The sequence below is a fragment of the Mytilus californianus genome, unplaced genomic scaffold (assembly GCF_021869535.1).
Source record: "Mytilus californianus isolate M0D057914Y unplaced genomic scaffold, xbMytCali1.0.p SCAF_8, whole genome shotgun sequence".
Lineage (NCBI taxonomy): Eukaryota > Metazoa > Mollusca > Bivalvia > Mytilida > Mytilidae > Mytilus > Mytilus californianus.
In genome coordinates, this window is record NW_026262734.1 from 82,813,189 (window position 1) to 82,885,277 (window position 72,089).

At 32.5% G+C, this 72,089-nt stretch overlaps 1 protein-coding gene and 1 long non-coding RNA gene across 2 annotated transcripts; both read left to right on the forward strand.

The window, feature by feature from the left end:
* Positions 1-17,391: 17,391 nt before the first annotated feature.
* Positions 17,392-39,845, forward strand: LOC127710920 (uncharacterized). The gene is made up of 8 exons (XM_052216883.1): positions 17,392-17,463; positions 25,793-25,873; positions 28,805-28,953; positions 29,852-30,021; positions 31,827-31,993; positions 32,533-32,580; positions 36,612-36,791; positions 38,083-39,845. The coding sequence occupies exons 1-8, from the start codon at positions 17,451-17,453 to the stop codon at positions 38,301-38,303; spliced, it is 1,029 nt and encodes a 342-aa protein (XP_052072843.1). The 5' UTR covers positions 17,392-17,450; the 3' UTR covers positions 38,304-39,845.
* Positions 39,846-54,188: 14,343 nt separating this feature from the next.
* On the forward strand, positions 54,189-56,052 carry LOC127710722 (uncharacterized). Its single transcript, XR_007986296.1, has 2 exons — positions 54,189-54,957; positions 55,942-56,052. It is a non-coding gene; the product is annotated as an uncharacterized LOC127710722 (long non-coding RNA).
* Positions 56,053-72,089: the final 16,037 nt, after the last annotated feature.

The window sequence follows — 72,089 nt, forward strand, 5'->3', positions numbered from 1 at the left end:
AAAAACCCTGAATCCGCCCGTATATATTGTCAATAATGAATTGACCAACGTCAATGTACGATAATCATAACATATACTTAGTATGAAAGTTACAAGTAGGAATAAAAAGATTTTTGACGCTTGATAAATGTAATCCTTTGCTCCACAAGAACATGAAGAACATTCATTTTCTATGGATGTTCTTCATGCATATGCATTTATCTTATTATCATGCCTTATAATGAATACTTAGTCTTAAGATGATTTACTTTAAACGATCATAGGAAAGATTACACCCTCTAGATAGAGTGGAGTACTTATTAAAATAACCATCCGGTTGTGCAAGAAAAGCACAAATAAAATTTGCGTGCTTCAATTTTAAACGGTAAACACCAAGTTTGAACACTTAAATTTACAAAATTCATATAAAAACGTATAAAGAGCTTAAACCTCAAATTGCGTTATAACCTGATTCTTTGTATTTCGCAGTTGAAGTATTTTTTTAAAGACAAAGCAAAATTAAAATTATTTTTATTCCAATAAAGTAGGATTTCAAGTGTTTGCAGATTCAAATAAATAATAAGTGGTCCTTTGAAAGAAATCGTTTTCTAACGAGCCACCAAACTCCTTTTAAACGCTGAAGTTTAATTATACATGTTATATTATGCGGCCTATGCATTGTTTAATATAACAAAACCGGGTTCTGCTTTGTGAAATCTAGGACGAAACCGGGTCGTACATATTGACAAAACCAGGTCCTTTCATTTTGACATAACCCATTTCATTCGGTCCATGCATTTTTGTATATAACAAAACCGGGTTCTGCTTTGTGAAATCAAGGACGAAACCGGGTCGTTCACATTGACAAAACCAGGTCCTTTTATTTTGACATGACCCATTTCATTCGTTCCATGCACAGAAATACAAGTAGTGAGGGGCTCAAAGTGTCTATTCTTGCAATCTCTATGTCAATATCTTTCTTTCCGTACCTTTCTTTTCGTACAATGTGCACAGTTTAACGAAAAATAAAAAAACTTCGAGGCAAGATTCACTCAATTCACCATCTTCACGTGCATTTTTTCTTATTTCTTCCTTAATCAAGAACGGTTGTAGAAAATATTCAATTTTACAATCGAAAATAGTTATGTTTGTATTTGTATTCTTCGATATCATAAAAATAACTAACAAATAACCAGACACCTTCCTTTTCTCGATCTGTTGATGGTCCGTCACCGTATCGGATATTAGATACCATTGAGTCCAAACATTTTTTGCCGGGGTAGTTTAGACAGATTGTGGATATAAGGATGAAAATGAAAAAAAAATGTGTTTCACGTGATCAATACTTGGGTCTACTCGAATATCACATTACTGTAATGAACATGAATTAAACAAACAAAAAACGAAACAAATGATTTCCAAAATAAGTGGTTAAAAACACTATTTTTCATTGAATCTTGTTCCTCAGTAAACAGAAACAGCTTTTTTATATTTATATTTTGTTCTTTATTTTATTGCTTTGGACAATAATATACATGTTGTATTTACGTTTGTCTGATAACTCTTTCTTTTTTTCATTTTTTTGGTTGGTTTTGTTTGTTTGTACGTACAACAAATGTATGTATGCTATTTTTCTTGCGTGTGGAGAGGTATATATAAATGCAGGGGTGTAGGAGCCGGGAAAAGGGACCATTACCGAATTACACACATACAAAGGTGAGGGCAGAACTATAAGATCATCCCCCCCCTCTCCTTATTTTTTTATTAAAATATAAAGTAGCTACGAAAGAGGCCATTCACTTATTTCTAGACTATTAGACTATTATGATAGAACATATAGATTAAAGGTTTTTTTTTTGCTTGCCACTTTAAGAAGTCCCTCCTTCTCCAATTTTCAATCTACTCCTTCTTTAATGATATGTATCAAAGGAATAAGCAATAATTTTACTCACACACAGCTGATAGAATTGAGAAGCGCTAGTGTTAACGCAAAATCCCTAATTTATTAAAGACTAAATATCTCCAAACATCGTGGTACATAAACCGGTATGCATTTTTTTTGTGTGTTAAATCTATCGCCTCGGACTTGACCTGACTAGTCGTGCAGAAAAACTATACGGCAACGGTTGTTACCAGCCGGTGTTTTTGTTACCTTTGTTCTGTATCTAATACAAGTTACTAAATGAATGTTTATAACATTCACTTAAGTCAAAGGTAACTTCAAACCCCCCAAATATTTACTGCAATTTATATCATATATGTATTTTGCAACAGCTATTGACAAAGGTCAGTACGTTCTCTCTAAGTAATACAGAAGGCTTATTTATCTTAGATATATACTTTACAACACAAATAACGCACCACATCTTTCTATATTTACATGTAATAGTTTCACAATTTCTTGTTTTTGCTATAAATTAGAAATATATTAATATGTTATAGCATAACATTGAAATCAATGCATAGTTTACAGAGAAACTGTCATTTTCGTTGTTTTGAGGTGAAAAAAATCCTCATGAATTTAATTTTTACAAACTTGGTAAAATTTTTGTTTTTTTTGTTTTTGGAAAAAATGTGTTTTTAGAGAGGCATTGGTTTAAAATTAAGAAAATTCTCTGTTTCACAGAATGCTTATGACTTCAAAAACATTGTGTCAAAATGTTGCGTCAATTCAATATATTTTTAAAGTTATATGCAATAGATATTTCAACTGCAGAGAAATTAATGGAGGTGGAAAAAATAGAAATGTATTTTTTTAGATTCATGATGGATTCCAGTTCATATTGCGATCCTTGTACAGGAGAAGGAAAATCATAAGCGACAATAAGGTTTTGTTCAGACTGCGATGAGCGTCTTTGTAAAGATAGTGTAGAATACCATAACAAATTCAAAGTGACCAACCTGTACCATTTGATGGACTTTACGTCAATTTTGCAATCTAAAATACGGATTGCAAAGAAATTTTGCGAGGTTCATCAAGATATGCCACTAGATTTTTACCGCACTCAACACGATACAGGATGTTTTAGAGCATGCATACCCCCGTTTCATCAGTCCTGCAAAGAGGTCCTTCTGCTAGAGGTTGCTTCCAAACACATAAAAAGTCTCCGTTTTTTGCAGATACATTAAATGAATGGTAAAATATTGGTAAAACTTTAGATCAATTTAGACAGAATCAAAATGATAATGTAGTTGAATTGGAAAAGGTAGAATCATCCATATTAGTAGATATCAACAAATGGAAAAACGATTTAATTAAACAGATTAACACGTTAGACGAAAAACTACAGACAGAACTCTCAAATGCCAAGAAGAAAACTCTAGATCAATTAAGAAAAGAAAATTCTGAAATATCAAAACTACATGATAATTCGGAGGAGAGAAAGCATGAATTAAAATTTCTCAAGGAACATGGATCGAATAATCAGTTGTACCTTACGCTACGAGAACAAGGAAAAGGAATTAAAAATGTTGTTAACCGGATGAGAGAATTGACATTATCATACAAGAAGATAGTGTTGAAATTTGTAAAGGCCGGTGACATTGACATTAAATCTATTGGATCAATATTAGACACAAAGGAAGCGATTGACGTTCAGCATAGTCTAGTTAAACTTCAGCAAACCAATGTTCAGCCAGGAGGTCTAAGAGCTACCGTACCAACCTTCAAAAAATAAATACAGAACAGTTGAATGTTCGCAATATTCTAAATATAACAGATATAGCTGTTTCTACTGACAATAAATTTTCTCCTGTAACTCTATGAATAACCCTGCAATATATGTCTACAACATTAATGAAGGCAACTTAGCATTTATCACTACATTAAGTCTCCGATGTGAACCATATGGCATTTCTATACTTACGGGAACAGACAAAGCAGTTGTTACAATGCCATACGCGTCTGTATACGCACAATGTATTAATACAGAAACATTGACACTTGATAACACAATTGATGTAGGTTTTTATTGCTATGGTATCAACACCAGTGGAGATTATATTGCGGTCGGTAAAAAAGAAGAAATCAGAATATTAAAACAAAACGGAGAAATTATAAAGACCATTGTGTTAAGCGGTAAATCAATTGGTATTGTTTATTCCTTACTATACAATCATCATGATGGCTGACTAATTTATCGAAACAATTGACATGTCCATCATATTCAGTTAGATGGGACCGTTGTATATCAGTATGAAGTGTTAGGACAAGCAGGCCTAGCAGTTGATGCACAAGGTAATGTTTTCGTGAGTCAACATTATACAAATAAGATACATCGTTTTTTACCAGATGGACGATTCTGTGATGTTGTTTTGAGGGTAATAGACGGTATTACAAATCCATACGCTATAACGTTTAATAATAGTTTTACCAATTCTTTTTGTAACAAATCAAAGTGGCTTGGTGCAGAGATACAATTGCAAATACATTATATTATGGATACTATGGATATATCATACTTATGACAGTTCAATATAATGTACAAGAATTCAGTTTATCATAAAATTGAGAACGGAAATAGGGAATGTGTCAAAGAGACAACAACTCGACCAACGAGCAGAAAAAAGCCGAAGGCCACCAATAGCTTCAATACAGCGAGAAAAAACCGCACTCGAAGGCGTGCTTCAGCATCCTTGAAAACTTAAGTAATTAAACGCTGATTTCGTTGTATACATACACACAAACTTGGACGTTTCTATTCTAATGGAAATGTATTTTACTCATATCGGTAGAGGAAAATTTCAATCGGCAGAGATCGTTTATTAATCCGAAGTCGTTAATTTGTAGAAATCAATTTTCAAATAAATTAAATAAATACTATTGGACCGAAAATGAAAATGAGAGCAATCATGATAAAATATTACCATTCACATGTTCACTTTAGAAATGCGGTTGGTTATATTTAAAGTAACCTAAAATTAGAAGAAAAAAAAAAGAAAAACGAGCTGTCTAAAAAAACCGTGTAAAGCATCATTGATATTGCGTCTTATTCAAATAGATCAAATTGACTGTGTAAAGAAAAAATAATAGTGTCAGGTTAAAAATATTTCATGCATATTCAAGACAAAACAGGTTAAAAAATCCTAAATCTGTAGTTAGTGGGAAAAGTTAAAAAATTTACCCTTCCGGACCTGACAAATTGAAAGCTAGGTTTTGCTTGGCACATTTTTTCATTTTTTCTGTATAATGTTTTTGGACTGTTGTTTAGCCATGGTACGTCCGTCATTCTTTTATTTTGTTTTGTTATTCACTCGTAGAATCTGTTTCCCTTTTTTATAAAGAACTAAAACATTGGTCATGTTGGGAACTTAATGTGATTTCCACGAAAAAGTGTACCGGTGTTATACATATCCAGTAAAAGAGAAGTTTTTTTAATTGCAATATGGATTCTTAACGTCCAGCCAAAAATATTGCATATAATATTTGGAAAGAGGAAACCAAATTTAACATTAGAATAATATAAAGAAATGATTTACAAAATTATTACGACCAGTTTAAAAGAAAGAATGTAGGGATAAGACAGAACCTTTTACTTGCAAATGGTTACCTGTCGACCTTTCAACGAGTCGAATCAATGTTAATTTGGAGACCCAAAACGTTGGCACTGTCCTTATAAGAATCTTATAATTTAATACTTAAGTTCATATCGAAAATGATGTGTATGTACACACTTTTCATTAATTGCTCCTCGGGATTCGGATCTCTCTTGCGGTTTCGAATCGAGATACCGGACTGAATATGTCAAATAAACTTCGGTGCAACAAAAAAAAAAACCCAACAAAAACAAAAACCAACAAAGTTTTACCGCAGTATTGATTATTTTTTATATTTAAAATTGAGAATGGAAATGAGGAATGTGTCAAAGAGACAACAACCCAACCAAAGAGCAGAAAACAGCCGAAGGCCACCAATGGGTCTTCAATACAGCGAGAAAACATATTTATAAATTAAATTTCAATATAAACTACAAAATTAATATAAGAATGCCATTTCGTTTAATTCTGAAAATCACAGAAAAGTGGAAAGACCTAAAAAAATAATAATCAGAACAAATACAATAGGTCTTTCCACAGAAAAGTGAAAAAACCTAATAATCGATCTTTCTGAGAAAACAATTAGAAATGACTAATAATGAACTAAATAAATGAACCAAATAAACGTTACAGTATACAGCTATACTGTTGTGCTACGTTTAGCATGTTAAGTGTATTGAAGAAAATGTTTATTTCGACAATTGTTTTTGATTTATATATTGGATGACTAAAATTTGCTAGTTTTGGTAGTTTTCGCATTGAATTTTAATCGAAAACAATGAATATTTATATATTGAGACGTAGTTTATTCAAACAGCGGTTCGCAGGCTATAAACTGAGTTTTGAAGAGTTCTTCGAACTGAATAAAAGTTGTTAGTTTGCGTAAATCAAGATTTGTTTAACTGTTCAGCTTATCGGTTGTTTGGTGTAAAGTTATTTATAGATTGCTCAAAATTGATTAAAGTTCGGGGTCATTATTTGTTGACATTTTCGTATGTGTCTCAAATCTATGACTTGGACTAAAAGGCAGACAATTAAATTATTAGAACGTAGAGCGAGTTTTAAATGCAAACCCTAAGCAGAATGGAGATTGAGTCTTTATAGAAAATTATATGCGATAAATATTGAATCTTGTGGTCGTAGAAATATTGCGACTTTGGTGAATTAAAGACAGTTGATGGATTTCAAATTCATACATGTACTAGAGACGATGCAGCTTAATGATATTGTCTTTTATCAATAATTTGTTGGTTAATAACAGTTGTACTTTCCTGAGGAATATAATTACAGATAAAAGGCTTGTCTCTGGCCCGAGTTAATTTTTGGGATCTAAATTACACCTTGTTACTCCCCTTTTGTACAGAACATTACAAAATGACTGTCATACAAGTGAAAGGTTTAGCTAGCTTTAAAACCAGGTTTAATCCACCAATTTCTTCAAAAGGAAATGCCTGTACCAAGTTAGGAATCTGAAAGTTGTTTTCAATTCGTTTGATGCGTTGGAGCTTTTGATTTTGCCAATTGTTAAGGGACTTTCCGTTTTGAATTTTCCTTGGAGTTCAGTATTTTTGTTGTTTTACTTTTAACCTAGATTTAACACGTTACACGAGATAATTTTCTCTCAAGGTGTGATATTTTGTACCTGTCTATTCTGAAATTTTGATATGCAAGTTTTTTCCGGTGTACATACCGTTTGCGTGTAAGAGATTTCAGGACAGAATGAAACTACTTTGGTTAACCATGTTAACCTTTCAGTGATTAACACCTTTGTTCTTATTATTTCAATATTTGGTCTCCTTGTTAATTTACTGGTCTTGAAACTGAAAACTAGTTTAGGAAAGGTCTGTCCATACTTTTATTGTCTCGTGCTTGAGACGACCAATATCATCAGGTTGGGCTAGTTACATTTTGTCCGTCTGACTGTAACACCTTTATTCATTGTTCAACACAAGACTAGCTCACATAGAGTAGCCTTTACTCTAAAACAAAACATAAAGTCAAATTGACATTGTTCTTCATATTTAACAAAATGTTTGAGGTAGAATTAAATATACTGAGAAATATTACATCCGAGATGCAGCTTGTTTATTGTGATATGGAACTTATGAGATAATTAATTAACTCAACTTCTACCAGAAAACTTGAATTTGTGACTTCACCGGTAAATTCTTTGAATACAATCGATAATTTTTTATTTGTACAACTCCAGGTCTTGTCTTGTCTCGGGATGGAAGCGAACCAGACTTTCCCCCCATATTGTTGTAGATAGAAGGGTACTTTGAATGAGGGATTTCAGTGCAGGTCAAAGGTTAGCACCAAGTTAGCCGTAAAAGCAGGCTAGTCACTCTGTATCAACGGTTTGAATAAGGTCATAGAAAAGATAATCTAGAGACGGGCTTAATCATATTCGTGTAGTCCTAAAGCAAAAACAACGACCGGACCCTACCATAGATTTAGACTATACAAATATTGTTTGCATGCTGTCTAATAGATACAAAATCTTGTTAAAGGTTCATAGACAGTACCCAAGCTTTGTTTCACAGGCGTCTAATATTTTTATTTATTGTCTTTATATTTTTTACTTGGTAATTTTGTTTCACTAGCTCCAAATAAGGTATATTAAAACACTTTAAAATTAAGTTAAAGATTGTTTTAGGGATACACATTGAAATTGAAAACTTGAAGAAGGAGTTGCTTGAAATGAAACAGAAGATTCAACATAAGGAGTTGTTTCTTTCATACATTTTGGGCCTAGAATCAAATCGCCTAACTTGCATTTACACGTAAAGCTAGTTAGAATATGCAGGTGCTATACCCAGGAGGAAGCATGTTCATTCTTATGCTTCTGATTTGGATGAGTATAGAAGAGTTACTCTCTTACCTAAGCTTAATCGAACAGAGAGATATAATTCTACTCCCTTAGGGCTTCAGTCGTTACATAGTCCAATTAAAAAGGTACAAAATCCTAGCAGAATCCTGCCATTTTTAATAGAGGGGTTCCAAAATATTGCCTACATTTTGAGAGAGCAAGCATTACAGTAGTATAATAATATGATTATTACTGAAAAGGGAGATTATGATTCTCTAATTAAAACTCTTATACAAAAATTTAATCCTATCCAGGATCCAGGCGTATATTTAAGTCAACTTCCTAGTATGACTCACAGTACATATCAAAGTCTATTTTCACAATAGTTATTGAAAACAATTATCGTGATATATTGACTACCTACAGGACAGTGGTATTGACTAAGACCGCGATAATGGTCGAGGCGTAGGCGAGGTCATTATCACTGTCGCAGTCAATACCACTGTCATACAGGCAGTCCATGTATCACGATAATGACCAGTTAATCAATAACTATCATGGTCACTTCATTGAGGAACCGTTTTTTTTAATTCTAAAAATTCAAATTGTTCAGAGCAAACTCGAGTTATTGTACGATTTCTATAGGAAAGTGTGAAGACCAGTCATAGTGATAACTATAAGTCACTGCCATTCATTTAAGTGCAACATTTCAATATATAAATACAAAATGAAGTTTTCTATTGTTTCATAATTAACGCAATCACTCTAAACAGGGAAACCACGCCCAACTGGTCATTAACATGTAAAAATCCGTTAACGACCGGTTTTCTGGTCCGTTTTTTATTGTTAAAGACAGATGGAATTTTGTACTGAAGAAGAAAGAATGTCATGTGGTCTCTCTTGTTATCCAATAAGAAAAGCTAATATCTTAACCGATATGAAATAATACAGCTTTCATCTGCTATATTTAGATTAGTATGTAAAGCATATCTTAGTATAGACTCGGACCCTTAACAAAAGATGTCTATTCAGTATTTTATTGACGCTTTATGACGCAGTGAAGTTCAGAAACAGGTACGTTGTCTACATCTAAAGACATTAGCAGAAGCTGTCGACATAGCTTTACGTGAAGAGTATTATCTAACGTTGTAAAATGTCCAAAGTCATCAAGTGTGATTGATCTCTCGGACCAATTCTCGATTTGTTAATAAACATTTGGAAGAGTTGTGCAAGTGTGTTGCCACCTGGAGTAGGCCGTCGCGCCTAATCAGAAGAAGCTTATCTGCTATTGATTCCCCATAAATTGGAAATAAAGTTGGGATTGATAACAGGTATAGAGGGACAGGGAGAGGAAATTATGGTAGCGGTACCAAGAGGAGGATATAATTTTCCAGGTCAATTCAAAGTTACAAGTCAGTCCCGGGGGAATGTATCAACCTCTTATATATATATATAGAAGTAGACATTTTTTTCTCATGATAGGTTTTGGAATTGTGGGGACAGGAACCATTTTAAGAAGAATTGCCCATAAAGTCCTTAAACGGATGGGGTAGATGGTGAGGCAATCCGTCTGCCTGATAAACTCACCCTGGCCATTTATTATATTGCTGCTTAATATTTGAATACCATATAAGGAAAGTCAGATTTTTGATTGATGCTGGTTCTACTATATCTTTATTACATTGAACATGTATAGTAGCATTACTGAAGAAAACCCTGGTTTATGTACTTTTTCTAAAGATAAATGCAGTTCGAATATACCACCCAATTCAGAGATTATCACGACTGGTTAAATAAGGTTCAGAGGTGACTGGTTTCCCGAATGTCAGATTGAGCCACTTAGCTCTTTGGTACGACAGAATTGTTCTTTACTTATGGCTCGCACATTGGTCAACACTGTTGTAAATTGAGTTCCAACAAGAATAATTAATATTTCATGTACTGGTCCTAGTGGTATTGGAATATGACTCTTACATACAGTTAAGGTCTGTCAACAGTTGAGCAAGTCATCTGATACACCTCGTGATCCTTTGTTACACTCTTTCCTGGATGAGTCATGTGCCAATTTGGATAATGAACAAAAACAAAAGAGTTGAGAAGTTGTTGAAGTATTCGGACATTTTTCTTGATAAGGATGGCAAAAAAGGTCGCACTGATATATTACAACATGTTATAGATACTAGTATTGGTGACACTCCTCCTATTAGGTTGAATCATTAACGTCTGCCCATTCATAAAAGGGATGTAGTTGATCGACAAGTCACAGAGATGTTCAAATAAGGGGTCATTAGTTCTTCTAGGAGCCTCTAGAGCTTTCCTATGAGATTTACTTTGAAGTCAGATAATTCCTATCATTTTGTTATTGATTACCGTCATCTAATAGCTGTTACAAAAGCTCCCCGATTATTTGGATAGAAAATGGTCTAGATGCCTTGTCAGGTTCTGTTTATACAAGTACTGTTGATATGGCTAAGTGCTTACTAGCAAGCTGGGGTACATTCAGACTGTGAGGAGAAAACTGCTTTTAGATATGATAAAGGTCTGTACGAATTCAAAACTTTGCAATATGGGCTGACAAACCCTCCTAGCTTCTTTCAGCAACTTATGGAAACAATCCTAGCTGGCTTACAATGGGACATCTGCCTAATTTATCTTGATGATGTCATAAATTTAAAAAGAAATCATTTGATAAACATGTTCAGGATTTAGATATCGTTTTTGCTAAATTTCAAAAGGTTGGTTTGAAATCAATTGGAATTGGTCAAGGTTTGCATTTAATTTTTAAGCGAAAACTTTTAATATTTACGCATTGAGATGTAGAAAGCGGTTCGCGGATAGATCGAGTTAAACTATGAGCTGAGTTGCAAATAGTTATTTGAACTGAATAAAAGTTGTTAGTTTGCGAATATTGAGATTCGTTCAACTGTCCAGCTTATCAGTTGTTTAGTGTAAAGTTATTCATAAATTGCTCCAAATTTATTAAAGTTCGGGTTCATTATTTGCTGACATTTTTGTACGTATCTCAAATCCATGACTTGAAAACTAAAAAGCAGACATTGAAAGTATAAAAACGTAGAGCGAGTTTTAAATGCAAACCCTGAGCAAAATGGGGAGCGAGTCTTTAGAGAAAATGACATACGTTAAATATTGAAACTTGTGGTCTGAGAAATATTTAGACATTGCTGAATTAGAGACCGTTGGTGGATTGCAAATTAATACATGTACATGAGACGATGCAGCTGAATAATAATCAAAAATTGTCTTCAATCAATTAAGTTTTTTTTTAATAAAACATGTACTTTACTGAATTATTTTATTACAGATAAAAGACTTTTCCCTGGCCTGAGTTAATTTTTGCGATTAAAGTTACCCTTTGTTATTCCCCTTTTTACAGCAAACTACCTAGATTTTACCCCATTCGACGGGAGAAGTTTCTTTCATGGTTTGATATTTGGTACCTGTCTATTCTGAAATTTGTATATGCAAATTTGAGTTGCTTAAATGTTTTTCAGTCTTTCCTGTCTACATTTTATTTCGCTTGTAAGCAATATCAGGATAGAACGAGACTACTTCGGTTAACCTTTCAGTGGTTTACACCCTTATTGGTTCTTATGATTTGAATTATTGGTCTCCTTGTCAATTTACTGGTCTTGAAACTGAGGATTAGTTTCCGAAAAGTCTGGCTATACTTTTGTTGTCTCGTGCTTGAAGCGAACACTATCATCAGGTCGGGCTAGTTACATTTTGCCCGTATGTCTGTTACACCTTTTTCATTGTTTAATACTAGACTAGTTAGCATGTAGCAACCTTTGCTCTGAAACTTAACTTAAAGTCGGATTGAGGTTGTTCTTAATACTGGTATTTGAGTTAGAATTAGATATACTGGGAAGTATTACATCCGAGATGTAGCTTGGTGCTTGTGGTATGAAACTGATGAGATAAATAATGCACTTAACTTCTATTCGTGGAATACAGTCTTGTTCTGTCTAGTGATGGTAGCGAAACAGACTTTTTCACATATTGGCATAGATAGTCGGGTACAATGAAAGTCGGACTGCAGTCAAATCAGAGGTTAGCATCTAGTAAGTCGTATGAACAGACTAGTCTCTCTTTATCAACGGTTTGAATAAGGTTCTAGAAGCTACATATGACAGAGGATGCTTGAGTATTATATCCATCATATAGTTTATATCGTGAACACAAAGATTAAAATATGTATAAACTGGTAGCATAAACCGGTAAATAATATACATACAATAACTTTAAAATATTATAGAGACGGATATAATCATATTTGTGAAGTCATAGAGCGAAAGTATAGGTCGCCCTTACCCTAATTTAGACTTTAAGAAATGTTGGGTTGCTGTCTAATAGATACAAAATCCTTTGAAAGGTCCTCAGACAGTATCTCAGCTTCGTTTCAATACCTTTTCAAAAGAGTTAACTTGTTGAATGGGAAAGAAACAATATGGTGTATCAGCTCATAATACAAAATACAGCGCGCACTTGAAAACACCAAAAAGGAAAAAGAAAAAATGTGCATTATACTAGTAAATAAAATAAAGAGATGTGAAGTATACATTTTAATGTCATGAGACAATAACCTTTCTCGACACAATACATCAAAAGTCACTAATTTATTGTTGGGAAAAAAAAAAAAAAAAAAAAAAAGAAGTAAAATCACAAAAATACTGAACTCAGAGGAAAATTCAATCGGAAAGTCCCTAATCACATGGCAAAATCAAATGACAAAACACATCAAACGAATGGACAACAACTGTCATATTCCTGACTTGGTACAGGCATTTTCAAATGTAGAAAATGGTGGATTTTCAACAGTAGTCAATTATCGTTACCACATGTCAAGCTCTTTTCCACTCAGATTTTTATATAGTATGCATAAGTTCTTATTTGACGACGCATGCTTATTTCAATTTAGTTTTACAAAATCATTGCAAGATTTTGTATAGCTAGAACAAAGAGAAATAACTCGAAATAATCTGCGAAAATATAGTGAATAAAGCCTATATTTTTGCAGGAAAGTAAATGACGCCCCAGAAGAAAATTAACATAACATGGAACATGAAGCAAATGAAACGGAAATATATTACATATATAAAATATAGTACAAAACAGATATTTTCTAATAAAAAAAAAAACATCACTGTGATGTGAAATATTAACAATGAAATTCGAACAAACTTTGTCGCCCACTATAGAAAAAGAATGAAATAAAATATGGACAAGATAAATCGATAAATGACCAAATATGCACAGGACTTTAATGCGTTTGAATGGTAGACAAAGACAAGCTTTCTTTGACCATTTTGTCTAAACGAAATGCACCATACTAAGTATATGACAGCTGTATATACTGACCGGACCATCGAAGTCTTCCATGTTTCTAAAAGTATATTACATCAATACAATTTCGACAAACGAAACAAAAAAGGTTGATACGTGGTTCAATTTTGAGAACAATATCTTTATATACGTTCTTATGTTGCAAGCATACAATTTTTGTCACTCGACGATCCATAAAATAATCTATGCTATCTTTATACTAAATACCAAATATGAATCGAAATTGCAAAAAAAATCTTTTTTTGAACGGTAGTTTCAATGTTTCAGACACTTTGCTATTGCAATTGTTAACATTTAATTGGGGTACTGTTATGAAACGACATTTGTTACGTACATCCTAATCATTCAGACAAAATTGTCCTAAACTGCAAATTACTATTTATATTTGACGCCTTTTATTTCATTGTTTTCTTTTCATTTTTTTACTTGGCTTCCCAAAATGTTGGTTTTTTTTTTGGTTTTTTTTTAGATTTATTCAAAATCAGGTTACTGTAGTATGAATAGAGGTTTCGTGATTATTTAAAACAAAAACAAAAAAAATCATAAAGGTAACCGTAAGTGTTATTAAGTTCCCCTTCAAATAAAATGAGGTGGATCTTTATAATGATTTACGATGATTCATATCAATACAGGAACAGGTCTTTGTTATAAGAGATCAATCGGTGCTCATAGGTATACCTACAACCTGTCGATAAACTTTATGTCGAATTATACATTGGTGTTTTAAAGAAGAAAATCAACAGCTTTGATAATCTCATCTAACTTTAAGAACTAATTAATTAATTCAGAAAATTTCTGTTTGATAACATTTTGTTAGACTGTAGTTTAGAGTGTCATAAAGTTATAACTGTCAACCGAATTAGAAGAATCGTCAAAATCACGTTATTTATCTAAAGCAACCAAAAGGTTTTGTTTGTTTTAACATAATTAATTCGTTTTTTATATGCCTTGTAACAAAATAATAAGTTTTACAAAAATGACGAAATGGGACGATAAAGCTTTTTTGATGACTAACGTATATATTTTTCAAGTTTTTCGACAAAGAACGAGTTTAGTCCGGTTTTCTAAAGTGTATAACCTCTCGTTCTTTGACGATGTTTAAGTTCCCTCATGGCAGTATGGATACTACCTTAACTTCGACGTTTACGGTTCATGGTACTGGTTTTGTAACGTTCCGAACTAATAGGTGGCGCTATCAAAGTAGGGAAGTGAAGTTTTTGATCGGCAGAGGAGGTCTTACTAATTGGCGACAAGAAGAATTTTAGCAGCAAGTAGCGTCAAGAAGCGACAAGAAGAATAAAAAAAGTGTCAATAAGAAAAAAATAACCAAAAAAGTTTATATTCTGTTAATACAATATATTTATAGACAACTGTCATATTCCTGACTTGGTACAGGCATTTCCTTATGTAGAAAATGGTGGATTAAACCTGGATCTAATCCTCCAATCATCTGATTATACTAAGGTCGAATAATTATAATTAGTAATGTAAATATTTTTACATTTTTTCCTGTTTAGACAGAATAATATGTATATTAAACATATCTTTGAAAATAAAAATAACTCTTTTCTTTAACAAATGTTTATTTTCTTCTATAAGAATAAAGAAATAATGAAAATACACGTTTATTTAAAAAAAAACACATTAATATATCTTTCGACATTTATTTATTTGCAATATTTGATATATATTTTTTACGCTAAATTTATTTTCCTGTCGCTAAAATATTTTTTTTTGTCGCTTGTTGGCGCTTATTAGTAAGACCCGGCAGAGGCATTTAATATACTAGATGTTTAAACAAAATCAATACCTCAATATAAATAATCCGGTTTTATAGATGTTTGCTGGATTACCTTTCATTAAAAACACATACGATTAAAGTTTGCTAAAAGGTTTATATGAGTTTAGGCATTTAACGAACCTAAAAATACTTTTACTTCGCAACATGGTCATGTGACTGTCCTATCTCAGGCATCAACTGTTGATTAAAACATCACTCGTTACTTTTACCTAACATTGGAACTTTTAAATTTTTGCTTTTGGCTTTTCATAACTTTTTTCTCTCTCCCTTTTCCTTTTTATTACGTTACTGTAAAAAAAATCATCTCCAAGGTACAACTGTCGATATAACATGGACGAATGGCAGGATATTAAATAATTTAGCCTTTGATTCAGTAACAGTCATTGTACTTTTCTTTACGTGCTTTTACATATGTGACGTCAAAGTATTCATGAATATTCATAAGTTGGAAAATTCTTGATTAAAAATGTATTTACAATGCATTTGGAGATATTTAAAAAAAATGTTTTTGTTTAAAATAGTAGATACTAGAAGATGCCCGCGAAATCGCGGTACAATTGGGCAAAAAGGGTCCGGACGTCGGGTGCCTTAGTTAACACATAAAAATGAGGGAGGATCACTTCGACACGTTCAACGCCCATTTCATTTTTGGACGGTTCTGCACCTTAGTAAAAAGGGTGGATGTCGTTTAATTTAGCCAAATGATGCACTTACAATACAATACAGGATCCTTATAGGCCTAACTGTCCTATTTTCTATCCTTTCTTCTTACTTTCATATGGATTTCGTGGGCAGTACGTCGACTGAGCATGCGCGAAAGCGTATAAGATACGGATCGATAACGGTCTCCGAATTTGGATATTTTCTCAAAAATTGGCGTTTTCTGTGGAAAAAAAAAGATTGTTTCAAAGACAAATTTAGGAAGTACAACACACTACATTTATACGTCATATCACAAATATTTTCGACTTTGTATGGTTTCAGAGGGGTTGCGGCTCAATGAAATCGGTCTCTTCCTTTAGTAGTATAGATGCTGATGCAAGAATAACTTGTTCATTGAGAATCTAAATTATGAAAAGAATAGAATGTTGTGTCCATGAAGGCTCATTTCATTTCACCATGACAAGACAACTCAACATTTCTTTTCATATATAAAAAAAGTTTAACAAAAATACCGAACTCCAATGCAAATTCAAAAAGGGGAAGTTCATAAAAACTCTCAAAATCAAACGCTATCAATCAACGGAACAAGTGATAAACAACTGCCAATATAATTCTGACTTGAAAAACTTTTCATACATTGTGACTTGGATGGAGAGTTGTCTCATTGGCACTAATACCACTTCTTCTTATTTATATTGGTTGTGGCATTTTCCAAAGAAAATGGTGGGTTAAACCTTGTCGTATAGCTAGTTAAATCTCCCACTTGTATGACAGTTGTTTATAGTTCCGTTATATTGACTAAATTGGGTGAGCAACCCAAACAGACATACTAGGTTAATTTGACATTAATTGGGATCCACCAGCCAAAACTGTGTAAACTTACATAACAGACATAAAACTCAACAAACTAAAAAATTCAAACAAACATACACATCAATCTAACAAAGACGCCAACTGATTCAGCGTCATTTCTCGACCGAGTATTTTGTCAGAAAATACTTTTATGTTTAATCTTTTGGGATCATTCATTGCAATTAATATTATGTTAAAAATCATAAACGGAAATAAAAAAAACATTTGATATGATTGATTTTATGATATGTAATTCCTGTAAATATAGCCATGAATTAAATATGAAGCGTGAAATTAAAGATAATTATATCATGAGTTCTATTAGTTTTTACTTGTTCAATCAATAATCATTGCATACCATTTCGTCAATATATGTAACAAATGATATAATTGCATGCCCTACATTTTTCCGAGTGGTATTTCAGTAGATACAATATTCATTTTGATATGCCTCTAATAGGTAAGTTGTTTGTTTCTTTCAAAACATTTCTATTTTGATAAACGGCATTTTGTTATTGTCTTTCTTGATGCAGGGATGTATAAATACCCTGCCACGTCCAGTGTTTTTGTGAGATGTTTTTCTTTTTTGTATCGATCTGATAAGTAAAGCCCTTTTAAACTGATTTTTATAGTTTGTTCTAATGTTGTACTGTTACACCACTGTCCTATGCTAGGGGGAGGGATTTGCGCCAACAAACTAATTTAACCCCGCTACATTCTGTATGTGCTTGCCCCAAGTCAGGAGCCTGTAATGCAGTGGTTGTCGTTTGTTGCTGTATATCATATTTGTTTTTCGTTCATTGTTTTGTACATAAATCAAGCCGTTAATGTTCTCGTTTGAATTGTTTTTTTTAATTTTTCATTTTGGGGCCTTTTAAAGCTGACTATGTGGTATGGGTTTTGCTCATTGTTGTAGGCCGTACAGAGACCTAAACATTCTATAGTTATAAACTTCTATGTCATTTAGTCTCTGATGGTGAGTTATCTCATTGGCAATCACACCACATCATCTTATTTTCATAATACAAGTCATGTTTAGAAACTCAGCAATAATTATTACCTTGGATATTGTTCATTACATATACATGCCGACCATTTTGAATTACGATAACAATGATAAATATACGTTAAATATCTTATGTCACCGAGGCGATAAAAAAATTAATCAATCTTAATCTATTCCAATTATGTCTTGTACACATTTTATTCATTCCAAAACTTCTTTTTGTTTTTCATTTGGTGATATGTTGTGTTTTGTCTTTTGCTGATAGTTTTTACTTGCCACCTTGGTATCTTCTTCTTTATTTTTGTGACATCGGACTCGGACTTCTCTTAAACTGAGTTTTACTGTGCGTACTGTTGTACGTTTGTTTTTTCTACATTGGCTAGAGGTATAGGGGGAGGGTTGAGATCTCAAAAAACATGTTTAACCCCGCCGCATTTTTGCGCCTGTCCCAAGTCAGGAGTCTCTGGCCTTTGTTAGTCTTGTATCATTTTTAACTTTAGTTTCTTGTGTATAATTTGGAGTTTAGTATGACGTCCATTATCACTGAACTAGTATACATATTTGTTTAGGGGCCAGCTGAAGGACGCCTCCGGGTGCGGGAGTTTCTCGCTGCATTGAAGACCCATTGGTGGCCTTCGGCTGTTGTCTGCTCTATGGTCGGGTTGTTGTCTCTTTGACACATTCCCCATTTCCATTCTCAATTTTATGGTATACCTATATGTTTCATTCAATTACAGATATATTTTGCATTTTGTTTCGCTTTGTTTGTGTTTTAAAACGAAATGTTGACCATTCAACCGATAAAATGTTCATCATATGACGGGTGCCACTAGTAGAACTGCTTATCATTACGAAGATCATGAGTTTTCCACGTTTGGTGGAGTTTCTGTTGCGCAAAAGTTAGTTCACTGTGAAGTGAATTATGTGAGTCTTGTAAAATATTTTCTTTCGGGCATTGTGTTGCCTATCTTTTTTCGTCCAACAATCCTAATAACCAGCCTTTGTATCTCTTATTTTTACGCGAGAAACGACAGTAATATTGTTATTTGTTATAGCTAGTAATGCCTCGTTTTAAACATAGGGATGGCGGTTCTTCAAACTATCAGAATTACATTCTTCCTTTTAAATATGAGCGTTCTACGAGTGTTATTATAATGGATTATAATAAAAGGATAACAAAATAGTTCCTTTGTCAATATGAGAAAAATGTAATATGTTTCATAGTAAACAATAATGTAAATTCAGGTCCATTTGATCGTTGGGTATGCGAAAAAGCATCAGAAATTTCGATGAACTGGTTTCATATTAAAATCTTGAGATATAAGTTTTAATGTGGTACAACATATAAACATCATTTTCACACTTAGGTTAATCAGCTGAAAAAGGAATCTTACCATTTAGAAATCCTCCGACGGATTTGATCATTTGGCAATAAAATTGTGATACTACAACAAAGACAATTCAAAGCGATTGTGATATTATAATATTGATTTCAGTACATATCTACCCGTCGTGAGATACGATATCATAATGTAGATTATTAATGTAAAAAAAGGGCGTTGCCAGTAAATTCACTATTTACTACGTCAATTTTGCATAGAGAGTTGTAAACTTGAACTATAAATCATTAGTTTTTTCATGTAGTTATAAAACTTTAGCACTCTGGTGAATAGGTTGTGAAACAATCGGAGAGTGTCACTTCTCAAATATTTGCACCAACCTAGTGGTAGTGAAATAAAGATATACAAAGTCAGCAGTAAGATACAAACGAGATAATTGAATTGAAACTATATCTTTTCTACAAACGATGTTTGGTGTTTGATTTGTATAATGGTCAATATTGGTGAACATTATCATAGCTAGTGACGCCATTTTACACAGGCTGCTCATGCTGATGAAGGATATTTGTTATCCGAAATATATAATGAATTTTGTATTTTTTGTTTCATATTGTTTTATTTTTTTTTTTTTTTTTGGTTTTGCTTATGTCTCTTTTTTAGACGTATACTTTATATAAGTTTATTGTTTCCTGTTTGGTATTTAATTAATAATTAAGATCCATTTTGTTACATCTGGTGATCCGTTTTTTTGGCAATCGCCATGGCAGTCAGCAGGGTTTAAGGACATCGGTTGTTCGACCTGCTAGTCAAATGCGTTTTGTTAAAATATACTTTTTCACTTTTTTGGTCTTTTGGAAAATGTTGTTTGTGCTGTATTTAGACCCCTCTACCAAGAAATTTGTGTTGCATGCACACGTATAAAATTTGCAGTTTTTATCTAACGCAATCATAGGTTTGAATGTTGTTTTCATTTTAGACTTGTTTTTATATATATCACTGAAAAGACATTAATTGTCGAAATCCGGATATGGTGTACAATAATTTTTGCACCTTTTGTTTTCGGTATACCATCTTTTCCGCAAAGTTATTGTTTTCTGTTTAGTGTTAAAATTTATAATTAAGATCCATTTATTACATATGTGATCCGTTTATTTGGCAATCGCCAATGGCAGTCAGCAGGGTTTAAGAACATTTGTTGTTCGACCTGCTAGTCAAATGCGTTTTGTTAAAATATGCTTTTTCACTTTTTATGTCTTTTGGAAAATGTTATTTGTGCTGTATTTAGACCCCTCTAACAAGAAATTTGTTTTGCATGCACACGTATAAAAATTGCGGTTTTTATCCAACGCAATCATAGGTTTGAACGTTGTTTTCAATTTAGACTTGTTTATATTTTTTCGTTTTGGCTTGTATTATATTTGCCTTCGGGGTTATATGATCCGTTCATCCTATTTTGACTCCTCAAAATTCAAGAGTCTATCCTAAATTGAGGTAAATTGTATGGCTTTCCAAATACCGTTTCGATTCCTAACATCACTGAAGAGACATAAATTGTCGAAATCCGGATATGGTGTACGAAAACCTTTGCACCTTTTGTTTGCGGTATACCATCTTTTCCGCAAGTTTATTGTTTTCTGTTTAGTGTTAAATTTATAATTAAGATCCATGTTATTACATCGGGGATCCGTTTATTTGGCAATCGCCAATGGCAGTCAGCAGGGTTTAAGAACATTTGTTAGTCAAATGCGTTTGTTAAAATATACTTTTTCACCTTTTTGGTCTTTTGGAAAATGTTGTTTGTGCTGTATTTAGACCCCTCTAACAAGAAATTTGTTTTGCATGCACACGTATAAAAATTGCTGTTTTTATCCAACGCAATCATAGGTTTGAACGTTGTTTTCAATTTAGACTTGTATGTATATATATATATATCATAACTACTCTAAATATCAGCACAATAATGTTAAATCTGCAAATTTGCGGAACCAAATTTTTGTTCTTCCCTCGTCGGGACTTGAACTCTTGATATTGTGATATCGAGACAACACCGCCTGCACTGTGTCCATCGCACTTGATCACTCGGCCACCTAGACTGAACTAATAATTCAGCTTTCGGTGGCCTAATGTTACCTTTCCTCGTCAGTAGAATTTAGAGTTGTAATATATATATATATATATATATATATATATATATATATTCAATACTTTTTTTGAAGTATTGTATGCTATTTAAGTCATAAAGGTGTAAAATACATTAAATGGAATCTTTCTATCATGTCTATAGAGCTATTTTGCATAGATTAAACAAAACCAGTGAGCTTTACCATGCATAAAAAAAAAACAAGAAAATATATCTCCCAACATGCATTATATACAAGAAATATTTATTAATTCATTAGTGTGAAATGTTATACATTTTGTGTAAAAACATTTTTGAAGAGAAATGGTACTTGTGGTTCAAAAGAGGTTATTTTTCCTTTAACTTTTTCATCTTCATTAAGATTGCATGGAGTCAAAGGGTTAAGATACAAAGACCACACTACTAATATATTCCGAGTTATGGTCACTGAAACAATAGATGGGATTATATATGTAGTAGCTTTTTCCTTCAAAACATAATGACGGTTACATGAAAATACGGATTTTGTATTATTAAAATTTGCTGTTACAAAATTTTGGAAATGATTTAAAATTAAGGAATGTATCTCCCTCATGCAAAGCTCTGATTCCTTGCCCAGCTTTGGCTATACTTTTTGGTTCTTTTTGGTTTATAGCTCTTCATATTTTAAATAAGCTTTGGATTTTCGAATATTTTGGACTCGAGCATCACTGAAGAGACATTGATTGTCGAAATGCGCATCTGGTGCAGAAAAATAGGTACCGTTTATGTTATTATAGCGTTGGTTTAATGTCAACAAAAATTTTTCACTATTAACTTATTATTTTACTCTAACGGTTTCTGACAAACTCATAAAAATGGTCTAAACGTGGAACCTTAACTTTGACCTTATAACCTAATCAATGTCACATGTTAAGGAACTCAAAAATAAGATTTCCGGTTCCTACGACTAAGAGTTTCCGGGTATGACAACTTATCTCCCTTATGCAGTGGTCGTAGCTTTTCTTTCAATTTATAACAAACTTGATTTCCAAAAGCAATTCAACTATTTACTTTTTCTTTAACTATTACAGTTGCTTAGTTAATCTCATAACAAGTTTCTAACTTAGAAAAGTTAAAATGACCTCTATTTTTTTTTACCTTTATCATGGTCTAAACTGCAGTGATGAGAACTGATACAGTACCTATGAATTTTTGTTCTCTAGTTATGGGCACTCATACAATTTCCTGAATTTTCGAAGGGAATCATCTTCCTTATGGAAGATTTGTACATATTCCACTCAACACAACTAATTTTGGCCCTGATGTCTCAAATTTCTTCTACGAATTACTTTTTTTATTTGATTAACTACTAGTATTATAGTTTCCGAGTCAGTCCTTTCCATAACGAGGTCTAACAAGGCATTACGGTGACGAATTGTTGCTTACATACACGTCATTTGGTCTCTTCCTATCTCCACATCTCCTGTGTTAAGGAGGAAAAACAGTTTGACCCGATACTTGCTAACGTAGATCATTTTGATATGCCCCATTCAGTTTTGAATAGGCTTCGAAAGGTGATGGAAAGTTATATATATACAAATCTCAAAGACAATTTGAAAAGCCAAGAAAATTATGTGAAATTACGAAACTCAGTTTGGTACAATACAACCCCGTCTCTTTGAATGATAACATAATGCAAATCTTTTTGCTTCCTCTCTGCTGCTGAACAACACAAGATTTCCGCTATGTATTGGCTCCATTCATTTCACAAGAAACTCTTTCATATTGTTGTATATCTGCATCCAGAAAATGTTTGTATACACTTGGTTCTGTTTTCTGACTTATGATTGTACCATCGTTAACCAATTATATATGAATTATTATTAGTGAAAACTCTTATGATAATAACAGTATTGTAAAAAGTGTATCAGTGTTCTTATAAAAAAATAACAAAATTAGGTTTGATACACTGAGCTTTGTTTCGATAACTGCGATGAATTTTTATAAAAAGTATTGTTTATCATTCTGTTTCACCTTTTATAATAATACCATTATTTCAAAGTTAGTTCTTTCCTGTACTGATTTTATTGTATTTTCTTTATGTTATTTTGTTAGTCTTCTGTTCAAGTAAACATAGCCGAGGATTTATGAAGTTAAGTAACTCTAGTTTAACCCCGCCAAATATTTATATGGTGTACCACAGTCAGAAACATTTGCAGTTGTTATCTAAATTCTAGTCATTTATCAATGTTATGTTTTATTTGGAGAATGTCATGTTGATAACAGATCTTTGTTTGTTTCTGTTTATTTCTTTTTAACCTTTAGACTCGGCAAGGTTCAGACGTTGATATATTGCATAGACACCTGTCTATTGTTGATGACAGTATGCTGCCCTCTAGATGTGGTTCGACTGCCTTTTCATTGATGTTTACTACACAGCTCATTTTAGTCATATTACATTTAATTTTCCCTCAAATTGATAACAAAAATATATAGATTGGATGTCCTCTGGTATTTTCCACCTCTTTTATTTTAGCAATAACTTGTCAAAATTTTCGATTAGAATTGTACAATTATTTGCTTGAAAGAAGATAGTAAAACTTTAAAAGTCGATAGTTAAGCTTTGATATATTTTGATTTTCCAAACTCTGTCATCATTTATTCATTCATTACAAAATTAAGCGGATTGCTCCAAATTACTAGAAAATATATCTCATTATGCTGTTAGTTTTGATATTGATTTTTCATATTTGTTGTATAATGGGCTTTCAAGTTACTATGATTAATAATAGGGACGTCCTTTATTTGGCCTTATAACTATTTTATTCGAGCGTCACGGATGAAGAGTTCGTATGAAAAACGCTCGTCTGGCGTACACAAATATAAGCCTAGTATCGTTAATGATTTTTTTTTCATACCTTATTTGAAATCAGAGCATTTAAAAGGCTTAAACAGTACTTACTCCTACCAAATGGAGGCTTTTGAGAAAAAAGCCTTGTGGAGAGAGAGAGAAAGAGAGAGAGAGAGAGAGAGAGAGAGAGAGAGAGAGAGAGAGAGAGAGAGAGAGGCTCTCTGCCTGTACTTTACATTTAAGATCTCTTTTACGGGTCTGCAGAGTGGACATTTCTGTCCCCTTTTGTCTCCAACATACAATATTCCCTAATATTCTAGCGGCAGTAGAAATTTCCGTCCTTTGTCACGTTAAATTCATTAAGAACTTACATATTGAACTTATTATTAATTGTTCTTCTCCTGAATATCCATTGCATATTTGTCACTGAACATTGACAAACAACAAACAAGCAATCAACATAATAAGATATGTTCTCTGCTCCTTATAACCAACTTCTGTTTTCAATTCAGATATTGTCTTGATTAAGTTATAAATCTGATGTAACAACAATTTACAAACGAGATGATTTCAATTATGAAATTATAAATTTTCCCAACCTTAGGACCAACTTCACACGCGTATGGAGTATACATTTCTCAACTCATACGATATTCAAGAGTTTGCTGCTGCTACTCAGACTTTTTAAACCCCCATCGGTGTTTTAGCAAAACATTAATGAGCCAGAGTTTTGTAAAAAAAGTCTCGTTTTTTTCTCTCAAAAAGTTCATCGAAATGTACCAAGACCTAATAGATAAATAATAAGTGTCTACTTAACAAATGATACAAGATTGTCTTGATGATTGATTGATTGTTGGTCCAGGATAAAGGCAAATTGACAATAAATACAACAGGTAAGTCATTTAATAGAGGCAGAAGGTCAGGGAAATTTAGACAGTCACTAAAAAATGAGGGTATGTTGGATAGGGGCAGAAATTTGATCTTGCAATATAGGCCACCCACTGATCCCTCAAAGAGTTTTTGCAAGGGTTCTTAACGTGCAGAGAGCGTGGCACTCTTTCTACACGAGGCATCACATTTGAAGTCCCCATTCTAACTGGAAGTTGATGCACACTTGTACATCCCGCACAGCCAACAGGACGCCCCACTTTGGCAAGGGTTTTACTGCCGGTCAGAAGAGGACCTATAGCGACCATAGTTCTATTCCCTAGTCTAGTATATACAACTTTTTACATACGCCATTTTACAAAAATAACATACACCAGGGAATAAACACATCTTCTTCAGCTATTGTCCTCTCATTTATATAGAAATAAAATGCATAACCAATATTTCATGCGATAATCATCACCGCTGAAAGATGAAAGAAAATTAGAACATGCGTTTTTAAGATTATCTTTTAATTTGCAATATAAAGGTCCAGCATGAATAGAAAGCCTATCATTTATTAAATAAAGAATTAACAGTGTATATACAAGTATTGAATTACAGGACTCTTGTGGTTGTTGGCTGGTAGTCTAATGAAAACAGATTCAACAGATTGGAAACTTGTATTCAAAATTGATGCAAAAGGTAACTTTGAAATTTTATAAAAGTTAATAAAAGTACTAATTTCCGTGGGTATGACACTTTTTTTTCTCTTAATAATCAACAAACACACATGCGACCTTAAAGAACAACCAAAACCTTATAAGTTAAAAGTTTCCAGAGCAGCAATCGAATGCACTATAAAAGGATTGAAACCATGTACGTCAACTGAGAAAGCGTGTCCTGATGTGCATACTTCAAAATATAACAATTAGGAATTGGACACCCTCAGTATAAAAGAATGGATCAGACTTTGTTTTTGGTGTCAAAAGAATGTCGCTAGTGAGTTACGATACAGACACATTGTATCTGTCGACCGATTCATGATGGTGACAGTAAACTTATGTAAGGTCGATGGCAGTCGTTCTTTTTCATAACACTGTTAAACACTTTTTTAGGTTGCACTTTGTAAATACAGCTGTTTCTCAAACCACGCCTCTTTTGGGGAGATATATAATATTCATAGATAATTAATTTTGGTTACGTACTGGTCCCCGGATATGATCTCTATGTTTCATATCGTAGAGACATAACTTGGGAATGTTACCAGTAAATATACATATTCATAGCGATAAAATAGAAATCTGTGGAAATCCTTAAATCAAGGTAGGGGGTAGTATAGAATTTTAATGTAAGTTTAAACTCTTAGAAGTTCGGGGCATATAAACGTTAACATATGCCGCACAGCCCTATATTTTGACCTTTGAAAAAATAGTAGTGCATATGAACTTTCCATTTTAGGATATATTTTTTTTTTCAAAACTGCATACATGTAGTAAAAGTGGTAATGTTTTAGCCGTGAAAGGAGTTCCTATGGGAAATTCCATTGTTGATATTTACAGAAAAAAGTTAAATCACAAAAATACTGAACTCCGAGGAAAATTCAAAACGAAAAGTCACTTATGGCAAATAAAAAACACAAACACATCAAACAAATGGACAACAACTGTCATATTCCTGACTTGGTACAGGCATTTTCTTATGTAGAAAATGCAACCTATATTGGGCAAAAAAAGAGAACATACAGAATTTAACAAATATGGTTTATCTCAGAGATTTCAATAAAAATTAACTCAAATATGGAGTTTTATAAATAGTTCATGAAGATTGAGAAAATCCTTGGCCTTAACTATGATGACTCAGCATAAATTCACAGTTTACAGTATGCATAGTTTACTTAAAGCCCTGAATGCAAAATAAATTCATAATATATGCATATTAGTAATTCAAATTGTTTAGAAGTGCTTATATTTACTTCTCGCAGTCATTGAAACTCATAGATCCTTCCTGAATATTATTGGTGGGGTGTTTTTGTTTCCTGTTGATAACCCAAAAGTAAGCCGTAACACCTAAATGTGCTTTTTTGTGACCGCGGCATAAAAAAATACAAGGTAGAAATACAAAAATACCTCAATAAAACTTACAATAGTGTGTTCTATCCTAAATATGCACTAAATATTCCGTTTTGCTAGACACAGCAGAATAATTTAGGAAACTTGAGGCCTAGGAGGCAAAAAACAGAGAAAAATGCCTATCCCTTTGGTCATAAAACAAATAATTTAACTTGTAAATGCTATGACTTTATTATTTTAAAGGTCTTTTGTATAGAAACCAATAACTGTGCTTGGAAGTTATGCAAAAATGAGATGTTAGCAGTCATTTCTATAAAACTTTTAGTGAATTCATACATTAGACTGGTATCTTCATACATACAACTTTTGCAAATATGGCTTTGTTTAAACACTTCTAGTTCATATATTAGCTAAATAATGTTAGATATATGGGAGGAGATGATACTGTTGTGACAAGATTTTTAAACTGACCATTTGAGGCAGTAATTGTGAACTTTCATTGACAAATAGGCATACAGTAAGATGTGGACTGGAGACAGAGGCAGGATTGGATAATGTATATAATCTTGAATGTTGGAATGATTAGCTGCCAAAATTACATTTATAGTGTTCTGAAATGCTTTCAATTTGTTAACAAAATAATTTCAAACAGGTTCTAGACATTTTATGTCAGAAAACATGCACATAGGGTAAGCTGGCAATAATTAAAGTCTTATTTTCAAATTCTTTAAAACATTGATACAGGGGTGGGGGTATAACATGTACTAGTACTGTAAAAGAAAACTTAGGGCATATGCAGTGATTTCTTTAAGGCTATAATTCTGATAAATAAGTATTGTTGTGAGAAAAAGTGTTTTTAGAGAGTTTTCTATTGGAATACATGTCAGTATAGGTTGCAATTTGTAACTTTGTAACTTTTTCTCAAACCACGCCTCTTTTGAGGATATATATAATATTCATAGATAATTAATTTTGTTTACGTACTGGTTCCCGGATGTCTCTATGTTTCATCTCGTAGAGACATAACTTGGGAATGTTACCAGTAAATATACATATTCATAGCGATAAAATTGAAATCTGTGGAAATCCTTAAATCAAGGTAGGGGGTAGTATAGAATTTTAATGTAAGTTTAAACTCTTAGAAGTTCGGGGCATATAAACGTTGAAAATATGCCGCACAGCCCTATATTTTGACCTTTGAAAAAAATAGTAGTGCATACGAACTTTCCATTCTAGGATATAATTTTTTTCAAAACTTCATAGTAAAAGTGGTACAGTTTTAGCCGTGAAAGGAATTCCTATTGGAAATTGCATTGTTAAAATTTACAGAAATGCAACCTTTATATAAAAAAGACATTATAAGAAATATAGCTTTGTTATCTTAAAGCTGTAGATTTGGATTCCTACAGTCGTTTATACTCAGAGATTTCGGAGCACAATAAAGCACAATGTTCAAATTGTAACTCGCTTTGACTATATGGTTAAACAATTAGCTTCGTATTACTTCTTATATCATTATTTGAGCATCACCGTACATAAAATTACTTTTTTGTTTTGTTTCAAGAGAAAAATAACAATGTATATGATATGTTTATGGACGATGGGATAACCTACAATATTAATGACAATGATGCACAAATTGTCAATATCTCAAATGGAAAGCATTTCAAGTCCGATATCATTAATTACTGGAAGGATATTGACATCGAACAGGTAACAATACTGATTTGAATGTAATACACGACATTTATTTACGCCTTCTCGTATTTCATTAATTGCAACACTTTATTGATAGCAAAAGAAAAAACATACAGAATTATCTATTTTGACAATCTATTTCATTCAAGAGCAAAAACCCCCAAAAAAGTAAATGCACAAAATCAAGTATTTATTGAAATGAACATTTGAATATTGAGTCATTTTATGTTCTATAAAAAAACTAATCAATGATAAGAATGGGAACATGCATTTTGTTGTTTCTGAAATTTTCTTCAAAATGTTTATAAGTCTTCTAATAACCAGTATAGACAAATGTCAGTTGAAGTATGCGTTGTTTTATTATTATTTATATTTGTAAATGAAAGCTTTCCTTATATTTCATTTATAGGACTCAAGTATTCGAAGTTTTTCATATCATCTCTATTTGCACCTTTCAGTAAAAATGAACTTTGTCACGACATCTCTTATTGCTTTAATGCACTTTACATATATTTCCTCAGAAGAACTTAATTACGACGATATGCATTTATTTCCCTTGTCTGATGGAAACATGAAGACTTGTTCGTCCAAGAAAATTCTTATGGCTGAGGACAATATGACTTTTTGAGGATGGACAAATCTTGATATCTTTCCGAACCAAAGGAAATCAACTAAAGTTATCAGCAGAGCACAATAGCAAAACAAAGCAAAAACAAAACATACATTGTAAAAAAATATATAGTATCATTTAAAATCCTTCGCATACATTATTTATATTTTCACTTGGACACGTACTTAACATTTAGATATACATTTATCTAGAGTAACATTTGTATTATCAGTTTGAAACTTTGACTATTTTACTTTCGAATAATTAAACAGTATATACAATTTTCTTAATCAACACCGACAGGTAAAGGTAGTTATATATAGAGATGGTCTGGAGCAAGCTTTTTTACATTTCAATGGTTCTGGGACAGATAAGAAAAACTGGTTCAGTCAATATGGGCTGCTGAACAGTTCCTATATCGATCTGAAGACTGCCAGTCCTGGTGTCAGCGGTTATCATTTTTCAATTGAAGGGTAAGTAGAGATTCAACATATAGGGGATAGAGAAACAATGTTATTATTGAGCATGATACTTATCAAATAACATTTTGATATACATGAAACTTGTTAATACTTGAGAAATGTAACATAAAAAAGTGAATACACAACTGTCATTGCATACATTTACCATAAAATTCATTGCACATGCATACAAACAAACAACCAATTTCTTTTTTTATAAAATTGTTTTGATAAAATCAAAACACCCAGAAGCCCCAGACTAAATCGTATGCGCATGCCAAAAATTCATTATCTTTCTTGTAGCAATGACAATAAAATATTAAAAATCAGAACAATACAGTCATGTAGTCCTAGAAAAGGCGTTAATACTAACTTTAATTTGTTGAATTTGTTAAATGATTTTAATCAATTATGGAATTTTGACGTTGCATATACGTTATATATTGACCTGTTCAGATTAAACTGACCAATGACGAACTCTGCATGAATGTCAATATAATCTGACAGGTCCATATATAATGTATTGATTGGGCGAAAGTTTTTAATTTATATATTACATATGTAACGAGTGAATTCAAGAAATAGACTTCAAAGTTCACCATGTTCACTCTGTGAGTTTTTTTTTTGTATTTTGCAAGATTAATATTGACCGTCAATATATATGTATAAATAGAAACACAACGTCCATATACTTAAAATAGATACAAGGTTTCAGGTACATAGAATAACCTTTGAATCACCTGATCGTTATAACCAAAGAAAAAAAGAGATGGCTCAACCATATATAATATATAATTATAATTATTATTATTATTATTGTTATTTGGATAATACTTTACCGCTTTGAAGACGATTGATACCTTTCAATGAGATTTTACACATAATTTGATTTTAGGACATCAGTAAAAGGCAGATTTGAAATATGAATATATATTGATACGTTATACAATATTCAACCTGGAAATTTGCAAAAGTAAATATTTGCTTTCCCTTAACGGAATTTCAATACATGCTTCTAAAATGTATCATTTCATGGGAACAACTCTATGTCCAATCCACTCGTCTAGCTGTGATAAAAGAATATAATTATCTTTAGTCGAGTAATGCCTTAACTCGTCGGTTCCACCTGGGATTGAACCAGATTCATGATGTATTGTGACATGTAGATGGAATACATTGCAGATCATTTGTTTTCGTATGTCACATATTTGATTGTATATAATGGTCTCAACATGACTGCATGCTAAATAAAATAATCATACTTTCCGACGAAAATAGCTGATCTGCAACGTATTCCATCAAAATGCATAACAAGTACATATCCTATCTGGAGCCGACGAGAAAATGCATAACTCGACTAAGGATAACGAAATCTTTATTACAATGGTGGTTTGCCTGAATGGTCTTGGACGCATGACACAGTACCATGGCAAATGTTTTTTTCTTCCGTCAGGGGGATTTGAAGCTATCTATGCTTTTTCGAAATGTTGTTTAAAATATATTTTTCTTGAAAGTCGAGTAATGTCGTTCTACGTCGGCTTCATCAAGGGTTGTAACATAGTGACCAAATGTTATGTGACATTTTGTATATCAATAAGGAAATCTGATAAAACTCCCATTGAGATAATAAACAAACAATAAAGCACACGATACATGTTTGTTTCATGTAAACAATATTGATAGGAACTTGCTACAGTTATCACATCCTGGTTTCTTAAAGGTTTTGGGATATGATATGGGTTTTAATAGATGTATAAATAATGTATATTTACATTTATTATTTAATATATCTAATTTATCATTTGGTTTTATTTAAGTCATAAGCGCAGGCGCTTCTTTGTGAACAAATCATTTGGAGGATGTCAAAATGATGCCGGTTGGTTGCTAGTTGCAGAAGGAGGTTCCTGTAACATGTTTTACGAACCACTCAATACACTAACGATACTATACAGTCCAACCAACATATATAAGACTATGATGGATAGTATGTACATAAATTAGTTACATATTTAAACAAAACACGTGACAGTTTACACATCTTATTAAAACATTATAAAGTTCAAACTTGAATTGGAAATTATAAAATTTTCATATTTGATATTATCAACTCGTTCGATAAAATGTAATGTTTAAGCTCAAGTTGCACATTTGATATTAAGACTTTATTCCGGAAGGTTCATGTTAATTACCATGTTTACATCCGCAAACACATAATAATGTGAGGCAATTTTCCTGTTTATGTTCAGGATATCGTCTAGTAAATTGTATTTTTTAAGTTCTTTCCTAGAAAAATAAGTTACTATTGTATTTGACCGTTTATGAAAAATTAATAGTCACCTTTAAAATAATATTTCATGCTTGTGATCTATGAGTTGTTTTTATTTAGTTTGGGTTTCCTTTTATACAATAACTATTTTAACAAGGTTAAAAGGACGAGAGAATACAACTTTGTTTTTTAAAACTACCACATGTATCAATTCAAAGATTCCAGTAAGTGAGACTTTTACATCATTCTTTTTTTAGTGTTCACAGAAGGATACAGAGCAGACACGTTGGGGTTTTTTGTCAAATGTATGTACAAGTATCAATATTAAGATTCAATCTTGTGCTATGGTATTAAAATAATTAAGGCACTCCGTAGGGATTTACAGGAAATCAGGCATCTCCAGCCTTTCTTACATCACTTAGCTTCTGATATTGAAGGCAGTCTAGAAAAAAGACACACATCATTTCTTTCTTTAGCGTTCATTTAAAAACGTTAACATGAAAAACGAAACTTTTGGTATGTTTCCACATAAGTTTTGTTAGGTCCTTCATCAGATATAAACCGACAAGCACCAAGTTATTTGCAGCAGTCGCATAAATAGTAATTTGACGTTCAGAAAGCTAAAATCATAACGTTTATCATGTTTATCATAGATTCTAGTTTGAAGTCGTCCACTAGCACACCTTTAATAAAAACAAAATATGTCATAGTAGTGTTTTAGATGAATAAAATGAAGTAGGACTTTGATTACAAATGCACATTGTACCTAGTATATATTAAATACATATCTGGTGTTTTATTAAAATAAACCGAGCATGCAAACAATGATACAATACACAGTCTAAGAAAGAGAGGCGAAAGATACCAAAGGGACATTCAAACTCATAAGTCGAAATAAACATGATGCTGTTTACCGAACCCGGAAATTTATATACGATCCGGGTAAACTTATCAATCCTTTAAATAAACTTATTCTAAAAGGTTACCAATTGTACACTGTAATTAGATCTTAATATTGTTTTATTGGTATGAATATTGATTTTTTTGTCAGTCAATTAAAATCATACTAAACAGTTTTGTTATAAACATTTGCACTTTAACGGTACAAAAGTCTGTCAATACCTTCATTTTTGCATTGCACAAGGTCATGTTTTTCTCTGACTGTTAATGACGTCCTTACATTAAATCCATTTGATGTTGGATGTGTACTGATTGATAATTTAGTCTTAGAAACATGATTTTTTTTATTAGTTGTTATTATAAAAAAGAAGATTTGGTATGATTGCCAATGAGACAACTCTTCACAAGAGAGCAAATGACACAGAAATTAACAATTATAGGTCACCGTACGGCTTTCCACAATGATCAAAGCCCATACCGCATAGTAAGCTATAAAAGGCCCCGAAATGACAAATGTAGAACAATTCAAACGAGAAAACTAACGGCTTTTGGCTTTGAACTAGCTGTCAGTAACTGCGAGTACTCTCAGATCTGTACTTTACTGTCCTTTTTGTTGTTAGGGATGAGGAATAGATAAAAACCTGCCACGACCGGTCTGTGTTTATGTTCTTTGTATCGATCTGATGAGTTAAGCCTTTTTCAACTGATTTTAATAGTTTGTTCTTATGTTGTGCTGTGACACCACTGTCCCAAGTTAGGGGGAGGGAGGGGGGGGGGGGGGGGGGGGGTTGAGAGCAAACATGTTTAAGCTCGCCACATTCTTTCATACCCAACTATATCAGTCCTATTCAGGACCGATAACTCTGTCGATAAATATTGTCGGGTATACAATGTTGTTGAAATCAGAGCAATTGTATTATATGTCTCTGTTGAAATGTATACAGTAACAAATTTTTTTACACAAGTTTAACTTTATATCGATTTATTGAATGCCTGGATTTTGCTTAAAATACTGAATTAAAAAAATAAATAATAAAATCATATTCAATGAAATCTCGTTTAATTTTTTACGAAATAATACAAAATCCATTTAAATTAAAATTTGAATCAAAATATTTCTTTAAAATAATTATAGAAACATAAATATTAGTTTGATTATCTTTTAAAGCAAAAATTATTTTTTTAAAGATTTTTTTTTATAATATTCATATTTTCTTTAAGTTTATTATGATACATACTTCTTCTGGTTTGACACGGGGAAGAGAAGATATTTATTTGTACAGTTATGAAAACTTTTGTATATCACAAAATTTAAACTCTGGTAATACATGTATACACAGGATGTTTTATGTCACCTGGTTGCTTTTGGTTTGCACGTCTACCTGACAATATATTGTTATGTAACATTACATCCAAAGTCAGAGTTCACCTGTTCGTCAAGTGATGGGATTTTGAAGGTATGGAATATTTATCTATAATAATTGTTGGGATTTTTTTCTCTCTTGGGACGTAAATATTTTTTTGTTCTAAAAGGAATGTATAAATATATTTCTAAAGAAAGATAAATTATACAGAAAACAGGAAAAAAAACTTTTAAAAAAAGAAGAGAAAAAATTTTATTATAAATTTTATTGTTAACTATTTTCTGGTAACAGTATATCCTGGATATCTGTCGAAATAAAATTTTCCCGTGTCACACTTAAAATAATATTTTTTTAATCAATAAATTTTGAAATCAATCATATCGAAATATCACCAAAGAAAATAACTGAAACATCAGAGATTCTACATGAAAATTAAATTAAATCAAGGAAAGTCTTACTATACAAATCCTCGATTTGATGCAACATTTCCATATACATCATCCGCCATTTTGAAAAATCCCGAAATATTCACTTTTTTAAATCGATTTTTGACCGAAATTGCCCAGAAATTAAACTGTTTTAAATAGTATTTTTCGCCAGATATATGTTTGAATATACTTAATCGAGTTGCAAAGTTTTATTTTTATTAACGGAATTTCTTTATTTGTTCTACAAGTAGACATGGGTATCGGTAATTTAGCATTGAGTCAACGGAGAAATAACGAGAAAAAGTACATGTTTTTACGATTCTCCAGTGACAGAATTTAATCAAAAATTAAACTGTTAGGACCAACATTGTTTGATAGAAATATGTTTGAATATCAAGGATTGATTTGCAAAAGTTAGAAAACGGGTCAGGTTCATGAGAAAACTCAACTTTATTGAAGCACCTATGCATTTTATATGGGGCAATATAATACAAAATGGCGACTAGTATACGTCACAAAAGTCACGTGATGTCTGACTTAGTTGGATATGATGTGCCTGTTCCAAGTGAGGAGTCTGTAATTCAGTGGTTGTCGTTGATTCATGTATGTCATATTTGTTTTTTCGTTAATAGTTTTGTTATAAACTAGGCCGTCAGTTTTCTCAATTGAATTGTTTCATAATGTTCGTGTCGGTGCCTTTTATAGCCGACTATACGGTATGGGATTTTCTCATTGTTGAAGGCCGTACGGTTGCCTATAATGACTTACATCCACATTATTTGAACTTTGGTGGATAATTGTCTCATTGGAAATCATACCTCATTTCCTTATTTTTATATTGACAACGCCATGCCTAAAAAGAAAAAAAGACAAACAATAGAGTTATTAGTAAACTCGATGATCATTGCACGGTTATTTAAACACTTTGGCATATGTTTATGTTATACTTACTCGAAAAGTACTTTTGTTCAATAAAAATCTAGAAAAAATACAGAACATGCAGAACGCAACGCACCCGGTATGTTTTACAAGTAAATGAAATGTATATGAACATAATTACTTTTTTCATGAGTAAGTTGGGTATTGTTCAAATATAAAGAAACAATTAATATACCATTAAGAAAAAATATTGTAAATGAAAAATAATATCAATACAAAGTCAGTCGTTACTGTCAAATAACAGATGCATATGCTCACATTATCACTTTCAATTTATATTCACTGATCAAACATATATTTCCTTTCCGAAAGAAGAAAATCCAAAGTTTACGAAATTGATTTTAATACATTCAACACTGATATCATGGCCAATATGATGCTAAAAATATTTACATTATTTTCAATCGAAACCTTTAGATACCAGAAAAGTCGTCTATAATCGTTAATTTTACCGAATATGTTCCATTCCCAATTGTGTCATTTTGACTGAATATGGATTTGTATGGCGGTGATACACTGATAGTAGGAGGCGCTTACCCTCTCGCCGAACACGATTTTGTTTCTTTTGGAGTTCATTCGATACCCTAAATTTTGTGTGTAACCCTTATTTGTCTGTTTTTTTGATATATGAGATTTGAACATTGGTAAACTACTGTTGTGTATATTAAACTAATCGCTCAACATGGTCTCTCTTTTTGCGTTAAGTCAAAGCATCAACATGCCAGCCGTTAACACACAAAGCTGATATCTGTTCCATCCCTGTGCAGTTAGCATCTTCCAGCTATTGCTACAAATTATGTAACAAGTCATTACCAGAAACCAACTTGCAAGACAAAATTCAGAAACTGGAAAAAGTGCTTACAGTCGAAAGGAAAGCTACTAGTAGTAAGATATTGTTTAGGAAATATCCGTATTCATTTGCTTTAATTCACCTCTTTATTCCTAATACATGTATATTTTTTTCTGTTATTGTATTTGTTAAAAATATTTTCTACAGTACTATCAATATTTATTTCCTTGTACGATAATTTATTTAATTTCGTATTTACCCAAAAAAAAAGAGAAATGAAAATTATTTTTCTCCCAAATTACCTTAATCTTCCAAATACAAATATTTATGTAAAGTGTCTGTAAATGTAAAGGTATATAGAATATATGAACGCATTTTCTTTGATTTGGGCATTCCTATGAATATGTAAACTTTTTGTAGTGGTGATCTAAATAAATCCGCTTATTATTAAACTTCATTATAAACTAGAAGACTTAGTGCAGTTTTTCGCCGGGATTAACTTAAAAAATATACTAGCCAAAAAAAGAAACGATACCCAATTTTATTTACATAATAATTTTTATTACCAACAAATTATTTATTGCCACTAGCTGTATGTTCGAAAACAGTCATAAGTCTGTATGTGACTGCAAGACAAACACCTGGGACGCATAATACAAGAATATCCGCCAAAACTGTTCGTAATAGCCTTAGAGAGGCTGGTTTACGTCCACGATGTTTAGTAGTAGGAGCCATTCTAAAACAACGCCATTGGACTGCATGCCTACGTTGGGCAACGTGCGTATTGGAATCGTGTAAGGTGGCAAAACGTCATCTTTAGTGAAAAGTCAAGATTTCAGTTATGTGGAAGAGATGGCAGAATGAGAGTTCACAGTCGCCAATGCAAAATGAACGTTATGCAGACGCATGTGTGTATGAATTTTATCGCTTTAATTGTGGTAGTGTGATGGTTTGTGCAGGAATCGATTTAGTGATTTAATCAACGCAAGAGGTGGTCATACGCGTTATTAACATTACTATTCGTCTTGATATTTGTAGAATACAGAAGGTCAATAACCAACTTTTGGGTTCGAAAACGACATCATCAAACTGTCCTTGCAATAAGGAAAATAATTGGATCTGTTTTCTTTGTTATGTTTGTATGCTTTTATGTCATTGTTCTATAGAATAATAAAACAAAAACAAAAAAAACAATGAAATAGGAATGTTGAAAAAGAAAATAAATATTTTTGATAAAATTTGGGTATCGTTTCTTTTATTGGCTAGTATATATACAAGAGAGGATATTTTAACTTGAATAAGTCGCTATTATTTTTAAAATGGTTTATACTTCGGTCATTAATCTGTACTTAATACATAGATATTTATACCTCTTGATATTTGTAGAATACAGAAGGTCAATAACCAGTGCCCCGGACGACAGGTTGTCATCACAGACCATGGGTCTAGTTGGAGCACTGTGCATTGCGCTCGTTGTTGGGTTTATTGTTATCCTCGACTGGGTCACCATTTGTCAGAAATGTTCAAAGGCAAATAAGGTGACAACAGTGAAGGAAGGTTGCACTAACGAAGTGAAAAGAGGAAATCAGCAACAAGAAAAGGCATGAACAAAGACTTATGAAATTGTTCAGAAACCTCCTGGATATTGCTAAGAAAAATTCGAACAATCTTGGCATTAAACTGCTTGAATATAACATCATCCTTCAATACAGATTATTTGAAAAATTTCGTCAATCTCCTTAAAACAAAGTACTTGATTCTCAATGCTTCACAGTGTCCATCTCAATTTGCATACATATGCATACAGATATATTGCAGCAATCAGAAAAACAACGTAGTTAGAATATTAAACATTAAAATCTTACAGATGTATTAATGGCAAAACCCTTTTTTAGATAACATATATTTTTATAAGAGGGATAACAATTCTATGTTTTATAACATAATTTATTGATTCTTTATTTGTTGATTTATGAGGTAAACGTCTGAAACCATTACATCAACTTCATTTGAACTCTGGTGGATAGTTGTCTTATTGGCAATTATACCACACCTCCTTCTTTTTTGTATAAATCTTGTGCTGCACACAGTTATAATCACAGCTGTGTAGTAAACAATTGTCTTTGGATTTCAATAGGGACAGTTGATTTACGGTTAAACTCAAAACTTCTAAAGAGAATAACAGTGAACTCGTATGTATGCATTGATGATGTATATTTTAGTTTTGTGTAAAATTATATGTATGGTTGTTTTTGATAATTAGTAATATTATATCTATATTCAGCCTGATGGTCAGTGGTTGTCGTTTGTTGGTGTGGTTTATAGGTGTTTCTCGTTTCTCGTTTCTTATATTTGTGACTTGGATGGAGAGTTATCTCATTGGCACTCATACCACATTTTCTTATATCTATAGACCGTTGGTTTTCCTGTTTGAATTGTTTTACACTAGTCATTTTGGCTTGATGTTCGGTGTGAGCCAAGGCTCCGTGTTGAAAGCCGTACTTTGACCTATTATTGTTAACTTTTAATACATTGTGACTTGGATGTAGAGTTGTCTCATTGGCACTCATACCATATCTTCTTATTTATATCATTTACAAAGTGGTGGAAACTTTTGTGTCAGCAGCTGTTACAAAACTTTGTTTGTAAAATTAAAGCCCTACACAGATATTGCATCAATAGAATTTCATTGGTCTATACTATAGGCGGCGATACAGTACCAACTTCATGACAGAAAAATATAAGCAATTATACATTATTGCTTAACAGTCATCTGTAATGTTTTCAGGAGGAATTACTACGTCACATAGATCTGGAAAAAAACTCAATGAAATACGCATGACGTGAGACGAAATAGATAGGAGAATTGTAGATTTTGCATATATAGTATTGATATCCAAAAATAAATATTGTTGTGACCTTCTTTCAATATTGTTTTCTTGAATCATATGACATTTGTTAATATCATGGAGTAAAATAAACATGATTGTATTTTTCAGATAGTATACAAATTGATAATTAGACTAAGTGTACTATGCACTGACATATGCATTACAAGAATCAACCACAATAATATGTATTTTAAAACTGAACGTTTTGTGTATAGTTCAGGATTTTGCTTTTCTTCTAATAAACTTCAATTTGCATAATTTGTTTGTTGGTAGAATATCATAGAATTGAATGCCATTCTTAAATGTAAAACAAAATACTTATCTATGGATCTGTGTCGAGCTTCCACATGTTCCATTATTCGATACTGTTTTCTTTGGATTTGTGGTAGGAACTTTAATTGGTCGATACTGTTTACTTTGACCCTGTGCTAGGAACTTTAATTTGTCGATACTATTTACTTTTTTTTGCATTGCACAAGGCCATGCGTTTCTCAGACTGTTTATGACGTATTTACACTAATTATGTTGGATGATTGATACTTTTGTCTTTGACAACAGACTTGTATAGTTTAATATAAAAACAAAGGATATGGAGTATCCATCCATGACACAAAATCAGTAAAATCAGTATATATACAGAAAAAAATATACAAGAAGCAAAGAAACAGCGCTTTTATTGCTGTTCTTCATCTCAAAGTCACAGAGGCCTTCAACAAGGAGCAACAATAATGGTTCACCTCATTGCAAGTTTAAGACGGCCCTTAGCATCACATTTGTTCCGTGAACATATCAAAAATAATAAAGCTTCTTACAATTGAATTGAAAATAAATGAAATAGATTGCATGTGCTAACTTTTGACAAAGGGTAGTCGTGACTACAGCTTATCTAATCGGATGTGTAACAGGACTATCTTAGAATTTAAGAGATAAAAATTTCATCACATGGATGTTTCACAAATATTTTTGTATTTGATTTTAAATAATCATGAACGTAATATTTATCTTTATGTCTTTCAATAATAAAGACAAATCAAACAAAATGGTTGATAAGATCGTAGTGTCATTGTTTTATTATCAGAATATACATATTAGAATATACTGCTTTTATTTTGTGTTTTTTTTATTTTATATACATTTAGGGTTGCAAAAGAGTTTGACGTCATATATTGCATTGCTAAATATTATGTAGTAGCAATATACCAACTTCACCTGCATATGGGATATACATTTCCCAACTTATTCGGTATTCAAGAGCTTGCAGCTTCTACTCAGACTTTGTAAAACGTCACCAGTGTCTGAGCAGAAAGTTGATGAACCAAGGGTATGTCAAAGAACGTCTCGTCCTTTTTCTAAAAAAGTTCATCGGAAGGTACCAAGACCTTGTTGATAAATATTCCGTATCAACTTCTCAAATAATACACGATGGTCTTGAAGTATAGATTCTGCTTACTGACGTTGTTTATCATCTTAATAGCGTGTTATAGTATTCTTTTATTTGTCTTTATTAATATTACTTTTACTGTTAAGTCTGTTTTTTTTAGATATCCATTTGACGTGACTCTGTACTTATGTATCCCGCCATACTTTGAACGACAAAATTATTTTATTTATTAATATTACTTGTACTGTTAAGTCTGTTTTTTGTGATATCCATTTGACGTATCTCTGTACTTATGTATCCCGTCATACTTTGAACGACAAAATTATTTTATGTCTACCTGTGTGAATTTCAAACGCGCGATTTTACGCCAGTACCTATAACCTTCCATCCTTTATGGGTGGATCTTACATAGATAAATAAAATCGTATAATAAAAAAAAATGAGGATGTTAAATTTGATGTATGCCTTTTTGTGCTTCTTCGTTACATTTGTTTGTTTTTATAGTTTTATAGTGATTAAAATGATAACACAATGTTGACTGCTACACCCCTATTTTTGACATTTTAACCTATTGTGTCTGATTGTTTTGTTCACGCATCGTTGTCAATATAATGGAATTTGATGCGACTGTCATACAAGTGAGAGGTTAAACTAGCTATAAAACAAGGTTCAATCCACCATTTTCTACATAAGAAAATGCCTGTACCAAGTCAGGAATATGACAGTTGTTATCCATTCGTTTGATGTGTTTGAGCTTTTGATTTTGCCATTTGATTGGGGACTTTCCTTTTTGAATTTTCCTCGGAGTTCAGTATTTTTGTGATTTTACTTTTTATGCATACAATCTACATTGTATTAGTTTTAGCTGCATGTAAATATTTGTTTTATATTCAGTCTCATAGATCCTAAGTCCTGTTCCCATTTGCCTCCTCGATTGGGATATCACAAAATGTTTACTTTACTTACAAATGCAATATGTGAACAAGATATGTTAACCTTCCCATATCTCATAGATGAATCTCAGTTTTGATAAGGCTCGTGTTCCTCAGTCTTTAGTTGTTTTTTTTTAAGTATTTTGTGCACTTGTTTATCTTTTCGTCGTCTTTCGTTTTTTGACATGACAATGGTTGTTTGTTTAATAATTATAATATTAAAAATGAAACCGCAGTAATGTGCTAAATGGCAAATATGTCATTTATATTCAAGATTAAACAAGTTTATAATGTGTAAACTGGATGGACATGGGACTGATTGAGGACTGCGACCCTTCCTCCACACACGAGTTCACCACTGGATTTTTCTAGAGTCCCGGTTGACCAATCTAGTAGCTTTCTGTATAATGTTTTTTGACAATTATTTACCCTACATTTATAGATTTCGGTTTAGCATTTCTCCGTAGGATCTTATTCTTTTGATAGAAAACTGAAGCATGGGTAATATCACTTTCCATGAAAACATTTACCGCTAATATGCTGTTTTGTTAAAATATAAATTATAACTTATCAATTGAATGGTGTTTACCTATTGTCCAGTGGCAAATATTTGATATTGTATTTTGAAAAGAATAAGTCATCTGTCAGACCAATAATGCCAATGCAATTCGTAAAGATTTGACTTCAGCATATGTTTAGTAAGGTAAAATCATTTTACTCGCAATAGGCCACCTTCAAGGGGTTATTTCATAGGTTATTTTACGTCCAGATAATTTGACACCTTCCAACAGGAAAAGTAAATATCCCGTTCGCCATCCAATCGGATGTGAATGTGTATGCATATAAATAAATGTTACACCAGAGGTGCGATTCATGAGGTTTGTATAGTGTTGTTTTAATCTAACATATTTACATTTTACTTAATTTATACCTGATTGGGAAAGTGTATGTCAGTATGTTTCACTATACTGTACTGTAAACTACTAAAACATTTTTTGATGGCGTCTTTGTCAATTTTTTTTTTGTATGTTTGTTGGGGGGAGGTAAGCTAGCTATATAACCAGGATTCACCCATCATTTTCTTCGCAAAATGTCTGTACCAAGTCAGGAATATTACAGTTGTTTTCCTTTCGTGCCATTGGTTGACATTGTTAAGCGTTATGTTCTGTCAGGTTTAATGGACTTTTCCCTTTTTGAATTTAACTTTGAATTCGGTATTGTAGTTGAAATGTTTTTTTAGAATTGAAATAAGTGTCTACACATAGCCAGAAATTAGTAGTACTTTTGCTAATTAATATTCATAATATGTAAATGAGAATTGTACCACGTGATAATAGTTTGAACTGGACTGGCTTGATATCATTAAAATCTTTAAAACACGAATATTATAAGTTGCCCGTCACAGAGTCCTTGTTTATAATCACTCTGATATTTCCGTAAAGTTGTCAGGCGGTCAAAATCAAAACAATAAACGCGAATTTAGTGAATTTTTCGTGTTTTCGTGAGTTTAGTCTTCTTGAAATAGGGGCATTTTAACTTTACGTGGGAACATAGAGTTCAATGACTACACATACAAGGTTTGGACTTGCTTATTCTTTTGACATTCAAGTTTCAAGTTTCATCCCCGCAACCTGTTTTTGTAATGACCTTGTTAGCCAATTTTCAACAATTTGACGTTTCAGCCATTTTAGCCTGTATTTTATACTGCAATGCTAAAAGCCTCTCGCTTCGATTTTTAAAACAGCTCAGGAACCTTGATTTTTGCAACGACAGTCATTATGCTTCGTTTAAATGGTGCATATTGTTGTGTATATTTATTTTCTGTCCCCGCAACCTGTCTATCACTTAAATTAAAGTTAAAACAGCCATTTTTTTCAAAATTCCCTATCATTTCAATATAATTTCAGTGGCCCGTATCCGATTTCTTTAGTACAATATTCAAATAAGCATTGATTTCTGGATATGAAGCGAGCGCAAAGAATATCAAAAGACAAACAGTATTGGTTTCTTAAACAACATAGAAAACTAAAGACTGAGCAACACAAAAACACATCGTGTTGCTCATATAAGTACTAAACCGGTGATAAGTCTAATTCGGTAGGTCACATTCGAAGAAAAGAGGACGGTATTAAAGTTACGACAATTGGAATATATCCGTCGGTATCTGTGAAACAGATTATCCATAACGGTCAACCAACTCATGATGGTGTCCGTATGGGACAATTTTACCTTCACCACTTAAAACTCTTGGTGTTATAGCTTCCATCATGTAAGCATCAGCCCTCTATCAAGGTTATCATGATAGGAAATGCAAGCTCTGGAATATTGTTTCAACTATGAGATATATTACTCCATATGCAGGCGCTGCTGGAATGTTCTACATAGATAGTTTACAATTGATAAGCTGAAATCATCTCTTTTGTCATTTGTTTTGTTTTACTTTCATTGTTGGCTCCTTCTAATGGTTGGCATATATTTTTCAGTTTGTCGATATGAGGGTGTTTGCATTACAGTCTCGGATTTCAATGAAGATGATATTTTCCCTGTGAAAAGTATCATACAGCAGTTAACATACAGGATATAGATGTAGCTATCATAAATTGGTCAAAACATTTATTAAATTTTAACACAAATATAGTGAGGTAATGTGCCGATATACAAAAAAAAAAAAAAAAAAGAAACAAGAAAAAAACGGGTACTTCGTATACAGCTTTTTACAGTTATTCTGCTTATAACGCGGTAAATATGCAACTTGATTAGTAGTCCTTCAAATCTGTTACATTGAATTGTTACTGAAGGTTAGAATTGTTCATTTACTGCGTCTCACACTTAAGTATAAATCCAATATTACATTAGTAATCAATTTCTTTTGTTTTCTTTATAGCAAGTTGTAGGCATTGCTTAAGGTAATGTCTTCCTATAATATTTATGACGTTGGAATATAAAAACGGAAGAACAGCAAACGTATTTAATGATGGAAGGCATGATTTCTTGTCAGGATACTAAGTATTTTGAACTCGCTGTCAGTTTTCAGTTTTTTTTATTTACTTATTTTTTATTATTATTTATCATACCGTTTTCTTAAAGTACTTTAAAATTTGTATTGGTTTTTATTGTTTTTCAATTGTTTCTTACAAACATTATATATCAACGTATTGGAAGTTGTACCTTGATATCGATAATACCGATAGTAAGAGAAGCGTTTGCTGTCTTACAACATAGCTATACATTGCCCCAAAACGAAAATAAAATTGCATTTGTACAAGGTTTAGAAACAGAAAGAATGCAAGGCTTTGCCGATCATTTCCATCCTGGTTCGAGCCGAGTACAAATATAATTTATATTTCGATAGATTGAATTGTTGTTCTAAATTTACTGCAACTCTTAGAAATGTTATAAATGAAATATCATTTGGTAAAAAACTTTGAATTTGGATTTGAAGAGGACGACCTTAAAATTCTGCAAACCTGTATTCTTTGTTGAGCTCATAAATACAACTCTTTGGAAACAGATAACCAACATGACAAGCAAGGAGTTAAACGATCGGTGACTCTATATCACAAATGTGTATAAGGTCGACATGATTAATGCAGTTTGATTGTGCAATTAGAACATACCTTTTTTATGTAGGTGATACTTGTACATATTTCGTATAAAAAAAAACTATCCGATTAAGGGAAAAAGGAGTACTTATATATTTTGTTTAAAATGTAAGATTTAGTGGTAGGAATATGTATAAAGACCATGTAAAGATATTCAAAGCAAAAATAAAACATATGATAAGAAACTTGTTTGTTGACTCAAATTTTACGCCAAAACTATCTTTAAAAATATAAGAAAGAAATGTTTGCTTGACTTACCTATATATAAAAACAGGTTAAATGGTTTAAAAGATATAAGCTATTGCATGTGGACATTGAAGTACATTTACCTTTTATCCTCTCCATTTAATCCATTATTGGACAGAAATAGTGATTGCTACATGTATGTAACCCTGTTATTGTTGAAAGTGAAATAAAATGTACAAGTAATTATTATTAATGGACTAGCATAACCATTATAAGATCTCCTTATTTTCTGTAGAATTCCTAGGAGATAACAAGTTTCAAACATACATCTTAATAAACTAAGAACCAGCATTTTGTTCTCCAAAATATTTAGCGACGTCTGCTTCATTCGGACACCCGTCCAGCTACTCATTGCAAAAGTCAGACAGTACGAAACCAAGTAAGAAAACAAGGACGGGATCAGATGAAAAATTTTTGGAAGCTGAAGAACAGACTACCTAATTCACTGAATTACTTCATCAGATGTCTATACTAACACTAAAAGATACGGCTTAAAATGTACATACTTATTTAATTTAATCACGGATCGGTGATGTCGCCGCTGTGTTGTAGTATATTTTATTTTGACACAAAAATAAAATCGATTATAACATGAATTCCGATAAAAATTGAAACGAGATTCAAAAAAGTAAATAGCCACTGTAAAAAGACATATTCAATTGGTAGGGATGGATTTACGAAAACAAAACGATCGAATGTCCTTGCAAGGCTACCATACAAAATGTGTAATCAACAAAATCGACAATCATAATGATGCGGTAAGTTCTATATTTCAGCATCATTCAAGCATCATTAATAAACAAGTTGATTCATTTTATTTTATAAAATTTACTGATATTCATATTACTAAATATAGCATTGACACATTTAAACCTATATATAATACCTTTAAATACCATTAAAGAACACATACTTTTTTCCGATTATATAAACAGGCGAAAGCGAAAGTGCAATTTCCTAAATGGTAAGATTAAGAATCAACACGAGAGTTTGGAACATTTTTAAGCAGGATAAGAGTCCCAATTACTGAATTTTAAGTCAAATTCAACATTTGCATAATGGATTAGTGGAGACGCAAATATATCGTAGCCAAAATGACTATCAATTGCCTGTTGGATGCCCTTCACGGGTTTTTTGTTTACGTTATTATCAAATCTATTTAGATAATGATGGTAATATTACATTTGCATAACTTAGACATATGTTATCATTATGTATAGATAATATATACATCTTATCAATTCGCATAGATGTTTTTTTTTTCTAGTAATAAACTATTTTAATAAAAAAAAGCAATTTGTTTTGACAAGACCGGAATAATTTCATTGTTTTTTTTTTTAAATGCAACCATACAGTGTTCTTTGTGTAAAGAACATTTTACAGTAACGAAGGGTCAGGATGGATGGTTCTTCTTTTCTATATTCTTTTCTATTTTTGGCAATTTTTCTCTATTCTTTATTTATCTTTCTCCTTATTTTTCATTTTACATATTGCAACACTCCGATTTTCTCTATTCTTTTTTTTAGGCTATTTTTCTCTTTTATATCTTCTGTAGTGTTGGCTCATTATTCGCCATTCTTTAAACCCCATCTAGACCCTCATATCGCTTGTTTTGTTTAAATTTACTAAATGGAATGAATATCTAGATATATGCAATAGGCTGATTGATAAAAATCAATGTTTACATGTAGTTTATGTCAGGTTTTGATTTATAGTCAATTTAGGCCTTGTGTGGGGTAAGACTTAGTGGACATAAAACTAGATAATAAAACAGTCTCCGGGACAAGTTTGCACTTCCGCTGAGTGCAAAAGTTGTCACCTTAATTTTTGGAGTTAAGTCAAAATGAAGTTGATAACTTGGTTGGTATTGGTTCCCTGATATTTGTCCTAAAAAATTTTGGCTCTAGCACCACTGTTGAAAAAGTTATGCCCCTTTTTTGAACAATTTCCTCAGAGGAAAAGTAGTTTTCCTCAAGGGAAATCAAATTTCCCTAAAGGAAAAAGATTTTTCCTCAAGGGAAATTGTATTTTCCTCAAAGGAAAAAGATTTCCTTTAGGGAATTTGCTGAATTAATATTTCCTTTGAGGAAATTCTATTTCCTGTGAGGAAATTTGCGGCTTCAAATTTTCCTTTGAGGAAATTCTATTTCCTCCGAGGAAATTTGAGGCTTCAAATTTTCCTCTGAGGAAATACTTTTTCCTGTGAGGAAATTTGCGGCTTCAAATTTTCCTTTGAGGAAATACTTTTTCCTGTGAGGAAATTTTGTCAACAGCTATTTCCTGTGAGGAAATTTTTGACAGACACTTTTCCTTGAGGGAAAATTCAAGACCACAAATTTCCTCTAAGGAAAACATTGTTCTCCAAATTTCCTCTATGGAAATTTCTGTTATTCAATTTTCCTCTATGAAAATTTCAAAACAGTAAAAACAGTATGAATATAATTTTTCTGAGACTGAATAATTGATACAAAAGATAATTAAAACTTTAATAAAATGTTCACTGATGAGTAACATGACATACAAAACAATAGGCTAGCTGTATGAGACAATACAATAACAAGCAAAACGCTATGAATATCATACTATTTGTGATGTTATTAATATTGTGCTCATATTTGCAGATTAAATAAAATAACCACTTTTCATGTTAATTTAACTTTTCTTCTGTTTAGGCTGCTGCGTACAATTATTCAATCCCCTACATAACAGTTCAGTGAATAAATAATTCCATCCACCAGACATCTTCCTTCAATTGATAAAGAATACATTTTTGCAATTTGTTCTTCAAACGTCTTCCTCTGTATATTTGATATGACAGAGCTATGTACATGAATGGATAAAGCAGGTGTTAATTTCGACAACAAAATACTATTTTTTCTACATTTCTCCATAATCCTTCAGTGAATATGTAGGTTGTTGCAATTACACAATTGTGTTCTTGTGCATCTATGATTGTACTCCATTTTGTTTACAGCCATTTTGTAGAAATTTCCTATTTTCTTTTTCCAGGTAAGCACACATTTCATTTCACATTAATCCAATTAGCACACAATGTAGAAAAGTATTAACCTTAAGTTTCCTCTTCTGTATTGACCTGTTGATGATCATGAAAACCAAGAAGTCTCACCTATAAATACACAAAAAAATTAATTGAGAAAAAAACAGCAATATGAAATAAGCTTATTTTATCATGTTTAATATGAACATTTTGAGAAACTTAAATTTGATATTCTTACTAATCATGATTATGAGTTCTGTTATTTCAGTGCTTTGTGTCCACGACTTAATATCAGTTGTTTTAGAGCCTTGCAGTGATAATGAGTTGAGCCACTTGCAACAGTATTTACAGTTTGTTCATATGATGTGCTATTTGAACCACTGTCCTAGATTATGGTTAGGTGGAGTGCTCACAGACATGATTTTTTATTAATTGTTATTGGCTTTGAACTAATTTGGATTGTTTAAATCTTTTCATGTTGGGGTCTTTATTGGCTGACTTATAAGGTATGGGTTTTCTCATTATCGAAGGCCGTCATTGGTCTTTAATTGCTTGCATCCACTTCTTTGAACTCTGGTGGATACAGGGGCGGATCCAGGATTTTGGAAAGGGGGGCGTAGTATGAAAGTGTGCCGAGCTGAGCAAGGCGAAAATTTTTTTTGACCTTTTTTTGGCTAAAAAACATAAAATAAGTGTAAAATGCATTTTATAGTTAAAGTGTAAGGGTTGGACATTTTTGGTGCCGTATTCTCTCCATTAATTGTCTATTATAAAATGATTGGATGGATCCAAAACTATGTACTAACTAATATATTTGATGTAGGGTTTGTCAGTAAAAAATGGACATGGAAAATTCTCGTTTGTTGTATGGTTAGTTAGCATAACCTCACAGATTTCTTGTTGTAAACAAGATATACGGCTATTCAATGAAATTTACAATACGACCGACACGAAGAAAGACAAACAAGCAATTTTTATCCAAATGTTTGGTTGAAATGTTTCAACCAACAAGGGAAGTGAGGGGTTCCAAATCAACCAAAGGCTACGAATGAGTCGGAAATGACAATGGAGTTGTGAATGACGGTCGACACATGGAGACATATAGGCCACACCCATCAGGCAGGTTACAGTCAGGCCTTGAAAAAAGTATTCAGTATATCAGTTCGTTAAAACAGACATTCCGGTTAGATATGAGATTCACATGCAACCCCCCAAAAAAAATTACGCCCGTTTTTTATTTATCATGTTCATTTAATGCTAAATAATTTTGTTGAAAATATTTTTTTCTAATAGCAAAAAAATGGACAAGATTATTGTTATCAATCCAGATACGGCCAGAATTTTTGTTTAAGGCAAAAATCAGGGTCAGAATTTTTTCTCTAAAATATCTCAGACTGCCCCCTCAAATCAAATGGTCCGTACCTTAGACTTTAAATCTATATCTAGAGCTTACTGACTGGGGATCACTATTCAGCAATGTTATTAATGGGCTGGGGCGTGTGGGGTTAAACATGTTTTCGTAGGTAAATAATATTGCTGTGGAACTTTTTTTTCATGAGAGTGTAATAGAGTATTACTTTCTGTTGGGTGGATTTGTGAAATAGTAGTCAATACGTTCTTGCTCAATACTTTGTCGCTTTAAAGGCGTCATGCTTGTCATCCTCAGCCTAAGCAATGTGCTACTGTAATTTGAATTCCAAAATGATTGAGTGCCGTTTTTTTCGACGTACTGGTCAACTCCACCGTAGCAAATCACATGACTTTGACATAATCACTAATATATTACAGTAAATACGAGCGAAAAATATCTTTATAAGTAAAGAATTGTCGCATAAAAATCAAATACACGGGAAATGGCAAAGTTCGCGAAGTCTAGTCTGATTAATCATTTTACAAAAAAAAAAAAAAAAAAAAAAGTGCAAGCAAAAGGGGGGGGGCGTACGCCCTCTACGCCCCCCTCTGGATCCGCCACTGGGATAGATAACTCACATACCACATCTTCTTATTTTTATAATAGTCATCATTCAAGGGCAATCACTTTTATTATATAGAAGTGGTCTTACCATTAAGGCCTTGTTGTCTTCTGTTTATGTAGTTTTGCAGATCATTTCTACTGTACAGTTGTCATGGTTGTAATTGTTTATATTTTTCTTTATCTTCTATATTTCTTGCCCTAAACTTAAAAAAGGTAAAAACTATAATTTAATGACTATAACTATTATTGTACATCAGTATGTGTTTTTCTATATACCATGATATATAAAAAAGGAATGAAATATTTGTGCTATTTCATTTCACAGACTATTTGCCAGTCAACAGTTTCAAAGACATAACCACGGTCAATAGTTTAACAAACAAACATTCCCGTACTTTTTCATCGTGTTCATACTAATTTTTCAATGGACAACAATGACGTGATTAACTATTCTTCTATGATGTGTGTGCTTGACAACATTAAACTCTGAAATATTGTTAACGGTATAATCTGTATGTGTCTGTCGTCAAAATTTCAAATTAATATTTTACTTACAGAAGCAATTAAAACAAGAGGCTCACAAAATGAATGGGATCTAAGAACTTAAAAATTTCTAATTTACCTATTCAAACCATATCATTATTATTTGCTTTTATATATAAATCATTCAGAAATAACCAAATTTTAAAGAAAACAAAAGGAAAAAAAGGAAAAAAAATCACCCCCAAACTCAATCCTAGCCTTCCCTATGTGGTATGGTACCTTGCTGTACAATTTTAGAGAGATCCATACACTTGAAAAATCTAAGATTTATGAAAAGAAGGGGGAGGGACTATGGTGGTGGTGGTGGGGGGGGGGGGGGGGGGGGGGGGGGGGGGGGTGCTCAAAACAGGATCCTGTCCTCAAGCACCTATGCATATAGGAAGCTGTAAATATAATAAAAGGCCTCGAAATGACAAATGTAAAACAAAAAAAACAAGAAGCCTAACATTTATAATAGAATTTAAAATAAATTGAAAATAGAAATGGGGAATGTGTGAGAGATAACAACCCGCCCAAAGAGCAGATAACAGTCGAAGGTCACCAATGTGACTTCAATGCAGCGAGAAAATCCCACAACCTGAGGCGTGCTTCAGCTGGCTCCTAAACAAAAATGTATACTAGTTCAGTGATAATGGACGTCATACTAAACTCCGAAATATATAAAAGAAACTAAAATTAAAAATCATACAAAACTGACAAATGCCACAGGCTCCTGACTTGGGACAGGTGCAAACATATGGTGGGGTTAAAAGCCTATATACTGTAAATTTCAGACATTATTGCATGTATTTACTAATATTGCCAATTAACATAATCAGTCAAGGATATAACTCTATAGCATGTATAGGGTTATTACAGAAAAATAACATACATTTGTTATTGTGGACTAAAAAATCAAAGAACTGTGATAACATATGCATGTTACATGTTTCGAAGGGACAATATACATCATTAGTTTTCTTAAAATGTACACAGGTTCTATTGATATTACTATTGTCTTTATGTATACTTAACTATAGAAAGATATAACAGTTCATAGCTCGCCAATCATGCATAGTACACCTATGTTATTACTGAAAAAAATATGCCTATAATAACTAACGGGTGTTATTACAGCTACTCTACATCATTCCTAAGGATTTGCTCAGACATTCATCATGCTTAATTACAATGTATTTTAATTTATTGTAAGAAATAATGATCAGAGCATGTAATGAGGTTCTGCGCAAGCTTCCCAGTAATTCCCAAGTGTCTTGTATAACAAGTTAAATGCCTTTAATAACTAATATAAAAAAGAAGATGTGGTATGATTGCCAATGAGACAACTCCCCACAAGAGACCAAATGACACAGAAATTAACAACTATAGGTCACCGTACGGCCTTCAACAATGAGCAAAGCCCATACCGCACAGTCAGCTATAAAAGGCCTCGAAATGACAATGTAAAACCATTCAAACGAGAAAACTAACGGCCTAATTTATGTACAAAAAATGAACGAAAAAACAAACATGTAACACATAAACAAACGACAACCACTGAATTACAGGCTCCTGACTTGGGACAGGCACATACATACAGAATGAGGCAGGGTTAAACATGTTAACGGGATCCCAACCCTCCCCTAACCTGGGACAGTGGTGTAACAGTACAACATAAGCCTTGTTATTACAGCTAAGTTTATCCCTTAAAAGCCTCGTTCATTGATTTGCCATGGTTAATGAAAAATGTATTAATTTAATTCAAAAATTAGTTATCAAGGCTATGCATTTAGTTTCTGCGCAAAGTTTCAAGAGTTCCCTAGAGCCTACTAAAAATCAAAATATTTATGATTTATTTTACAAATAACAAACATATGTTATTACAGATTTAGAAAATTTAAGGATTTAAGAGTAGACAACTCATGAAAGTATCTGTAATAACACATGCAAGTTATTTTCTGTAATAACCCTATAGAGTTATATCCCTGACTGATAATCATGATAATTTCCCTTTCAATTTTTAAAAAATTCTGATTTAAGTTTTTGTTGTATATTGGGACTTTGGATAGTCTCAAGAATGCTTTCACCAATTGTTATGAAACTTTGGTGAATTGATTTTATATATTGACATAAACTCCCTTTTCATCTTTATGACCCATAGTGGGTCAACCCTTGACCGTCTGTCCCAAAGTCATTGGTTTTTGTTCTCTAATTAAGTTTGCCTCAACCAAATGTTATAAAACTTTCACAAAAGCTTATTACCACAATACTCAGATCAAGTGTGGTGGTGTCAGTGTTACCGTTCTAGAGTTATGCCCCTTTACAAATGGAAAAATTGCTGAATTTTTGGTTTCCCGCTCTCTAACTTTAACTTTAGTTTGCCTCAACCAAATGTTATGAAATTTGCACACAATGCTTATTACCACAAAAAACAGTTTGAATTTTGGTGGTGTCACTTTTACTGTTCTAGAGTTATGTCCTTTACAAATGGAAAAAATGATGAATTTTTCGTTTCCGTTCTCTAAATTAAGTTTGCCTCAACCAAATTTTATTAAACTTTAACGCAATACTTTTTACCACAAAATCAGATCAAGTTCAAATTTAAGTAGAATAAATTTTACCGTCCTTAGTAATCTTCCTTTATAACTTTATATGATATGCAAGCCGGAGTATCATCCCCTATTTATTTTTATATAAGATGCAGAGTAATGGAATTTTAGTTGTTGGAAAATTGTTCAAAATTATCCATTTTCACACTTTGGAAAGTTTTAGAATTGTATTTGTTCAAAAATCACGGCCTTAAACTTATATACACTTGCAATATCCCTAAATGGAGCCAAATTATTTTCATGTTTTGTTTCAATGTATACCACTGTGTGCATGTCCTTTTTTAGCTCACCTGGCTCGAAAGGCCAAGTGATCTTTTCTCTTCACTTGTTGTCTGTCGTCGTCCATCGCCGTTGTTAACTTTTTACATTTTGAACTTCTTCTAGAGAACCACTGAATGGAATGGAATTAAACATGGCATGAATGTTCCTTATGAGGTGCTGACCAAGAGTTGTTACTTGATCCAAGATGGCCGGCAGCGGGGGACTTAGTTTAAGATAGGACCCTATAGGAAATACATACAAATGTCTTCTTTTAGAGAACCACTGAATGGAATGAAACCAAACATAGCATGAATGTTCCTTATAAGGTGTTGACCAAGTGTTGTTACTCTGTAGCCAATCCATCATCCAAGATGGCCGCCAGCGAAGTACGACAATATTAAACCAAATATGGCCTCAATCATTATTAAAGTATGTGTTATGATTTTTATCTTTTTTATATGATTTCAAAAACCCAAATAGTCAGGTGAGCGACACAGGCTCATTAGAGCCTGTAGTTTTTTTTTTTTAGGGGGGGGGTCTTAGTTGCGCAGTGCTCACAGTTTTTCTATAATGATTAATGTAGTTGATCATTAAAATTCATTTAAAGCATAAACCCAAGCTAAAAGGACAACAAGCTTATCAAGCACTCATGGTACAGCTTTTTATTAAACACGCATTGATATATACATTAAACAGCAAAATGATTATTGATGCAAGATGTCATTAAATAATAATTTTTACTCTGTTTATGTGTAGGACAAGAACTATAGAAGATACAGAGAAATTATAAACAGCAGAAATGATAGGCAATTTAAAATTTGCAGAAGTCAACAAATCCTAAATGGTAAGTAAACTTATCATAGATACCAGGATTAAATTTTGTATTTACGCCAGACGCACGTTTCGTCTACAAAACACTCATCAGTGAGGCTCGATAAGACTCTCAAGGCCACTTTTATAAAAGTTATTGCCCTTGAAAGATGATTATCATGATTATTATAAAAATAAAAAGATGTGGTATATTAAATATGAAAACTATTGATCATGGCTCCAAGAAAGCAATTATAGGCCAGGGACGGCCTTCAATAATGAGAAAATCCATGCCCTATTGTCAAAGTAGTCATAATAAAAGGCCCTCAGATGAAAAATTGAAATAATCCCAACTGTAGAACTAATTGCCTAGTTTATAACAAAACAAATTAAAAAAAATAAATATGACAGAAATGAAACAACAACAACCTCTAAATTTTAGTGTCAGAATAAACTACAGGCTCCGAACTTGGGACAGGCACAATCAGAATATGGCAAGGTTATATAAAAATAAGAAGATGTGGAATGATTGTCAATAAGACAACTCTTCACCAGACAAGAAATGACATACCGGTAGATTTCCTGCAAAAAAATAAACAGTCCGGACTGAGCAGGAAATTTATACCTTTCCCTTAATCGAAAAGACACAAAGATCTGTTAGTACTCACAGTTACTGACAGCTAGTTAAAAATCAATAAAAACTAATACATGTAATAAAAAAATCAGGTTTGTGAGCACTCAACCCTACCTTAACCTTGGACAGTGGTTTAACAGCTCAACATATAAAGAACAAACTGTAAAACAACCGTTGCAATTGCCTCAACTCGAAAGATTGATAAAATGCACAAAATCAACAAATATAAAAACCCATAGACAAAAAGCACGGAATTGAGAGAACTTACAAGTAAGAAAGGAAATATTCTTAAAATGTTCATTTACATGACAAAATAAGCTTTTTTATTGCTGTTTCTCTCTCCATTTATAACATTTTGTTTGTTTATTTTTTGTGTATTTATAGGTGATCAGACATCTTGGTTTTCATGATCAATAGGTCAACACTGAAGAGGACACTGAAAGTTGATATCTATCTACATGGTGCGCTAATTGGATTAATGTGAAATGGAATGTGTGCTTGCCTGCAAAAAAGAAATAGGAAATTTCATCATAATCACATGATAATGGCTATAAACAAAATGGAGTTCTATCATAGATGCAGAAATTCACAATTGTATACATGTAAATGCAACAACATATTATATATATTTGTCGAAAGAAGGGAGAAATGAAGAAAAAAATAGTATTTTGTTGTTGAAAGGAACACCAGCTTTATCCACTCATTACATCGTTACCTCATATCAAATATACTGAAGAAGATCTTCGAAGAACAAATTGCAAAAATGTTTTCTCTAAGAATTGAAGGAAATTGTTTAGTGAATGGAATAATTTATGCATTGAACTTTTACGTAGTGGATTGAATAACTGTACACACATGACACAGCAGCTGAAACAGAGGAAAATTAAAATTTACAAGAAAAGTGTTTATTTCATTATTGAATTTGCAAATATGAACGCATTCTTAAGAACACCATAAATGGTATGACATTCAAATTGGTTGCTTATTAATGTAAACAAAGAAAACAGAATACTTTGCTACAAAAAATATTTTATAAATCAAAGTTAAAGTCATATAAAGTATATACAATACCTTGACCTAAACAGTCAGACTCACTGTATTGTTTTTGTATGTCATGATAATTTTAAGGCAAAAATTTATTAAAGTTTTAAATATCATTTTTATCATTTATTAAGTCTTGTAAACATTATGTTCATACTGTTTGTATAGTGAAGAAATTTACAATGAGTAAAAATAGGGGAAAACATTTCCTACAGGGAAAGTTGATGTACAGAAATTTCCTTTGAGGAAATTTGGAGAATAATGTTTTCCTTAGAGGAAATTTGTGGTATTGAATTTTCCCTCAAGGAAAAGTGTTTGTTAAAAATTTCCTCAAAGGAAATTGCAGTTGACAAAATTTCCTCACAGGAAAAAGTATTTCCTCAAAGGAAAATTTGAAGCTGCAAATTTCCTCAGAGGAAAATTTGAAGCTGCAAGTTTCCTCAGAGGAAATAGAATTTCCTCAACGGAAAATTTGAAGCCGCAAATTTCCTCAGAGGAAATATTAATGCAGCAAATTCCCTAAGGGAAATCTTTTTCCCTAGAGGAAAATACAATTTTCCTTAAGGAAAAATCTTTTTCCTTTAGGGAAATTTGATTTCCCTTGAGGAAAACTACTTTTCCTCTGAGGAAATTGTTGAAAAAAGGGGCATAACTTTTTCAACAGTGGTGCTAGAGCCAAAAATTTTTAGGACAAATATCAGGGAACCAATACCAACCAAGTTATCAACTTCATTTTGACTTAACTCCAAAAATTAAGGTGACAACTTTTGCACTCAGCGGAAGTGCAAACTTGTCCCGGAGACTGTTATAAGAAAGAAAATTTTATAACGTACGTATATTTAAGAAACATCTTTGGAATAAAAATGATCTTTATAATATTATAAATTAAGTGATTTACCAATTTTTTTGTCCAAATCTCAAAATATTTCTCAGTTATTCAAAAACGATAAAATAACCTTACTAACTTGTTTTCAGACTCGACGAATCATCATACACATCAATCCTTGAAATTGTCTTCCCTTATTTTGTTGACTCACCCAGCAACATTAATAGATATATATGATTGTTTGAATGGTTGATTATTGTGTAAGTCCAGTGGCAAATAGTTCATACATGTTCAGGACGAGTTCGAATTAACACAAAATTTAGATCCTGCAATTGGGAGTCGACCGTGATGAAAAAGGGGGGAGGAGAGGGATTTAGAATGTCACTAGAAAATAGGGTATATATTGCTTAGGGACAATTAGAGGCTACCTTATAAGGTACAAGAATTTGTTGATGTTTTTTTTGCAAAGAGCGTAGCTCTCTTTTACACGATGCAACGGATTAATTTCTTATATTGACCGGACGTGACTATGAATTTATACATCCCGCACAGCCAAACAAACACCAAACTTATGCAAGGGTTTTACTGCAGGTAGAAAGAAGACCGAGGGATAATAATATTTCTATTCCCCATTCAATCTGTTGGGTTTATAAATTGATGACAATATGACCATGTGCAGAACCATTTTCATAGAAATAAGAAGATGTGGTATGAGTGCCAATGATACAACTCTCCATCCAAGTCACAATGTTTAAAAAGTAAACAATTATAGGTCAAAGTACGGCCTACAACACGGAGCCTTGGCTCACATCGAACAGCAAGCTATAAAGGGCACCAAAAATGACTAGTGTGAAGCAATTCAAACAGGAAAACCAACGGTCTTATCTATATAAAAACTAGAATCGAGAAACACTTGTGAATATATAAAGGAAACAGCCAGTTTGAAAGGACATTAAATTTTTAAAATGCAGTAATCCTGCGTTTCTGAACATTTTCATCTTTTTCTTGATTGTGCAATCATGATATCCATAGAACTCTCAAAAAGTACCTCGAAGCAGAAGAACGGTTTTCATAAGGCACGGACCATTCATTTAAAGGGCATGTTACAAACACATTTTTCGACTGATAATTCGACTGAAAGCATAAACAAATAACGGGTCAATCAATTTTCAATAACATACAGGAACAAGATTATTTTTATTAAACTCAACGTAGAATTTTACACTCTTTTTAAATTGAAACAAATTATTTTTTACTTCATTTCTGAAACATTTGTTTTCCTCAACGAATAAGAAATAATAAAATGTATTTAATACGCCGTGTACAGGTATTTAAAAAATGTGTACAGATGACAACAAATCCGATTATGGCATGGTATTGGTTGCAAAAATTTGATATTTTTCATTTAAATGCAATATTTCTTATTTAATTGGTATATTTCTTCATTTAAATGCAATATTTTTTATTTGAATGGTATATTTTTTTCATTTAAATGCAATATTTTTTATTCAGATGGTATAATTTTTCATTCAAATGGTATAATTTTTCATTCAAATGGTATAATTTTCATTCAAATGGTATAATTTTCGTTCAAATGCAATATTTTTTATTCAGTTGGTATAAAATGTCTTTTGAATGCAATATTTTTTATTCAATTGATATAGTAGTTTTTTTATTTATATGCAATAATTGCATTATGGGAAATTCTTTGACGTCATCAAGTCAAATATGCAACATCGTTTGTGATTGGTCGTTAATTGTTTGGATTTCTCCCCTTTCTTTCTAAACTTGAGTGACCAAGAATTAAAAAACGCGTCAGAATATCGCCCCTCTAACTAAATTTGGCGTTCGTGCGAGTTCGTGCACTGGCTGTTAATGCCAATAATGGCCAGGACGAGCAAAAAATGCGAGTGACAAGTAATTATAATTAATTTGACACACAACTTGTTCATGGATAGAAACAGATGCCTGCGTGCATGGCAAAAACACCTCCAATGAAAACCTTTTCTGAAGAAACTCTCCTACAGTCTACACATTGAAATAAAAAAAATACATAGCTAGCCCCCCTCCCCCTTCTAAGTTCAGATACATGTAATCATGACGTTCTTTAGTGCTATATCATTTTTTAACTTTTCTTGATCCTCAGAGACGTTGCAGGAAGGCACACATGAAAAAAGAATAAAAAGCATCCAGGACGTTACACTTATTTGGACTAAGCCACCTCTTTTTTACTACATGTATAAAAAAAATCACCTAATTACGACAGCAGAACCAGAAACCCACAAGTAGAGACATAAGCTGTTATACTCCGGAACAAATTTTTTAATAAAGACAATTCAGGATAAATTGGAACCAGTTACTAACCCATGTTACAACAATAGTCCTATGACATAGGACTTCACTATATGAGGCGTGAACTTCATATTTAATACTATCTATAATATGTGCTCTCATGTCTTATGCTGCAAATCATTTTACATTCAGGATTCGTTGTTGAGCTTTTTTTTTACTGTTCTCGTCTCCGAATCCCTTAAATAGATTTTTTTTCAAGCCCCACAGTAGTTCAATAATCAATGTATGTCTTTGCATAAATAAGTATGCAGGGCATATTTCAAAACATATTTTATCTTCTGGACTTTTAATTGATTTACTTTTCAATACTGCATTGGGAAGGGGGGTAGTAGGTTCAAATTTAGATATTTGTATAGAGATGTATATATGCGAGTATTGGCAGTAATGGTTATGGTGTGTATGTGAGGGTAGGGGTTTCAGATCAAAGATCGTTTCATTTCACTCTTTTCTTTATCCTTTGATCTCTATTATATTTGTCCTAAACATGCTGGACATAAGGCAACCAAAAGTCAATCAACGTATTCTGTATATTTCATCATTTCTTTATTATGTTATCTATAGATTTGGTCCCGCCCCTTATCTATTTTTTTGCACATTAGGGACGACATCAAAAGTTCAATGTAGGATAAAAAAAACTTAATTCATATAGTTTTTTCACGGACCTCCTGATTTTCTGATGTCGTCTCTTATCCTCTCTATGTAAACCCAATTCATGTCCTGATAAATGGTGACTCATGTATAGCATCATATGTGGTTATTAAAACAAGAAACATATTCATATTATAATAATTAATGTATTCTAGGACTTATAGATAGATGTCATTAGTCCCAGGTCATGTAATAAAGTAGGTCTTATAAAAATACAATAGCATTTTAATTTTGATGATTATATATATATGTTTATATATTTAATAATGCCATTTTTTTTTAGAAAGGGTAGGGGCAAGACGTTTTTAAAACATATCAATGGGGCGCGTTTTTTTTTTATTGTTCTTCGGAAGTGAGCCAGAAGAAGTCCATTTCTGTATTTTTTTGCATTTGGAAGATCTTCTGGCTCTCTTCCACCTCTTCTTTTTTGATAGGTTGACGGCAGAGGCACATAACAAACATGGCGTCGTTTAGTCTAAATGAAATTAATAAATTTATGAATGCAGTTATATTAGAATGTGAGCTGTTTTATAAACGTTTTTATGGTATGACAGCCTTAGTAGGATATCCCTGTAGGACGATAAGCTGGATAACACTACTGGAACAATGCCCCGTAGATTGGCCGTGAAAATATCTGTAAAAATGCTGGCGATTTTTACAGTGTTTGTCACGGTTAATTTACGGTGGGCCGTGAAACTTATCCGTGACAATACCGTGGAATGACTGTCGTGAAAAGGCTGTGAAAAGTTTGTGAAAAGGCCGTGAAGAGGTGCCACCTGAAAACTTGGGTGAAAAGACCGTAGAAACCCTGTGAAAAAAAAAATGTACACCGTGAAAAAGTCGTGATAATGCATTATGTGCCCATTGTGAAAAGACCGTGAAATGTAGATATAGTACAGTATATGCCTTTATTTGTCGTGAAAAGGCAGTGAAAACTTGGGTAAAGAGACCGTAGAAACCCTGTGAAAAACAAAAATGTACACCGTGAAAAAGTCGTGATAAATTATGTGCCCATTGTGAAAAGACCGTGAAATGTACATGTACTACTGTGATAAACAGCCATTCACTGATTGTGAAAACTCCTGTAAAATGTTAAATGTATTTTTCAGGCCATAATTTAACAAAAAATTTAAATGCTGTTTCAATCAAGTGAAGTGAAATGCCTGAAATCCTAGTGTAAACATCTACAGACAACTTATTTAAGTACAATGCAAGTGAGACTATGAAAAACCATATTAAAATGCTGTATTTTTTTTAGTAATAATTGTGACAAAGAATAAAAATATTAATTTTAATAGAACTGTAGTAATTATGTAAAGAAAACACAAAAGCACACAAATGTCAATGTGATTAAGTAGCTAAAGTCAGCTGTAACATGTATTGTAGAAATTTTGTACATCTCTTGGGTCTGATTTTACCACTTCAGCAATATTTGTCTAATTTAATCCTTCACTTCACTGCCCTTTGGAATAACTATTCCAGAAAAACATTTATAGAAGTTCCTGTTAATTCCCAGGAAATACTTTTAACTGAAAAGCTCTTCTTTCCAACTGGATTCCTGAACTATTTTATATAAAGACTGCTATATCCTTTTGCTCTTCATTCCTAGAATAAATAAACATTACATATATTATACATGTATATAAAAAAACTATTTATATATTCAAATTAATTTTTGGCATTTATGTACATACATGTACTTAAAACAGCTACAATATTATTCCATGCAATACAGGACTTCACGGTTAATAACCCCATATTGAATAGGGGGCAGATTTTCATACTGGAGGTGAAAATGGTATGAAAAATACTAAAAAACATCATTGAAACAGAACAGCCACTTGGAAACATGCATAGGTTTTCCCATATTTTCATACCATTTTCCAGAAAATCTGCCCCCTATCCAATATATATGGCATCATTAGTTAACGAAGTTCTGTATTGTCAACTAATATTATTTTTTTTTTATTTTTCAAAGACTAAAGACACTTTTAAGACAGACTATTAAATTTAAATGTTTCTTTGAAGTAATAATATGTATGGCTCAAGTCAAACTTGTCTAGACTAAGTGGCCGTAATGAGTCACAGCTATTTATTTTACAGGGGGCCAGGGGCGTAGCAACTTTTACTGCAGGCACATTCGCCATACCAATTATTTTTTAAACACCTCATTGCCATACCAATTATTCTTATGATATGGCACAAACCCTTCTAGAAAGGACATTTTGCCGTACAAATATTAAATACTTTCCCTGCTACGCCTCTGATTAATCCCTTTTGAACTCTGTGTCCCGACGGCCAAGTCAGAAAATACAATGTACTTAAATAGCTCCCGACACATTCAAAGGGGGTTACGCCTCTGATTATCAGAGTGAACTCTATTTCAGAGATACTTATTGCTATTCTAATCATTTCCAATTATCTATGTCTATGTCTACGTAGTGTACTGTACATAAATGTCATTTTTAGGCAGTTAAGCTGCCTTATGCGAGCACCCTAGATTTGTGTTCTACCCAATAAATGCTGAAATACGTGCCATTGTTATTATCTAGCTGGCTATTATGTAATTTATAACTATTTGGACATTTTATTAATACTTTTATTTCTGGAATACAAAAAATATGACCAGAAAAACCTTAAATGATCGTCGAACTACCCAAAACTTTTGAAGTTGCACATAGGAAGTAGTGCTCAAGAGAAATCTGTAGGTAGTTTATTATCCCCTGTGCTTTTGGCTACGATGTCAAAGAACAATTGTATGAAATATTTCATCGCCGAAAATCGGTAATTACAAGTCGTTGATATTTCCCAAATGGCAACAGGAATATTGTTTATGTACAACAAATCTCTATGATAGAGGAAATAAAGTTATATAAGTGGGCGGTAATTTTTAACTTATCTTGCCAAATAAGGTTGTTGTTATTTTATGAATGAAACGAGGTAATGAAACAGATGCGGAAATCGACGTTGATGGGAAGTTTTAAGTAATGTGGACAACTCGTCCCCGAGACAAGTCGGACCGTATCCACTCAACCCGTCTAAGAAGACAACTTTGACCGTTTGTCAGATTTACTTAGGGTTTCATAAAATATTAGACTAACATGTCTAGCGGAGCCATTAATCTTTTATTTGTGCATTGGGGTCTATTTAGGGGTATTTGGAGGGGCCTGAAGAAGGGAGGGGTTTACTATAGAACCTATGGGATTTTATTTTTTTTTAATTTTCAAATGACTTTTTCTCGAAAACAGTAAGTGATAGACACATGCAGTCTTCAGTAATGAGAACAGGACAATGAAAAAAATCAACCAAAATATAGGGTGAGTCCCTGGGGGTCATACCAACCCCCTTCAATTTGAAAATGTACTTTTATCATGTAAACCGTCACGATCCCCACACCTAAACAATATATATACTTGTATGGGACAATATAAGAAATCAAATGAAAATAATTTGGGGGAGTCCCCGGTGTCGTCCCACCCCCTCCTGTTTGAGAACTTGGAAATGGTCGAGATCCCCATCACTAAACCATATATATTCATGTATGGGACAATAAAACAAATCAAATGAAATATAGGGGGAGTTCCTCGGGTCACCCCACCCCCTCCTGTTTGAGAACTTGGAAATGGTCGAGATCCCCACCACTAAACCATATATATTCATGTATGGGAAAATAAAACAAATCAAATGAAATATAGGGGGAGTCCCTGGGGTCACCCCACCCCCTCCTGTTTGAGAACTTGTAAACGGTCGAGATCCCCACCCCTAAACCATATACATTCATGTATGGGACAATAAAACCAATCAAATGAAATATAGGGGCAGTCCCTGGGGACACCCACCCCCTCCTGTTTGAGAACTTGTAAACAGTCAAGATCCCCACCCCTAAACCATATATATTCATGTATGGGACAATATAACAAATCAAATGAAATATAGGGGGAGTCACTGGGGTCACCCCACCCCCTCCTGTTTGAGAACTTGTAAACGGTCGAGATACCCACCCCTAAACCATATTTATTCCTGTTCATCATTTCAAAAAGATTTGAATGACATACAGGGTCAATCTCCTAGGTGTCACATATGCATATCACTTTACTAGACCAAACCAATATGAACTGGACTTTGCCCAATGTCAGGAGACCATGGGAATGGCGAATTATGGGGCTTTGTTTGGGAGACTTCGCAACGGCATCCTGTTACAATTATTTCTTGTTTATTATAAAATTTTATTGATGCAAGAAATGAGTCTAGGTTAATTGAATTTACTTTAATTATTTATTAAATTATTTCTGAGCCTATAATAATTTTCATTTAAGGCTCATTTTAAAAAAAACCATATAAATCTTTCAATCTTTTTTGGGGGTGAAGATGGGGGTCATTTACATTGATATATGAGTTGCTTTTGAAAACCTTGATGAAATATTAATTAATTTGCCTTAATAATCAATTCATTTAATGAACATAAATGTACAATATACGAATGTTTAATGTTTGTTCTTTCAAATTAAAAAAAAAAATTGAAGCAACACTGCCACAGTTTTCATTATTACGTTTGCCTTGGTTTTTGGTTAACTGCCTACAGCGCTTACAGTGCTTTGATTTTTTATGTGGCCAGTGTGGGGAAAAAGGACCCCCTTTTTTTTCCCCAAATACATAAACAAAACTGTAGTTGGTGATCGCAATACTGGTATAAAAATTTTGTACCAGTATTGTATTCCAGTATTGTACCAGTATTGTGTTTTTTTTTAAATAAACAATACATATAGGTAATTAATCTTTTATTAAACTGTTAAAGTTGTCACATATATATGCATAATGATTTTAACATATGACATGACATTAAACAATTTTATATGGAATTATTGTATGTTTAACTGATGATGCCATTGATGGTACACTGTGTTTGTAATCAAAGAAAGTTTTAAATCTTCTGATGTTTTTTCTTAAGGGAACCGTACTGTCTCAGCATTTTAACAAACTCTTTACTTTCTTCTATGTTTTCTTCCAGCTCTCTCTTTCCAAGACTCAATAGTATATTTTAGTGAATTTTATATTGACATTAATGCTGTTATAGCTTCTGTATCATCAGCATTGGTATTGTTTATTTCTTCTTCAGATGGCATTTCTGCAACCCCCACTTCCTATATTGATATTTAGGTATTCAGTCTGTGGACTTTCTTTTACGCTTACTAGATTACAAGCTTGTTTAGATAGCACCTGTACGGCTCTCTTACTGTAGGAGTGCTTGTTTAGTATTAGTATTTGAGTATTTGTACCAGTAGATATATCTGCTACAAATTGTATTGCCCATGGTTCTGATTCAACTGCTTTAACTACCCATAACATTCATGTAGACAAACTAGTTAATTTGATTATAATCAGGTTCCCCTATTAAGCAACTTTTTATGTTTAATGGATATTGATATCTTTTACCATGTTTATTGTGAAAGATTAATAAGAAAATAAAGACAAACAAATGCATATGATCTTAGTACACATGTATTAAAATATCTGTAAAAAATATACGATGGCATACATGTAAATGCTGAATTTACAGTGTTATAGTGTAATAATTTGCTTGAATTTATTAAATAATAACTCAGATAATAAAGCTTTTATTTTATTTTATCTAAATTGAATTAAATGAAATATAGAAATATGATAAAATTATTAGCAATTATTATATAATTAACAATTGTTTGAATAAGATGAGTTAATTACAATAATCTTTTGTTTATTTGTACAAGTATAGTAATTATTTTTAACTGGTTGTTAATTGATTTCACAATTATCCTCTATTAAAATCTTTTTGAGTTCATTTAACATGTTTAATCTCCCTTTGATCTTCAATATCTAATTTTGCTTAAAATTCATTTTTCATTATACACCTTAAAGTATAGTGAACAATACAACTACAATACTGGTATATCAGTAATGTACCAGTATTGCTGTTTTTTTAAAAAAAGTTACAATACTGGTACAAAATTTTCATACCAGTATTGTGGACAATACTGATATACCAGTATTGCGATCACCAACTACAGGAGATCCCCGTAATCGTATTTAAAGGATCCGGTAAGTCTAAGAAAACATTAACCAAAATGATTAAAGGAATCATGTGCAACAGACTCAAATATAAATTATAAGTGAATATATCACATGCATGTTTGCGTGGTTTCTGCGAATTCAGTGAAAATCAGTTCAATGGAAATGCTCACAAACGTCATCAACATTTTGGTGATATGATGCATAAAAGAATAAAATATTAATAACTTAACTTACCTCAAACTTGCTGTCACTCGTCTTGCATCTATAAAGTAAATATTAATCGACCTTCGGCGTCTTACAGGGAAAACGGTACTATTACATTTTCCCAGCATTAGGTTGGTCTTTTGTGTACCCAAGGCAGGTGAAGGAAGTCAACTTAGGAGCGCTGTGATTGGATGTTAGGGTACAATATATTTTTTTATTTATCTATGAATAACTGCAGTGTGTATATTTACAATATAAATTTTGAAACCTATTGAAATATTTTCTAGAGAATTATTCGAAAAGACTTCAAAAATTTCATAAATTTGGTGTAAAATGACGGTGGGCATGGATAACATTAACAAGCTCCATTGGAAGTTGGTCATGATACTATTTGGCTTCAATTTTCAAAACAGAATAATAAAGTACTAACACCACACATAACTGTTTTATCGGGGTTTTTATTATAAAAAGTGGTAAATTTAGAAAATGTTAGTATTGTCGCCTATGGCAGAATAAATAGTACCGTTTTCCCTATACTGAAGATAGCAAGGGAAATCAAAATCAATCAGACTTCAGTTAAAGTAAACTATTTTGAAGCTTTTGGTTAGTACATTTGATTTTTATCACAAAGAATAGAATTTTTTCACTGAGAATAATACTGTGTTGAGAGAAGTGCTGAGTCATCATAATAAGTCAAATTGATGGGTACTGATATAAAACTTTATTCTAGGATTTCAATATTAACTATATTGTATAAAATGCACCAAACTATAGTTCTTTTGTATTTGTTTTCACCTTTCGCAATGATTAATTCAATTGGAAACACCAGAATTCAAGTCGCGACAAATATTTTTAACTGAAATATTTGCCTTTTTTGCTGTGTAATTCCCTAAATGTATCACTTGGGTATTTCTGTAGACATAATCTATTCAAATGGGAAATTGTCTGGTTAAGTTTGTACTGTTTATGGAGTAAGGCAACATTTGGTCATACTAGAAGCATTTTCAGTGTTAAAATTGTCCATTTAAGGAAAAAAGAGGCCCACTTGAGGCTAAATTTAGATAGAATTTATACTCTCCTGTGTAAAGAATTGGTCATATTCTTGGCAATTCAAGCAGCAAATATTTCAATAGTGCTTCATTTTGTAGTTTCTATCTTTTATTATATCAGGCATATATAATTTTTCATTTTCTACTGTTTGAAAGGACTTTTGTTGGAAATTAATACTCCAAAGGGACATAATTCAGCTTTTTCATAGATTAATACAGGCAACAAAGGCAACTTTACAGCTGAGTATTTTGCATATTTAATGTTGAAAGTGTCTAATATCTTTGTTCTCATCATCTCAAGACAGAATAATGGATTTTATAACAAGCTCTGAAATTTTGAACCACAGTATGGCATATACTAAAGCATGGAATGGAGATTAGTATGAAAAATCTTGAGTTTGTGCTTATGTTGTAAATTTTAGATGAAATGAATACAAATTGAATGGAACTGTTATTTTTATCTGTTTAAATGGAACTGTTTATTATTCTTTTTAAATAAGATAAGATATGATTGGATACAGGTTGTTTATTAAGCCTTATCTGAAAGAAGTAGAGAAAGAGGTAAACCAGCATGTAGGGGTGGGGACATTAAATGATCCATGTTTCTTTAAGTAATGGGAACATACAAGTATTTATTATAGCCAAGGTTTTCACAATAACCCAGTATTGCATTAATGGTGTCAAAAGAATTCTTTATATCTTTACAGTATAGGGAAAACGGTACTATTACATTTTCCCAGCATTAGGTTGGTCTTTTGTGTACCCAAGGCAGGTGAAGGAAGTCAACTTAGGAGCGCTGTGATTGGATGTTAGGGTACAATATATTTTTTTATTTATCTATGAATAACTGCAGTGTGTATATTTACAATATAAATTTTGAAACCTATTGAAATATTTTCTAGAGAATTATTCGAAAAGACTTCAAAAATTTCATAAATTTGGTGTAAAATGACGGTGGGCATGGATAACATTAACAAGCTCCATTGGAAGTTGGTCATGATACTATTTGGCTTCAATTTTCAAAACAGAATAATAAAGTACTAACACCACACATAACTGTTTTATCGGGGTTTTTATTATAAAAAGTGGTAAATTTAGAAAATGTTAGTATTGTCGCCTATGGCAGAATAAATAGTACCGTTTTCCCTACAAGTTTCCTACCTAGCTTGCGGAAATGTGACAATTACTCTAAAAGAAACACGAATCCGGATACGGTCTGATATTCCGGGAAGTTCTCGTTTTTACATGTTTCGGTTCCAATTAAAATTAATGTTTACATTGTTTATAATAATGTACAGACGAGAAGCAAAATACTTTTCTTTAAATACAAAATATTTATTTGGCACAAAGTCATTAATTATAACAATGAATGGTTCCATTGAAAAGTCAGTCCTGTACAGTAGTATTGCATATAATAATATTTAAACAGACATATATTTATAACAAAAAGTTTATTGGATATTTAGAAAAAATGTGAGTGGAAACAATTAGACCATATTACAATAATCATGCACATGGGATGTTTTAAATCTGAATTAGGATAAGAAAAAAATGACATGAAAAAATATCACGGCCTTTTCACTGGTTTCAACAACCAGTGAAAACGCCGTGATATTTTTTATTAAGCATGAAAGGACAAATTATCACGGCCTTTTCACGGGATATTGAAATTTCACGGTCTTTTTTTAACATCAAATATTTTTCACGGCCTTTAGAAATATTTTTTTTACAAAAGTCACGGGGTATTTTCACGGGGTTTTCACGGCCCTGTGATATTTCACAGACATTTCACGGTCTTTTCATGGGCTGTTGTTACAGTAGTGTAAATATAAGAACTACACGGACAATAACAGTTAAGGGACGATTATTTGATATTCTAGGGAAGGGATTTTGATTGATTGGTGTTTAACGCTACTTTCAACACTATTGGGCTATTCCGTGGTGGTCAGTTTAAATTTATAGATGAAGGACGGGGAAGAGAAGAGAGGGCATTATTATTCATTTCAGTCTGTCGCTAATCATGCCTTTTTTTCAGCTCTTACCAGGCAACCATATTCATATATGAAATCCTTCTGTCCCCCACCCCAACAAATAAATAATTATCAAATGGTTTTCCTCTTATTTAACACAAGTTTAAATTGATTGATTGTTTGTTGCTAATTTTAACGCCCAGTGAAAATTATTTCATGCTTGTTCAGGAAAACACGAGTTTAGAAGTCACGTATATAATATAAAAATGAAGAGATGGAATATGATTGCTAATAAGGCAACCATCCACCGGAGTTCAAATATGAAGTGGATGTAAGCAATTATAGATAAGATAAGATAAGATAAGAAAAATGTATTTTAAGTCGGGTTACATGAAATACTACAAACATATTATTAAGCTCTGTAGAGCTTTTTGCCGTCATGTAGACAAATGCTTTTTGTAGACAATCGTAAGGCCTTCAACAATGACAAAAACCTGATACTGTAAAGTCGTCTATAAAAGGCCCGACATGAAAAGTGTAAACAATTCAAACGAAAAAACTAACAGCCTAATTATACATAACAAAACAATTTACAAAATATCAAATATGAGTCGATACAGAAACCAACGACAACCACTAAACTACAGACTTAATCCCTGGGACAGGCAAATAAAGAATATGGCAGGGTGGATATAAAAACGAAGATGTGGTATGATTGCAAATGAGACAACTCTCCACAAGAGATCAAATGACACAGAAATCAACAGCTATAAGTCACCGTACGGCCTTCGACAATAAGCAAAGCCTACACCGCATAGTCAGCTATAAAAGGCCCCGAAATCAAAAATGTAAAACAATTCAATCGAGAAAACTAACGGCCGAATTAATGTACAAAAAAATGAACGAAACACAAATATGTATAACAAAGCAACAAACGGCAACCACTGAATTACAGGCTCCTGACTTGGGACAGGCACATACATACAGAATGTGGCGGGGTTAAACATGTTAGCGGAATTCCAATCCTCCCCCTAATCTGGGACAGCGGTGTAACAGTACAACAACATGTTTGTGAGCAACCCATCCCGAAGATGGGGCAGTGGTGTAACAGTACAATAAAATAACAACCTGCAAAAATCAGCAAATTAACTAAAAAGATCGGTACGAGACACACAAAAAAACTAACATTAAGACAATAGACACAAAGCACCGACATAAGAGTATTTGCAATTACTGGAAGTTTGCTCAAACCTAATTACAACTGGTACTGAAATAAATCTTGTTCTCCCAGACTGAGTTATCAATCAGTACACAACGCGCGGCAAAGGATTTATTAAAAAAAAAAAAAACAGTCTGAGAAACGTCTGGTTTACGTTGTATATAGATATAAGAAGATGTGGTATGAGTGCCGATGAGACAACTCTCCATCCAAGTCATAATTTGTAAATGTAAAACATTTAAGGGCAACGTACGGTCTTCAAAACGGAGCCTTGGCTCAAACCGAACAGCAAGCTATAAAGGGCCCCCAAAAAATTAGTAGTGTAAAACCATTCAAACGGGAAAACCAACGGTGTCTAATCTATTTAAAAAAACCGATATACTTGCATATAAATCCATATACAATGAAACGGTTTTTGAAAAGTGGACCGAACGTTTTGACCATCGAAATTTTGCAATAGAAATACTAGTTATGACCACAAGATTTTAACAGCCAGTGCATGACTTGCACGAACGTTAGATTTAGTTAGAGGGGCGATATTCTGACGCGTTTTTTAATTCTTGGTCACCCATGTTCAGAAAGAAAGGGGAGAAATTCAACAATTTCCGACCAATCACAAACGTTGTTGCAAATTTGACCTTATGACGTCAAAGAATTTCCCATAATGCAATTATTGCATATAAATAAAAAACTACTATACCAATTGAATAAAAAATATTGCATTCAAATGACATTTTATACCAATTGAATAAAAACTATTGCATTTGAATGAAAATTATACCATTTGAATGAAAAATTATACCATTTGAATGAAAAATTATACCATTTGAATAAAAAATATTGCATTTAAATGAAAAAATATACCATTCAAATAAAAAAAATATTGCATTTAAATGAAGAAATATACCAATTAAATAAGAAATATTGCATTTAAATGAAACATATCAAATTTTTGCAACCAATACGTATTAGATACAATACAAAGGTAACAAAGAAACAGGCCGGTAACAACCGTTGCCGGATAGTTTTTCTGCACGAGTAGTCAGGTCAAGGTCCGAGGCGATAGCCGAGGACCTTGACCTGACTACAAGTGCAGACAAACTATACGGCAGGTTGTTTCCGGCCTGTTTTTAGTTACCTTTGTTTTGTATCTGACTTGTACGACGTTTCAAGAA

Bases quoted from the DNA above. Each gene is read 5' to 3' on its own strand.
- LOC127710920 (XM_052216883.1), top strand. The intron at 28,954-29,851 runs GTAACAATACTG...CAACACCGACAG, and splicing joins AGGATATTGACATCGAACAG to GTAAAGGTAGTTATATATAG. The intron at 31,994-32,532 runs GTATGTACATAA...TTCTTTTTTTAG, and splicing joins ATATAAGACTATGATGGATA to TGTTCACAGAAGGATACAGA.